The sequence below is a fragment of the Myiozetetes cayanensis genome, unplaced genomic scaffold (assembly GCF_022539395.1).
Source record: "Myiozetetes cayanensis isolate MyiCay16 unplaced genomic scaffold, myiCay2020 scf4, whole genome shotgun sequence".
Taxonomy (NCBI): domain Eukaryota; kingdom Metazoa; phylum Chordata; class Aves; order Passeriformes; family Tyrannidae; genus Myiozetetes; species Myiozetetes cayanensis.
This window is the reverse complement of record NW_026087631.1, coordinates 12,749,854-12,821,942: the sequence shown is the minus strand read 5'-3', so window position 1 is coordinate 12,821,942 and position 72,089 is coordinate 12,749,854. Positions and strand designations below refer to the sequence as shown.

The 72,089-nt window shown below is 39.9% G+C and overlaps 1 protein-coding gene across 10 annotated transcripts; it reads left to right on the top strand.

The window, feature by feature from the left end:
• The first annotated feature begins 12,297 nt into the window (after positions 1-12,297).
• Positions 12,298-71,297, top strand: PTBP3 (polypyrimidine tract binding protein 3). 10 transcript variants are annotated; one of them, XM_050328615.1, is made up of 17 exons: positions 12,299-12,441; positions 16,149-16,207; positions 17,839-18,053; positions 25,182-25,253; positions 27,439-27,602; positions 28,444-28,590; positions 32,003-32,167; positions 37,056-37,166; positions 45,452-45,629; positions 48,812-48,889; positions 49,514-49,671; positions 52,214-52,247; positions 52,878-52,970; positions 53,518-53,734; positions 54,734-54,811; positions 55,500-56,501; positions 70,220-70,332. In XM_050328615.1, the coding sequence occupies exons 4-16, from the start codon at positions 25,229-25,231 to the stop codon at positions 55,630-55,632; spliced, it is 1,581 nt and encodes a 526-aa protein (XP_050184572.1). In that variant the 5' UTR covers positions 12,299-12,441; positions 16,149-16,207; positions 17,839-18,053; positions 25,182-25,228; the 3' UTR covers positions 55,633-56,501; positions 70,220-70,332. The 10 variants fall into 10 exon arrangements, with proteins under 10 accessions (XP_050184577.1, XP_050184572.1, XP_050184567.1 ...); XM_050328610.1 differs by having other exon boundaries at positions 16,149-16,351; XM_050328609.1 differs by lacking the exon at positions 17,839-18,053.
• Positions 71,298-72,089: the final 792 nt, after the last annotated feature.

Sequence of the window (72,089 nt, the reverse complement as noted above, 5' to 3'; positions counted from 1 at the left end):
ATTATTTCTGTGTTTGGTCCTCTGCCCTATTTTATCTATCTGTATTGTGAATTCCATAGGATAAATCTCTTTCCCAACTAGTTTTAAGAAAGCTATCTGTGAAAATGGGCCACCATTCTAGCATAGGGTAGGAATATTCTAGAGCAGCAATGATCTGTGATTGCACCAACTTTATAAAGTCCAGGAGAAGGACCTAAATCTTGGAATACAGTGAATGTTCAACAAAGGTTGAGAAATAGTGTCTCTTTGCAAAAGAAAGTTTAAACAAAAATCAAGGCACCATATATTACAAACCCAAGTTTCCAAAGCTTTAAAGAAGGTTTGCAGTTTCAGCTGACACGTTCATCCAAAAGAAGATGCTTAATAATTAATAATAGCCATGAGGCTGTTGCTGCTGTCTTGTGTCTGCTGCTTTGTGTGAGAAATTAGCTGCAGCAAGGTATGCACTGGCATGTTATTAGTGCCCACACCTGGTGCATTGTTAGAGAGCATGCTAGAGGTTGCATATGTCTCCAGCCACCTGGGAAATACTCAGAGCCTAAAAGTGTGCACCCTGGAGTGTTGTGCTGTAACCAGGATGAGACTCTTCCATTTCACAACTTACTTTCTATAACATTTATCCTTTAATTCTGACATCCAGGAAAGAGATAGTGTAATGCAGCATATCAGTCCATGGTCTACTGTTTTGCAGGCCTTAAAGATAGAACACCTGTTACTTGAGTAGGTGAAATACACTTCAGGCCCTCACAAAAATTAGGGTTTCTCATGCTTAGGTTGTATTTTAATATGTCGTGGTTAACTAAAGTTCATTTGATACCCTCTACAATTTCTGCTCTCAAATGCTACTATGTTTAAAGCTTGTGCTTTGGAATCCAGCTTAGGCTTTGAATCTACAGGGAGATCTGCAGGCCAGATGAAACCTCAGTTATTCTCTTTTCTTATCATCTTTTTGCCCATGAGATAGAGACACACAGCTTTATAGTGAACAGAAAGGAGAAGTGATGGCTGGAGGGCAGTTGTGAAACAAGTTCCCTCTCTTCCATCCTTCAACCAGTGTTACATTTTCAGGGGTAAGAATGTCTGACCATGACTTCAGTGTCATGCTGGAGATCAGTGCAGAGCAGTACTGCCAAATGCAGCAGGAGGTTTTAATGTCCTATTACTTTTCATAAAGATAACTGACCTCCAAATGTTGTATTTACAGCCTTATTATAACTTCTGTAAAAGAACTCCAGAACTTGACTAGTGTTTTTTTGTGAGCATGTGTGCACATCACTCTTCTGGGACCAGGTAGCAAGAAATAACTGACTTCAGATGAACCATGAATCTGCTCTAGGCTTATAGGATTTGCCCTGAATGTATCTATGACTATTCTTGCATGCACAAAGGTCCAAATATGTGGACTTACTGGATTTAAATTTTAAAATACTCTCAAGTACAAACTGAGTGAATGACAACTGTAAGGATTTTCTCAAAACCCCATGAATTAGTATTTAATATTCTTCAAAATAATATTACTGTTAGAAAAGCTTTAAATTAGTTTCTTTCATCTTATGGCCTCTGGTTGGAGTTTTTCAAGAGGCATTTTATCGTACATTTTCCCCCTGAAATGTGAAATTTCTGTGTAGATTTAGAATTAATTAGTGCAATCATTGATCAGTTGGGTTTTTTCCCTCAATATGGGGGAGGACTTAGACAAATGTTATAACCCTGTGCAACAACTGGAATGGTGAATTTTGAAGATGTTTTCATGCAATTTGTGAAGGCACTTTTGCACAGTGTGCTTGAGGGAACTTGCACAGTGAGCAAAATGGATGAAATGCTTTAAAAATGATTGGTAATAGCATCCATAGCTTAATTCCATTTATGTTTTCAGCACATACTTTTCCATTTAAGAGCAAGAGCACATCTAATAAATCACAGAGGTATTGTTCTTTTCAGCAAAGAACCAAAGACATAAGTAACCAGCTGAAATAATACTGTGTGACTGTCTGGTGTTCCCTCCCGAACATGAGAAATTAAGCTAAACCACTTGTCCCTGTCTCTCTTAGTTTACAAATGTATGCTACCTTTGCTTTAGCCATCTTCCCTACTCACGCCCAGCAACATTTCAAGTCAACAATAATACAAGGAAAACTTATGGTTAATTAACTTGTTTCTGACACAATGTCCCTCAAAGCCATCTCGAAAACAGGAGAATTCATCACTGCTACAGCTGACCATATCTTATATTAGATAAGTTCTGAAAACACAGTTTGAAACCAGAAGTAGGAACATAAACAATTTTGGGACCTAGCCCAGTGTCCCCAGTTCAGAAATTAACTCCTTGTAACTTTGATCCAGTATCTCATGGAGTCTGAATTAAATCCTTGGATCTCCATGTGAAAGCCTTGCAGAATTAGGCACTGGTGCTTAAAGCACTGCCCTTACAATAAGTCAGACTAAAATGGTTTATATAAATTGAAGCTCTATCTATAGCTGTAGACCACTCTTTTAGACTAAGTTTTTTATTCCATCAGACTGTAAATGACTCTTGATATCCCAATGTATTACAAACAAAGCGAGGCACACCCTCTTAATCTGAAGTCTTCATACCACAATCAAGTATCTGTATTTGAAAACAATGGGCAATAAATACTCACCAGATATTCCTCCTCTAAGCTGTCTGGAAGAAGGAACACCAAGAAATGCTAGAAGAAACATATAAATAGACTGCTTACTGCGATGGGTTGACAAAATTTCTTAGTTGTCACACAGTTCTCTGGAAGAGGCAGAAACATTAGCCTGCAAGGGGAATGGCAGGTTGTTTCACTAGCCTGTCTTACGACTAGTTGGTAACGAGTGACAGGACTACACATTAGGAAGCATTTCTTAATCAAGAGGATCATGAAACACTGGAACAGGCTTCCAAGAACCTGATGCTCCAAATCTGTCAGTGTTCAAGAGGTGTTCAGACAGTGCCCTTAACAAAATGCTTTAACTTTCAGCTAGCCTTGAAAGGGCCAGGCAGCTGGACAGTATAATCACTGTAGGTCCTTTCCAAAGGAAATATTCTAATTCTATTCTATTCTATTCTATTCTATTCTATTCTATTCTATTCTATTCTATTCTATTCTATTCTATTCTATTCTATTCTATTCTATTCTATTCTCTCTTGTTGTTCATCTGTAATATACTAAAGGCTGAGTCTTCCTGGGCCTGGTGCTGAGCAAACACAGAGTGCATGACTAGCCCTGCATGAAGAATGGGCACCCCAAAGAGAAGACAAGCAAGAAAGTGAGTACATGGAAGAGCAGACCAACAATACAGTCATTTACAGAGATGCTATAACTGTTTCACAAATTATGATTTTGACAAATGTTGACCACCTTTTGATAGTATTAGCAGAGATACCTAACTTCCCTCGATGAGAAGCTTCTCTCACCCTTGTGGAAGCACAGCCATACCCAAAGTTGATTTCTCATTCCTTAGAACTATTGGGGGAAAAGAAGTCATTAAGGAACTAAAAAGAGAGTGGAAAGGCTGTAAAAATCTCTATTGATTAGTTCCTATTATCCACACTCATTTGATTCTCTGCCAAATTATCACCTTTCCTTTAAGTCCACTAGGTCAACTGTTTGTAAGACTGGACTTCATTTGAGCTGGTAGAAGCAATCTTCTTGAGTAAAACTGAGGACACCTTTCTAATATTATTTTCTAGTTTGGTCTAGAAGGAAAAAGAATTCTACTTCTTGTGTTCATTTTGCAATTTTCTCATTCACCTGACAGTTACTAAAAGAAAAGCAGAAGAGAACAATTAATGGAAATACATCTTTACATAGGCAGATGTTGCCTGTTAAATCTGCCAGGAACATGGATGGCTTCCCAAGCAGAGGGGACAGGGCTTATCAAAAGGTCATTCAGGAGAGCTTATGAACAGTTTGCTGTATGAAAAAAAGCCTAGGTTTAACTCCAGGGTACAAACTGTTACCAGCAACAATTAAAAGCTCTTCCAATGGGAGAGGCATAAGACCAAGCACAAAATTTCCAATTGAGGTTTCAGTGCTTCAGCACGTTTTTAGGCATTTAGACTGTGATGTGATAAAAGACACAAACACCCGCTGTGCACCAGCCTAACTAGTTTTGATGTAAATGTCTTAGTCTAGAAGATAAATATTAGTTAGAACTATAGAAGTATAAGTAGAAAGATAAGTCTTCATTACAGCAATCTCAGAAATTGCCTATATGCCAAATGGGACCTGTTTGTGACCACATATGACTGAGATGCTTGAGCAAAAGTGCCAATTCTGCAACTCTGTGAACTCTTTTGTACCAAGTAATTCCAAAAAAAAATGTGGAATAGAATTGTTAACTGTAGTCAAGCAATACATACTGCATTAACAAGCAACACTGTGCAGTTAACAATGATCCTTATTCCATATATCCAGAAATCAAACACATACCAGTTTTTTCCCTGGCTAAAACTCCTTATCCAGTCATGTGTATGTTGGTACACTTAGTTACTTACAAAGGTCATGTGAGACAGTGCTTCTGTATCTGTTTATGAAAGCTCCTGTGGAGCTAGGAATAATAATTTTCTAAGTATAATGTGGGACACTAAAATCACATTGGAGCATCCTAAAGGACAACTAACTAATAACAAAAGTGTAAAAGAAACAAGTCATAAACATGATGCTATGCAAGATTAATCAAAGTCTGTAAGGGGACAATATGAATACTAAGAAAATTAAATTTGGCAGTTACTTACAAAAACAGATTCTTTAAATATCTGGAAAGAAAAAAATGACATAAGTAAGTATGCTGGAGATGTAAAATAAAGATGTGCTTCAATTTACTAGAGCCATGCACTGATGGGAAATTTGGTCCACTAATGAAAATTACTACCATAAACTCATCTACAGTACTGGAATAATGTCAAGAGATGGAATGTCATTCTCAAGGGAGAAAAAAAAGGTGGTGTGTGATAATGATATTCCTCTGTAACAATATCAGATAATTTGCCATGTTTGAAGCTCTGCTCTTTCCCTGGCACTTCCAAATATGCTATAAACAAACAAACAAACAAATAAACAAAGCTTACCACTGGAGGGTATTGTTATGTCAAGCTGTAGCAGAAAGGCACCTCGAGGTGCTAACAAATTTATTACACAAGTGTTACTTCAAGTTGTAACAGGAAGGCACCTGAAGGAAGTAACAAACCTGTTATATCCATGGGATGCTGTCCACACATCAAAGAGAAAAAGCTTCTCAATGGAAAAGATGTGATAATTTCTCCATCATTAGGCACAGCAGTGGCCTTAGTTGAATTTAAAATTGAGAAAACTTAGATGTCATTGCTTCAGAATAAAAGTACTTAGAGAGGTCAGCTTTCTAAACACATAATAAAATGTTCATAGTTTGTTTGTTTATTGAACTAAAGAAATTCTGTATTAGAAATACATGTCACAGAATGTCAAGATATAAGTACAATTAATTAGTTCATGTCCTGAAAAGCAGACAAAATAAAATAGGCAAGATAGGACAAAGAAAAAATGTTTCTCTTCTGTCAGCAACCAAGTCAGCTAAGAAACCCTAGGCCAAATGATTTCCAACAATGAGTTTCATTAGTCTTACCAGAATTATTATAGCATAAAGATAGTCTCATTAGTTACATTATAACTGTAAGTACGGTTTAAATACAATGCAAATCATCAAATCAAGTCCCTTCCATCTGTGGAAAAAATGAAGTTAAAAAACTAAGAAACAGAGTATTTTGATATTATCCAGAGAGCTTGGGGAAATCTTTTTCAGTAGAACATGCTAACATTATTCTGTATAGAATCAGAAAAAAAAAAAAAGTAGGAATATTTCTTCATCCAAAAGTAATCCCTGCTTTTGCAACAGGCATTCTGCTCAAAGGAAGTTCTGACCATTAGTTTCCTTTCAAACAGCCCTTCGCCAATGGTGAAGGTGAAGGCTGGCTTCTCTTCATCTGCATATCCTACCTTCTTTCTGCCTCTGACCTACCCAGAGTCATCAGAAAAACCCACATCTGGTAATCCCTGTCAGGAACCTTGGTGATAAATAGGCCCTGCTTGCCCTGACCAGCTTCTACGAGAGCCTCTATCTACACCCTCTGCCTAGGGCCTCCACTTAACCTCATGCCTGGGTGTTCCGTCTTTGCCTGAGCTGCATCTTAGGTGCACTTGCCCCTAGCTCTCTGCGCCTGAATTGTTGTTTGGATTTCCTGGATTCACCTTGGACCAAGCATATTACCTCCTCTTTGCCTGGCACTCACCAGATTGTCAGTAAGACCTGCTGCAGTCACCGCTCTGGGTTGCGCACCCGCCCCTCGTGCCATGGGACAGTGCCCTGCTGCGGGGGTCGCTGCCTGGCCTTGCGGCTGCTCGTCTCAAACCTTCTTTGAGAAACAGGCTTGCTCCTACCTGACCATCCCATGGAAAAATGAGACTTGGATTCCTAAAAGAGTTCCACTTGTCCTTATAACTTGAACAGTAACTTCTGCCTCTGGAAGCTCTCCTTAATAACAGTCCTTAAAGGCTTCTCCCGCCTGGTAACATACAGTAGGTTTGTAAATGGTGGCAGTGAGTAACTCAATTCAGCTTAATAAAAATGTAACAGGGAAAAAAGTATAACATTCCCTGCCCACTGTCAGGCAAGTATTATGAAATAGACTGAGAACATGCCACAATTTTTGATGGACCTCCAAAACAGCCATCAGATTAGAAACGTATTACATACACACCCAAGATTAGATCCTGTGAGAAGGGCAATAAAAAGGATTAAGAATCAGTTCTTTGCTGCCATACTCACTGGGTTCCTAGTAAATTCTTTTCTCTTTTTTTCTCTTAAGGACAAAGGGTGTCCTGAAACAGTCAGACTGAACAGGAAGTGTTTGGTGCTGTCTTATCAGCACTGAAAAATATTTATCCTTAGATGTGAAACAGCAAGTCCTGCTCCTAGTCTGTGCCTGTCTTTTTGTTCCTGGTCCTCTGCTTTGTGATTCAAATGGCTTAAACCTGGATTTGGGGTGACATTCTGAGTTTCCTCTGAACTGCCCAATGCCAAATATTTACCTTAAAACCAAAATTTATATACCTCATTGTTGGTGGGGATGTATGTTCACAGCTTCACAGATTCTGTTAGTTCTATGCACAAACACTAATTTTGGATCATAATTTTACATCCCAAGTTTGCTAGATCTTCCTTCAGTGTTTACCTGGAGGTCTGGTAACAAATTAAAATACGACATCAACGGGAACAATTAAAATATCTTTCAATTTCTGTCATTCCTAAATATTACACACCATTCCCTAAGGCTCTTTATATTCAAACTTTGCCAAAGCCTATTACATTTCTTACCTGATCTTTTGCTACCTTCTAAAGTATCCAAAGATCTTGGCAGCTCTAGACTAAATTGTTTGGGCTATAGTTAACAGCTTAGCGATGTTTCTTCCAGCATGGGTAATTTAGTTAGTACATTCCATGAGACAGAGAAATATTAATTTGTTGCCATTAGCCAGTAAATGCTGTTAAGGTTTACTGTAGCCTTAAAATGACTGTGCATTGAAATCAGGAGAAGAACCATACCATCAAATGATAGCCAAGTCCTAAGTACAAAAACCTCTTCCCCATGTGAGAGTATTTCAGAGTTTATAGTGAAGCAGTATAAATAAATTCTTTAACGGTAACTTAATGTATGACTGTAGCAATAGCACATGTATTTTAACACATTTTTGTACTTACCAGCTAAACAGAAATGTCTCAAGTTTATCTCTCAGGGAAAATAACAACAAACAACCCCCTCAAAAAAATAGCTGCTATTGAACCACAGCCACACAGTAATTTTAGTCTGAACTAATCTTAGGTTTTTAATAAATACAGCTTCTAGTAGCTTAGTAAACCAATTTCTCCCTTTTCTTTCCTGCTGACAAAACTCTGCTAAGATTCTGCACCCAGTTTCTGCAATGCATCAGGCACCTTAGTCCAAGACACAGAATGGTAAATCGAAATATCTAATTTGTCACTTTGAGGGGTTCATTCAGTGGAACTAGTTTGCTCAGAGAGATCAGTGGGGTCAAAGATGTATCTTGTATTGCTGACTCTCTGTGCAGTGGGTAATCCGGTGGAGAAGCCATACCCTACCATGAGCTGCCAGCTGGTACAGTACACATTAAATCAGAGAAGTCCATGGAAGTCCATGGCTGCTCTCTCCAGATGTCTCTGCTACACTACTGGATTGACCCCAACAAAAAGGTGGAGGAAGCTACCTTTTTTAAGTTTGTGCAATGACCTTAGTTGTACCAAAACAGCTGAGGAGCTGGTCAAATTGCAGTGAATTGTCAAGTTTATTCAGGACTGTTATTTCTTGAGCTATAGTTGCTAGTGAAAGCCTTGTGTTGACAAGTTTGAGCGAATTTGAATGACCTAATCAACAATTACCCTGCTAAGAAATCTCTTACTTTTTTTCCAGGAACCTAAACAAAGGAGTTCTTACTAGAAATTGTGCTCTATGATATTCTCAGAAACTAGCATATCTAACTATATAAACATAACATTTTATGAAGAACTGGGAAGTTTTAATAGCAGAATTACCTGAAAAACAACAATGCATCAAATTATTCTGAGTAAACAGGAGCTAAATAAAATGGAGTACAGGATAGTGTCTCCTTGAATAAAAAGTGGTTTAGAAGACCTTTTAGCTGCCAACTACTAATTAACGTCAAAAACTCCCAACTTAAAAACACATGGTATTGAAATTACAATCACAGTTGCAAAACAGAAAAATAGGTCCATTTTTTTTGTTTTGTTTTCATAATGTAAGCAAGTGCTAGCAATACAGACAACAGGAATATCAGTAAGTATGGATGAGAAAAATACAGTGGGTGTTACTGTCTTTAAACTTGATATGATACCTTTAAAGACAAGTAATTTTCAGTAAAATGCTACACTGCTAAAACCAGATAAACATAGTTTGTTTAAAGCAGATCAGATTGACTGTGTCTGTCTAATCATATTTGTATGCTGAGTAGACCATATATTGTGCACCCAGGCCCTGATGCTATAATTGGATCTGTGCATACAGACTTCTGTTCTTTCTCAAAGTTCTATTTAATTAAATTAAACTATATACCTCTTTAAAGTAAACAAGACCATCATTCAGTTTATATGTCCTTACAAAAGAGGCAGCTGAAACACAACACATCTATTCAACACGATCCTGCACACCTAGTTTATAGCCAGCACAACTCCATGGACTTCCCTAAAGTTGCGAAAACCATGATTTGACATGAATCAGGATGAACACAATTCAAAGTGATGGGAAAATGAGAAAAAGTAACAGACATAACCAAAAAGGGAAGCAAGTGGAAAAGAAGTAATGAAATAAGTGGACCCATTAAAAACAAATGAAAAATAACCCACAAACAAACAAATAAACTCCCCCAAACCCCAAACAAACAAAAAAACTCACTAAAAGTGTCACAGACGAAGTAGGAATATAACTCCCAGAGCCTAAGTTTTCTTCCTGGAAGTGTTTTTCTCACATTATCTTTATCTGTCTCTGTGTTTCCCCCCTTTACTCCTTCCCTCCCAGGAAGGGAATGATCAAAGTTTTCTTCCTTTCTGTTGTTCCCTGCATGTGTTAACAATCAGCTCACAGGCTCTATCACAAAGGATTTATATTCTTTTTCTATTATAACAATCTATCAAACTTTCTGTTGGCTTTGTGAATTGCAGTTGTAAGTTAATTTAAAAGCATTCTTCAATGGCAGTGCAGTCTAGATTATGGGTGAAACACACATTTCTATTTTTATAGTATGAAGAACAATTACAGGAGAACTCTTCTAGTATTTTTAAATTACATTGTATATTTAACTTGTAACAAGAAACATGTGCGCCAAGGGATGAAACTGCATGTCATTTTTCACAATCTGACCTCTAAAGAAAAGTTCTTTCCAAAGATTCAGAAATCCTTAGTTTTTATATTCATATATATAAAACTATAATCACTAACATATCTAAAACTTATTCCGATACATCAGAAAAATTGAATATATTAGTGTATTCTCATATATGTGTATGTTCTCATATTAGAATATCTATAATAGATACATATATATTCTCCCCTTCTTTCCCCATAATAACTGATTCAAATATAATAGTTTTTGAGCCTGCTGTTATGACTAAATTTAATTTTTTTTAACTATTATTCCCCAAAGTACTTATTTGATCATGGTGATTTGTCTTGCTCCGGTAGTTTAGTTTATGGGGTAACAGAAAAGCAACTGTCTAAATACTTTTATATTCTTAGGACTTAAGTCTATCAGACTCACAGAACAATGACAGTGTCAAGAACTGTCATATGACTGTCATCCATTTGATTGAGGGTACACATTTCTTTAACTACATAGCCCAGAAAAGGCATTAGCTCAGGGAAGTCCCTGAAGTTCACCCTACACAGGATATAACCAGAGGAACACAATTCCCTGCAGTCTCATGACAGGCAGACGACTCATCTGGTAGTCGCCTGGTGTTTCCACAGTACCTCTTGCTCTTGGGAGCCCACCTCTAGGGAGCATGACGCAGAAGCAGCTCATTTGACCCTGCATGCAGCCACCTGAATGCCACTAGACTTGGCCGTGCATCACTCCCCAGCTTCCCACCCTGCTTCCCAGTCCTCACACACAGTTCTCCAGGCATCTGCCCACTGTCCCACCCATGTGTCTTGGGGGCACCCAGCTCAAGCTGCTATTTTGTTATTGCACCAAGATAAAATTATTTTATGGATCTGGACATCTGTGACTGCTACAGGAAACCTGAGACCAAGCTGTTAAGGAAACCTGGCCTGGCAGTGTGAGTGTGGGGGGTGTAGCTGCGAAGGCACCTCAGTCCCAGCTCAGGCAGTGCGAGACTGACTGTCAGAGTGGCTCCTGGATAGTTGGACAGGGAAGTTTCCTTAACATATGGCTCAGCAAGTTTACAACCCAGAGAAACAGCTCTAACATGGGCAGGAGCTGACTGCCTTTGATCAGTGCAACAGAGAGAGCTGGGGCTGTGCCACATGGAAGGGAAGCCCGACCAACACTCAGTGAGGGGCTGGCACACCTGAATCCCCTCTGGTGGTCCCCTGCAAGCAGCCAGCTTTCACCCTCTGTTGTAGCTGCCCCAGGCACCCTGTGGGAATGGGACCCACAGGACAGGAGGTCACTGGGGCCCCGAGGGACAGCGGGAATGGGGCCTCCTTGAACCACAGCTGCCCCCTAAACTTTGCAGTGCTACAGGCTGATGGAGGAGGGGCTGCAAAGCTGTCCAGATGAAAAAGATCCGGGGGTGCTGTTTGACAGCTGGCTGAACATAAGCCAGGCATGTGCCCTGATGACCAAGAAGACCAATGTCATGCTGCCTTGTACCAGAAATAGTGTGGCCAGCAGGACCAGGGCAGTGACTGTCCCTCTGTACTTGGTGAGGTCCTTGAGCACCTTGAGTTCTGAGTTCAGTTCTGGTTCCTCACTCCAGGAAACACACCGAGGTGCTGGAGCGAGTCCAGAGGACAGTGGAGCTGGTGAAGAGTCTGGAGCACAAGTCCTATGAGGAGCAGCTGAGGGACATGGGGTTGTTTAACCTGGAGGAGACTCAAGGGGGACCTTACTGCTCTCTACAACTACATGAGATTGTAGTCAGGTGTGGCTCTGTCTCTTCTGCCTCAACTAGTGACAGAACAAGAGGACATAGCCTCAATCTGTATCAGCGGAGGTTCAGGATGGACATTAGGAGGAATTTCATCACAGAAAAGGGTGATCAGACATTAGATTGGGCTGCCCAGGGAAGTGGTGGAGTCACCGTCCCTGGAAGTGTTAAAGGAAAGACCGGTCACGGTACTTAGTGCCACGGTCTAGTTGACAAGGCGGTGTTAAGTCACAGGCTGGACTTCAAACTAAATACGCCCTGTGCCCGGCGCTGCGGTTCCGAGCGCTGAGGTGACGGGCGAGGGGCAGGCCATGGCACCCCAGCCCACAGCCCACAGCCCCCAGCCCCGGCAACCCGCACGGCGCAGGCGCCGCGGCACGGCGGGCGGCGGGCAGCCGCGCGCCCTCGATGCGCCTGCGCCCCGCGCGCGCCCGGCTCGGGGCGGGCGGCCCCGCCCTGGGCGCTCCGCCCGGTGCCCGCCCCGCACCCCCCGGCCGGGCAGGGCCGCCCCGCCCCGGGGGCCGGACCGGGGGAGGGGGCCGGCCAGGCGGAGGGGGCCGGCCAGGCGGAGGGGGCCGGCCAGGCGGAGGGCACCGGCCCTGAGCCCCCCGCGGCGTCACCCAGTGCCGCCCGGGGCGGGGCGGGAGGCCGGCACATCCCGGCTCCTTCTTCCTCGGAGCCCCCAGGGTGCGGAGAGAGGGACTGGGGGAGGTCCCCTCCGCCCCCGTCGAAGGGAGCGGGGCGAGTGGAAAGGTGGGTGTCGGAGAGAGGACGGGTTTCGGAGGGGCCGGGCTTGGGGTGGGGATATTCCCGAGGGCTGCTCCGCCAGGTTCTGGCGGAGGAAGGAGGAAGCCGGCAGACGTCGCCAACCTGGGGCAGAGGGGCCGGGCGCTTCCGCAGGGAACTTCGCGGTACTCGGGGCGTGCGGGTCTCCCTTCCTTTTCCTTCCTCTTTCTTCTCCTTTCTTTTCCTCCCACCGCAGGCGGGCTCACTCCGCGTTTCCCTCCACGCTCGGGGCTGGCTCTCCCCCGCCGCGCCTGGCTGCGGGCCGGGATGCGGCGGGAAGCGCCGGGATGCGGGGCCGGCGCCGCCCTCGCCCTGCCGTCCCCCCGCGGCCACCGCCCGGGGGCTGCCCTGGCCGGGTCCCGGTCTGTGCCGCAGGGCTACCCCTGCCGAGGTGGCCCGGCTCTCCTGGCGCTGGGTGAGGGTCGCGGCGAGTTCTCGGATGTTCGCGGTTTCGCGTGGTAACCGAAGTTTTGTGCCTCCAGTCCGGGGGTGGTGTCTGTGGCAGGGAAAACGTGGGAGTGCTGCTCTCTCTGCCTTGCCGCTGGTGTCTGGTGGAAGTGCATATGTGGAAGCGAACTGACTGACATCTATCCTGCAGGGTTAATCAATAATCAGAATGATTGTTCAGGTAGTCCTAAACGCATTTTTATAGGCGGCGCTGAGGGCTTTAAGCACGCAGCAAGTTGTTACAGGGATGAAGTTTATACAGCATGTCATCCTCAAAAGATAAAAATATTTTTAGCAAGTCTGAAGTAATTGTGCTCCCTTTTCTGGGGTAGCGTGATGTACGCTGTCATGTGTCTTGATAAAGTTTTATGTCTTGAAACTAAGTAATAAACCCAAGTTCATTGTGTATACTGAGAGTTTCCCTCACTACTTTTTAAGTGAAAATGCCATTACTGGTATTTCTTCCTTTGCCTATTGGTATTTCAAAATCCAAGGCCTAGGAAGCCTGACCGTGGTGGGAAATTCAGCTATCCCAGGAAACTAACCAAGCCTAATGTCAGTAAAGTACTTTACTGTTTCTTTTATTTTTTTCATGATAACAGTATGCATATGGGAAAAGGGAAATGTTCACTGAAGACTTCACGTGAAGATGTAGCTGTTACACTAACTTAACTTCATCCTGTACATCAGTGACGTATAAAATCTTAGCTGTTGTTGAAATCTAGAAATTCTGAAGCAGAAGTCAATATGTCTTCTTTTTTTTTTTTTTTCTGGCTATTGAAAAAATTTCTGACATTTTTTACTTCTGTTGTACTGGAAGCTTTTGTAGGGAGACAGGTTGACAAGAACAATCTTGTATAAATGCTAATTAGTCAAAAAGCAAATACTCCTAAGAAGTATCTTTTTGGAGAACTTAATTTAAAAAATGTAATGAGTAATTTTTCTGTTATCAGCATTTTTTCACATTTCCTTTGAAACTACTTTTTGGCATATTTCAAAAGAAAATTAAGAAATTTCTCACTGGAGTGAGAATTTTTTTTAATTATTCAGTCAAACGCGCTTATGAGGAACATGTAATTTTGTTTTTCTTTTATTCTGTTTGAGAATACAATTATTTATTTTCTCTTAGATTGTGGAATTGCTATCTAATGAGGGTGTATGGTTCTTCCTGTGGTCTCATACAACTCGTATGATGAATTTCTTTTTCCAAAGGGTTTGGGTTTTTCATTTGTTTATTTGTTTTTAATTTTCATAAATGTTTTACTATTTCAGTTGAGAAGGGAGGGAAAAGGAGGTATCTGGATGTACTACCCCGAGATACTAATAAAGATACTTTAATGTTGATATTCGTTCTGTTTCGAGTAGAAATGGTTCAGGTAAAATATATGTAGTTCTTAAACTGTACGAATCCAACATCACAAAGTAGATCCATCCTAATAAAATTACTACTCAGGGGGTAAGAAGACTACTATGAGCATTTAAAGATGGGTGCATTTTAAGAAATTTTCTGAAGTAGAGCCTTTTATATGTTTCAGTAAAAATAGAGGTGGTCTAGGATAACTGCAAGTTAAATTATGCTCTGAGATATTAAATGTTGCCCGTGACACTTCAGGAAGACCTGGGGTTTCGGAGTGGTTTATGGGTATTCTTTTGTTGTTAGAAAATGCTAAATACTCTCTGAGAATTGAATTTCATTGGGTAATCTCCAAACTGTTAGTTAAAAATTCAAGCTCTTAAGACTGGGGTCAGTTAAAACTACCCTTGTAAAATTAAAGTAAAACAAGTTACAATTTTTCAGAAACCAGCTTGTGATTTCTTATTTTTCAGGGCATTTAAGAAAAGAAAAAAGAGTAAAAGAAAGAAAATTACATTTCCTTAGCACTAATACAAAAATGAAATACAGGGATTAATTTCTTTCTTTGGAATGCTGAGGCTAATTTAGATCCAAAATTTATATTTAGTGAGGGTAAGAATACATACAGGTAGACATGGAGAAACCATTTTTATTTGGATCAGAAAGATTCTGTAGAAAGATGGGAGAATTTCACTGCTTTACGGCAAAGAAATTGGCTCTTTATTTAAGCTTATTGCATTTGCAATAAGAAAAATACAAGTCACTTTAAAGTGATAAAATTCAATGAAACCAGTAAAGGTATGAACTGTATTTTTTTTACTATCAAAAGCAGACCAGATAGATGTATGTTTTTCTGTAACTGAGGTCAGTGGCTTCCTTGCAGGTTAGAAAGAGGGGAAAATCAGCAACAACAATAAAAACAACAGCTGAATGTATATTTGTGAGTTAAATTCAGTCATTCCAGTACCAGATCAAATCTAGTTTAACAAGGCTTTGGAATTTTGGAAAATGATGCTCAAGCTTTTCTTAAAGAGTCATGAACCACTTCCACGTTAGTGTCCATAAGTTTCTGGCTCAGAAGCCTTTTTCAGATTTATATTCTTTGTAGAGTAGAATTACATAGCTTACTTTTTCCTGTAGTTGCTTCATAGATACCTGTTGCTAACCCTCTCTGAGTTATGTGCTTGTGAAAAATATCTAATACAGGCCTACTGTGAATGAGGTTATTCCTCGTTGTGAGGTTGCTCTTCACTTACCAAACCTGTTTGCTACTACTATCTGATATTATCAAAAATGGGAATCATCTGTCACAGTCAGAAACATGAGAATAGCAAAATACAAATCAATCTCATAGTCTCCCTAGCAGTTGTCGAATTGTGGTTTATTTGATTTGGTGAGTAGTCAAGAAAATGTATCTGCTTTGGGTACCCTGTCAGGGGAGATAAGCAGTTGACTATGCTGGGTCCTACGAGGGAGTATTTATCAGGTTTTCTGCTGAACTAATCCCGTGCTAGCTGAAGCACTCAGGAGGTGGTAAGTGATAAGCACAACTTTGTGTCTGTGTCAACTTTCTTTTAAAGGATATCCCCATTAAAGATAATATTGCATCAAAACATGAGGATGAGAGTTAGTTATGTAATAAAATTATGCCTACAGCTGCTGTTTCAAGGTACAGTTCTTAATTATTTTCTTTTGCGCTCATTAACTGTTGTATGTGATTGCACTATTGCTTTGATTTTCCTGCCTTTGACCATTGTTTATAATTTGTACTTTTAGTTTCATTTTGTGCTGCATATTTTTTTATGGAAGGATACATTTGAGACTGTTTTTCTTTTTTCATTTCAGCATGTGAAAATTGTGCCTGTCTTTTCAGGTCTGTGGGCGTGAGTTTCACCTTGGAGTTAGAGGCAACATTTCTGACACTGTTATAAGGTAAACAAGTGTTTTGGCTGTTGATCCTGTTGATGCCGCTCTTCCCTGCTCTTGCTGCTTCCCTGTTGACTGAAGTTGTTCAAACTCAAGCCTGTTGCCAAAAGAGCAGCACCATCCTCAACAGCACATTTCTGCATCTCCCTTGTAAGTGTAGCAACTGTCATGTGTGAACTGCATGGTAAATCAAATTATTCTGGTAGCATGCTGCCTCGCAGTTGTTAGTAACTGCAGCAGGAGCTGCAGTGTGTGAAAACACAAAGGTGAGGAGTAATAGGACTGCCTTTGCTCAATGAAGCCTTAGATCGGCTTAGAATGACCAGAAAACCACACCCTAAATTTACTGTGAAAGCCAAATGAATGAATGCTTATATGATTCAAGTATCTAACCATTATCTTTATCCTTGCAATTAACTTCCTTAATCACACTGAACTACAAGTAATTTAACTTGTTGCCATTCTTATTCTTTAAAAGACATGGTGTATTACAGTGGCATGTAAGTCAAGGAAAAGACAGATCATTCTTTCTCCAAGTAAATAGCAGAAGCAAAGGAACCAGAATAATGTTTGCATGTGTACACTGTGTGGAAGTGTGCATGCTTCACACAAGAGCAAAAGTGTGTGGTGGGGTCAGTACTCCCTATTAGGATCTTCCCATTGAAATGAAATATTACTATCTCTTGGAAGGTGGGTTGCATTAATCAGGGGAATAAGGATGATCCAAAAAACTGCTCCAATATAGGCAGAAATCAACTCTTACCATGTCATCTGCTGTGGGTGGGGCCAGGCCATATGGCAAACCCAGGGACTGATAACCCTTTCCTAGTCTGTAGGTCGCATGGTAGCTACATCTGAAGTGGTGAGGGAGAAGGATGTGTGTTTCCATGTGTAATGAAGAACAGGCCTCTGCTAATCTGATCTGCCTTGCAGGGATTTGGTTGACAGTATTGCTCCAACTTTTGATTCTTGCTTAGTAGGTACTTCTCAGTCTGCAATACTCTGGAAGAGACAATAAACATTTTTGAAGTGAGAATTCAAAGCACGTTTTTGCACTTGTTCAGAGTGACAACATACTTCAAAGACTTCATTTGAGTGTATAAATTATGCTTCAACCCTTTTTGAGATACAGACTCTCATATCTTAAAGGTCTTTTCCACCCTTAATAATTCTATGATCCTATATGCCTTCATCCTTTTGCCAAAATGTTTTCTAGGGTAGAAGCACTAACAATACTGTTTGGCAATCAGCTTGAAATGCATGTTGACACGGGAACCCCAAAGACCACTCTAAATTAAATGAATATAGCATCCAAGTATTTTATTGAGTTGTAACATTAACAGGTGGCTTAGTTTAACTCATAAATTGCACATAATCCTTCTTGGTTTTGTTAGGCCTTCTTTGTCTTCCTAGTTTTGTGGATTTTCACAAAAAGTTTGATTAGATTTTCTTTCTGGTTCCATTTCTGTAGGTTATTTGGTGGTTCATTTTCTCATTTTACTACCCTCTATTAATGCGTTAATTTTCTTACTCTTTTTTAATATATCAGTATATTTTTTTCTATTTTCCAGTCTCTAATTTGTCTTTCTTGTTCCATGTGTACAGACAAGCTGTTTGTTCTGATCTTGTGTTACCAGGAAAACTACTCTAGCTTCACATTTGTTCCTTCCCCATCGTCTCAGTTACCTGTTCTTTCCCAAAACGCATACAGTTTGAAATCTGTAATGATTTCAAAGTGATGTTGGAAAAAGAAATCATTACTGTGAAGTTATCCAGTACACACTGTAAGACCTTGGATGCGGTGGAAGCTGCAAAACTTAGTTTCTTTGGAGGAAACTTCCTGGACTCACAAGTAGGTGATCTGCTTGGTTTTAGTTTGTTTTCTGTTAGTGCTAGAAAACTTTTTTCTCTGTAATAAAACCTGGTTGAGGTACAGAAAAACTTGCTCTCCTTATAAAACTGGTCAGTTTCAGAAAATGAGTACAAACTGTATCTGTCATCAAGTCTTACAGATCTACTCATTGCTTGAGCTAAAGTGGCATTATATGCAGTTCCAGGTTCCCACCATGATCACTGAAGATTAAAAGCAGCTGCTGCTTCCAAAAACCGAGTTGTCACTGGTGTGAAAGTCTGTCTTAGAAGACTGTTTCTATATAATTTTTGTTTACTAAATAACTTAACAGTAAAAGGACTTTAGGGCTACTGTTAAATCACTTCACAGTATACTTTAATCAGGGAAAATCATTACTTCACCAATAAGTTGTGTGTTCCATTAAGAGCTGGAAGAAACAAAGGCTGTTAGAGGATGTATTACTGTGAAATAAAACTGGAGAAGTTCATGTTGTGTGGCTGGTGTAATATTTACGTGAAGGGAGGAGAAGAACTTGTCCATTGATACTGAAAAGATGAAGCATTTATTTCAACAAAAGATGCAGGCTTTCTGGATACAGGGGAGAAAGTAAACAAAAATAGGGGTATATTAATACTGTGCTGTCTCCTGAGTCTCCAGGCAGTCTATGACTATGCACTCATTTATATAACTAGTGTATTAATATTGAAGCTTTAATCTAAAGGACGATTCTTACAAGGGCTAATTTATTTATTAATTGTTCCAAAAGGTGGAACAGCTTTGAGCTGAAGAACACAGACCCACTGCATGAGAAAAAGTCGTACAGTAAGAAACTGATAAGGAACACTGCTAGTGAAGCAGGGAGGAAGCCAAACAGTGATAAGACAAAAAGGACAAGAACTGTGGGAATCATAGGTGTGACCATGTTTTCCTTGCATGCAACACTGCTCTCCTAGAAAACATTGAATAGTAGTTGAAAATTCAAGTTGTGAATAGAAATGTTATACTCTAGCGTTATCTTGGTACAAATCTTCCATCCGTTAGGACAAGAGCTTGTTCAAGTCATACTTAATTTATGTGATAAACGTTATAAACCAGACTTTTATTACTTTCCAACCTCTTGACTTCAAGTGTGCAGTCCTTAGAGTTCTTAGTCCTAGAGTTATGTGATTGTTTCTGCATATGAATCTTCCTTTCAAAAAACATAAAAATTCTAGTTTTCACTCTAGTGAGGGAAAGCTTTAAATGTGAAGCTGAAAAATAATAATAAATAATAAATAGTCAAAAAGCAAAAAAAAGCACAAGAACATGTGTCTTCAGAGTGTCATGGGAACATTTTTTTTAGACTATTTGTAAGGTTCTGAAAATTTGTAAGTTAGAAAAGTAGTTTCATGCTTGATCAGTTGAGAATCGAATGTTATTTTCTTAAACTAAGATATGCATATTTAGTTCTGCAGAGCAATAGAAATCAAAGTAACAAATGTAAATGTTCTTCCATGCTGCAAGGTAGAGCTGCTGATAAACCCTGCATTCTCGAATCCCATTTATGATTTTTTCTATTTTCAGAAGGAATTAGGCTTCAAAATGAATTGTAAAAGGAATGTTTCCTAAAAAAATTTTGCACAAAATTTGTTGATTGCTATTGTGATCCAGCTAGTTGTTGTGGGTTTTTTTTTTTCTCTGCACTGTGCATAACGAACTATTTCCTTTGCAAAAGGAAAGAAAGTAATCCACATCTCATCACATTTTTACTTTTATCACAATGTTTTTCTTTCTTCCTTTAGGCTGTTTACCTTTGAAAAATTATCTAGTATTGTTATTTTATCTTTCCATATTTTTAAATACAGTGTTGTTGCAGATCTCTTAGCAGTTGGTTTAAATGGAAGAATCTCTTTTATAGCCTTTCACACTCACTTTTTACTTCTTTTGTTATATCCCTTCCTGGGTTTGCTGTTACTGTATTGGTTGTTCAGTTTTTCTCAGGTGTATTTCTTTCTCAGTTTTAACCATTAATAATAACAAATTATAAACCAGATTGTCCAGTTATGGTACTTTCATATTATAGGGCTATGTAAGTATTCTTCCGACCAAATTCAAGAGGGACAGTTTACTGGTTCTTCATTTGGGTTACTGGATGTTTGAAACATGACTTGTGCATAGTAAAGCATATATGATGCAAAACTCTATGCAATATGGCATCATAAAGATACATTTGTGACTTGAAGCAAAAAAACCTTGAGTTTAAAGCCAATTACCTTCTCGCTGTACAGGACTTCATTCCGTATGGTGTTTGTTTACAGATGTGTTCCCATATTCAATTGCTTATTAAATTTTATATTTATACTGTCAGAAAACAGTGTTGTTGGAAATTGTAAATGAGTGATGATACCATGAAGAAAAGCAGTCATCTTTTTGATGCAGGGTTTCAGAGGAAACTCTGCTTCTGTGTCATGATGCCTGCTTGGCCTCTAGAACAAAGTGCCCTTTCAGATGAACTTAAATCCCTCATACAAAGCGAACGTATTTCTCACTTTAAGAATAAAAAGGCACATTTTATGTTTATTAAAAAACTTTACTTGTCACACTAATTTGACAGCTCTTGATAATTACATGCTCAAAGTTGCTTTTACGTATTTTGCAGCTTCAAGAGGAAGATGTTATTTCCTTATGTTCTTCCCCTGTATCCAGCATAGTGCAAATGCAAAGTACATGATGTTTTTCTCTTAACCTTTTAATTACTGTTGCATGACTCCTTGAAAGTGTACAGTATCTTGTTACCAGTGTAGGAGGAGCTGACAACAGAGGCAGCAGAGCAGGCTATGTTGTGAGCAGAGCCACTGAACGTTTGAGCCTCTGGGAAAGTAGCTATCAGGGCTAAAACAGTGTTTTAGCTTCTAGGGTGCTGGTGATCAGCAGCTTGAGCCAGTATTTGGAAGGGGTCTTTATAGTGGAGGAAAGGAGGCTTGCTTGTTTGTGATCATTGCCTCTAATTTCCTTCTGCTTCAACTTAGTGAAATGGCAGGCTTTATCTTTGTAAGGTCAGTTTATTTTCAATGCAAATATGTGATTTTGAAATTTCCCTTAATAATCCTTACCAATTAATAATCCCAAACAAAGGCAAAAATGTTACTGTAAAATAGGAGAGGTGTAAAGTCTTACGGTTTAAGAAAAAGCAGTCTTACTGTTAAGAGATCACTAATGTGTTTGGAATGGTGGAATGAGTGCAGGAATATAGGACAGTGTTGCAGCCTTGGATTGGTAGCTGTCTGGTGTCGAACAATCCCATCTACCTTATTTCTCACAGATATATACCACAGGAATATTTACCGTGTGATTGGTGCAGTCCTTCTGACATTGAAATAGAAGGATGGTGCTGCTTTCTGTGAATGTAGCTTTGTGCTGGCAGAAGTGATTGCCAGGGAAGGGTTAGGCAGCATGCTTACTTGTCCTGCCTGCATCTTCTTTTTGCCTGTGCGGCCTCGCAGGGGACTGGTGCAGGCGGCTCGCTGGGGTTGAGTCGCTACTGCTGTGCTGTGAGAACCGAAGTAGTAGTGGTGGCACCACGGCAGTGTAAACTCACATCCCTGCTGAAAGGAGTGCTTGTCAAGGTAGCTTTGTCGACAGATTAGGCTGCTCTTTTGACAGTTTTCTGCACTGGACTTAATAGCAAATAACTAGGAAGTAGCTAGTGGAAAACTGGTGTACAGAGACAGAGTAGGGGCATGGTATGGCTCTCTAGGCTTGTATAAAGATTTTTGTAAGATACTGTCTAGGGCACACTCCCTTTTTGTGTGGACTTTTTCAGCATCCAAGGCCTTGCCAACCATTTACCAGTAGCAGATCTTTGTCACCACATTAAATGCTTCATATTACAAAGTATTTAAAAAATAACTCATTTCTCACTGTGAAAGAAAGAGATTGAACAAACGGACTTCACAAACTTGAATTGTCATTTCTTTGTAGATTCTATATGAACAGAGTTGTGAAGATACTGAAGAAGTACATGTAACCTTTTTCACTAATCCAGAATATCCAAAACATGCATTTTGTACGTCAACTTGCAAGAGAACTGCTGTAGTGTCATTTTATCTTTGCATTCTTCTATAATGTGGTTTGTTCTTGTTTTCAGTCAGTGATTGAAAAGGCTTGCCAGTTATCTTGCTGGCTGAATAAGGAGATGATGAAAAGCATCTTTATAGTATTCTTGTACTCCAGAAATAGTTTGGTTGGCCATCTGCAAAAGCAGTGGCATTCCTACCAGTTCTCTTATACCAACCATATCCTTCCAAGGGGCATGGTATAGTAAATAAATGTGCTGTTATTGTATGGATAGGTATGTACCGTAGTATTTATATCAAAAGGTAAAAGTTGGAATACTGTTTCAATGGAGCATTCAAACAATAAAAAAAAGTTTACCAAAATCTTCAGGTTGTAATAAACTTAAATTTTGTAATCAGGGTTCTAGACTTAGGAAGCCTATGTCAGCCAATTATTCTACAGCATCTTGTTTGATTTGATGTTTTATTGTTAAAAGTGTGTTCACTTAAAAATACTCCTTGTGTTGGGGTGAAGATATGAAGACAGTTATGCATTTGAAATGTATTGTAAGACAACCAAAGCTTTGCCTATCTTTTATTAGACCAAGTAGAACAGTTGACTAGGGAATGAGCTTGGGATTTAAGAGAATTTTGTTATGTTTTGGCTGTTTTATTAACAGGTTAATGGTTGTCAGCATAAAGGCAAAATTTAGGTAGCATTCTTAGGAAATAGTGATTGAATGATGTATCAGTGCAAGTACAGGCACATGTCATGATTGAGGGTTGTAATTTTGTGCTACCATCTTTCTGCTTTCTGTTGGAGCTGGTTTAGCCCACCATCCTGGAGCAGCTCTTTGTGTGCTGCAGTGAGCTACAGTTTCAGTTATATGGATACAGGCCAGTTGTACAGCGAGTTGTAGCACAGAGCACTGCAGCTGTCTGAATTGTGCTTCTTTGTGTGTTTGTTAAACATGGAAGAGGTTGGAAAATATTTTTTTTCTGAAAACGTCTTTTATGGTTTTTTTTAAATATAATTGTTTATAAAATTAAATATAAAATTGTAAGAATACCTTTTAAATCCTTGAAGTTAACTTATTGTTCAAAATAATAATAATAGATGTATTTGGGGCTGAGGTTTATAATGAAATCACAAAACTGTTAAAAATTGCTGCTGCCAGAGTTGGATGTGTTAAAACACCATGTTTTCTGACAACCTTCTTGAAAAATGCAGAGATTTCTTCTGTTGAATAAATGCTAAGTTAAAAAAAAAAAAAAAAACCAACAAAAAACCAAAAAAAAACAACTGGAGTTACATTAGTAGTGTTTTTTCTTCCTACCCTCCAGTAAGTAAAAGGAAAGGCTGGTGTAATAAAAGATCATTCTTAATATTTTCTACCAGTCTCTATCTGCAGATATGTCTGCTTTGGTTTAAACAGCAAGATATGCGTTTTACAATCAAAATATGCTTTTCTGGTGGAATACCTGGATGCTCGCATGCTCAAAGTACTGCTAATAAGTGGCAAATTATTATTGATCTTGCACGTTAATTACATCCCAGCGTAAGTGCAAATACCATGTGATATTTATTAGACATCTAGTAACCATTTTGTTGATATTTCTTTAAGGGGTTCATATTTTTTAGTTCTCGGAATGCAAAAATGATTTTGCTGTTTGCAACAGTTAGATGTTGCATTTAAATATGCTGTTAAGATGTGGTTTCATGGTCAGAAATAATAAGTTTATACTGTTGCCAGAGAGGAATGAACACACTCATGTTTTCCTCCATCCCACACGAACACCTGTGCTTCTTCCTGCACAGCTAAATTTGGCTGAAAAGGTTTCTCAGCACCCTTGCCTAGTCACAGCCTTCAGTTGTGAATGACCTTCCCACACTGGGGAAGCAGCAGGAACACATGGTTAACAAGGATGAAAAGCACCAAAAAACTGCTCCTTTCAGCACAGGCAGCTTATAAACCAGTACCCTGAGCTGTACTTTTGCAGCCAGTACAAGCCAGCATGATGGCTTGCTGCTGCCGTTCTTGGTCCCAGCTCCCTTTCCTTTGCAGTGGATTTTGGCACTCTTTCAGCTGATTAACTCATGTACCTCAGCATAGAGTGCTGGCAAGTTGGAGAGCTGATTCATCTCATGAAAATACTCTTAGGCACCGGGCTGGTGCAAGATAAACAGTTCATGCCCATGAGCAGGTGGGGGTTCTGGACCAAGGGCAATGGGAAACTCTTTTTCCGCTAAAGTGGTAAGGAGTTTTTTGCATCAATTTACTCCATCTTGTAGAATCACTCCCTCAGTCTCAACTTTTTAATTAAAATGCTTTTATAGAAGAGTATGGTGAAAATTTCAGGAACCTTAACTGCCTTTCAGAGGTGTTGTGGTATCTTGTTTCTCATTGGCATTTTGAAGCTGAGGCTCAGCTGGAATACTACAGCAGTCTTAATGAGTAAACAGGCTTTACAGGCAGCTAGGTGCTAATTTCTAAATGAGAACCCATTGTGTTCAAACTCCTCTCTGTTAGTAGTTAGAACTTCATATTGCCAGTATTCTCGAAGTATATACTTCAATTTTCAGTACAATTTTTTTCTACATACGTAGGACCTACCATCAAATTCTTAGGACAAGGATCAGTTTGTGGGGTTTTTTTAAACTGCCATAGGTGTATTTAAGTATGTCTTGAATTAGTTTTGCCCTGTGTCCAATCACAAATGCTGACACTACCTATGTAGCTGTTTGTTTGTTCGTATGTGGAAAGCAATGCTGTATTGCAGACCCAGAGCCTGCAACCAGCTCATTTCTTTTCATAAGCATTCTTAAGCATTATTCTTGAAATTTTAAAATGTAAACTGTAGTGGGATAAATGTAAGTAAGAAGTGCAACAGCTGAACTTGCTTACTTCTTGAGATGGGGGAAAAGTTATGTGTTTGGCTTTTTTTTTTTTTCCCTGAAAAATAAGTTCCCAGTGTATACAAGGGGGGTGTTGTTGGGAAGGTTAAATTACAGGAGTAATTTAGCTTTTATATTAAGTTTTTTCTGCTTCTCTGTAATAGCTTTTACTGGTAATCTTGTCTTTTTTTTTCTTAGTGTGGTCCTGACGAGCTTCTTCTGGTGTCAGTAACAGACCGTTTACCATGAGCGATCCTGCTTCAGCTACAGGTTTTCTTCTTTTTCTTCTTTTCTCTTTTTTTTTTTTTTTTTTTTTGGTGGTGGTGGTGTATTCTTTATTGTCACCATAAGCATCCTTACCAAGACTGAACTGTAATCTGACTCCCAACAGTACCAGCACGTGAGCCTACCCAATTCCATGACATTATTGAGAAGCTCCAAAAATGATCAGTTGAAATGGACAAAAAAACCAAACCTGCTTTCTATAAACATGATCAATCAAATACCTTCTATATGGACTGTTAAGTGCCTATTCAATTTTCCTGTAGTTGAGTGCTTGAAAGGAATTTGTTTTGAAGTATTTCAATGCTGTCAGGATTACAAAGACGCCCATCTCTGTTTGGTGGAACATAAGGCACATTATGTGGATTCATGAGAAAAAGTTCAGCTGATACCCCTTGGTGTTGTTCTTGCTTTCTACACTACCTCTAGAACTTCTTGAGGAGCAGCACAGACAGTCCTGTGATTTGGTTTCAGATGTTTTCTGCCAGTTCTTGTCCCCAGGCAATCTATCCATGGTTTGAGATGAATGGTAATGTTTTTGCAAGCAAAACAGTAAAAAAAAAAACCACCACATTTTTTTTCTCTTGATTAGATGTTTTCTAGATTTGGCACAGGTTACTGTTCAGATACGTTGTGCAAAACCAGCAGAATGGGGTTTTGTTGAGAGATGGTGGGAAGTTGGATAGACAGGTGCAGGTAAGGAAACTGGGTCCATTAAAGCTATGTGATGGCTCAATGTGAAACCACAGCCACATGTTTCTCCAGGCATGTTAAACTATACTACCATGTGAAGAAACTTATGCTCTGCCCTCTGCATGTGTTGAGAAAGAGGCAGCAAGTGTATATGTCTACCTATAGTTTTAGATCAGACAAGAAATGGAGAGAAAGCTAGGAAGTGCTTCCTTCAGTGGCTCTAGCATAGGTGGTCTTGAAGTATGGCTGCATAAGTTAACTTTAAGTCAAGTTAACTTAGTAAAGTCAAGGACATCTTGTCCATTTTGAACCTGAAAAGTAAAAAAAATAGAATGGGTTGTTAGACTTTAATAGTAATATATCTTGTTATGGCTTGGTACTGATTAGTGTTTAATATGTTCATGTTTGTTTTAGTCTCATCCCCAACAAGTGTACCAGATATTCAAATTTTTCAGAATGCATATAGAGCACATGAAACCCTATAAAATTTCTTGATAGAAAAATCAATGCATAACCGTTTCTGTTTTGCAGGTGGGGAAATTGTTAACTTGGCTTGTAAGTGTGCCATGGTTGGGGCTTAGATCATCGAACTTGGAGTTTTAGAGTCTTCCACTAATAAAAGAACCTTCTGTAATACAGAATGACTTGTGTAAACCACTTCTGAGCCTTAGACTGTATTCAAAACCTACAGCAAAATCTGAAGTTTCTTCTAAAGCTCATACAGATATTTCTTCCTCGTCTTTTGTTGTTCTCATTGGAAAGCTAAATTCAAGACATCAAGTGTTAAGGCTGTCTCTCTTTCCTTCATTACAATTGCTTCTAGAACAATATGCCTGTTCCATATGTGGTGTTTTGTGTAAAAGGGCTCTCAAGAACTCTGAGCCATCTCCTTGAAATGTAGTCATTGGTCACTTACCTGTTACAGGATCCAAACCAAAGTAGAAAACTCTAGAGTTTGTATGGAATTCATCTGTGTATCCTTTTCAAAGACTTTTTAAAACTTAAAATCATGTGAAACAGCACGTTTTCTTTAATAAAATAAATAAATAAAAACCCTTTTAGTTTACACCTCAGCTGCAGGAAGATAAGTTAGCGATTAAAAAAATGTAATATATTACATCTCAGTTTTGGCTAACTCCTCTTCTGTGCAACTAACACTTTGTAAATATCTTAAGTGGGCATTTGGGAAGAAGTTAGTGGCCTCAGTGTCTGTAAGAATTAAAAAAAACCCTCAAACCACAAGAAAATAAGCAAGCCCAAACACAATACACCTTCCCTTTGTTTTGATATTTGGAGTAGCTGATGAGGTCTTCTTACACTGTACTGTGGTTATGTAGGAACTGTCTTGTCTTAAGATTCAAAGAGCTATACCTAAGTCAATGTCAGTGCTGAGGCAGCAGTTTCTGTCTTTAAGGTTTTGGCGTCTGCACTGTGCAATAAACTTGTTTGCTTGTCTGTCTCCTTCCCCAAAATATTTTAGACAATGAGAAGAAAAAAGTCAGAGGAGGCAAATTGTCATGTTTCCCTTCACGTGTTCTTCATATTCGTCAAATTTCAACTGGTGTTACTGGATCAGAAGTCATTGCATTAGGTCTCCCTTTTGGCAAAGTAACCAATTTCTTGATGCTAAAAGGAAAAGGTCAGGTATGTAATTTTCAATGTTTCAATTACAAGGGCAAGGCTGAAGATATGGTTCATGTTTAGGTGTTGCGTTTGACTGAAATGATTGCAACAATGTCTAAATATTTCATTGGAAGCTCAAGATTTTCATGTTTTCAAATGTGAAAGAATGTTATGAAATTTATTTTAAGTTCTTTGAATTAAATAATGATCTAGAAACTTGTTAATATTGCTAAACGCTATATCCACTTTAGGTAAGAACATATGGATGATAAAGAATTATATTTCTCTATTCATATAGATGTATGTCTTGAAGTAACCTCCCTGATTAAGTTACTAACATACCTGTTAATTTTTTAACATCTTTTTAATTCTAATAGATGTGACAGAATAGTTCACACCATGAATAAACACTGAGATCCTAAAAATAATAGGCATTCATTCAAAATATTGTCTAGAGCTCATCTGGGTTAATATGATGCATAACCTGATAGATGTTTAGTGTCTTATTCCTACTTTTTCAATCAGTATGTGTGTCTGCTAGTTAGGTAATAATGCCTGGATTCACGAATCTAATAAATTCATTAGCAGTGTGGTATTTTTAGCAATGTTGCTTCTCATATGTCATACTCACTCCACTTCTTTAAGGACTTAATGTACTCACAATGTAAAGCTTTATGAGAAAACCCACAAAACCCTGTAAACATGCACACACAAGTGCATTTTAATGCTGAGTAAACCAGTACTATACTTTCATGTCACCTTTTTCTAGTGAGAGTGGAATTGGGAAAAAAACGATGTTTTGATGCTTTGTTCTCTCCTGTAAACAAAACCAGCACTGAAGTGAAGTATGTATTGGTTACAGGCATTTTTGGAAATGGCTTCTATAGAAGCTGCTGTTTCTATGGTGAACTACTATACTCTTTCTACACCTCACCTCCACAGTCAACCTGTTTATATTCAGTATTCCAATTACAAAGAACTTAAGACTGAAAATCAACGTAATCAGGCTGTAAGTATAATATTTCCATTTAACCGGATGGTGTATTGGTTTTGGCTAGAAGAGAGTTTATTTTCCTTGTAGCAGATTGTGACACAAAGTATCAAGGCCTCTTGGCTTTTGTATTGCCCTGCCAGTTGAGTGCGTAAGAAGCTGGGAGAGGACTCAGCTGGGACAGCTGATCCCAGTTGACCCAAGGGATATCCCCCACCATATGATGTTGTGCTCAGCATTGAAAGCTGGGGGAATGATGCAGAAGGGGGGATGATCTGGGTTTCTTTTCCTTTCCAAGTAATTGTTACTTTCGATGAAACCATATTTTCCTGTAAATGTCTGAACACCTTTCTGCCAATGGGAAATAATAAAGGAGTTCCTTATTTTGTCTTGCTTACATGTGCAACTTTTGTTTTAACTGTTAAACTATCTGTAACCCAACCCATCCGTTTTCTCACTTTCACTCTTTCAATTCTCTTCCCCATCTTGCTAGGGGACAGTGATTGAGCAGCTGTGGCACTTCACTGCCTAGCAGGGTTGAACCACAACATTAGTGAATAAAGAGACTACTTTTCACACCAGTAGTCAAGTTCCGATACATATAATGTCTGTCTTTTTATTTAAGTAGTAACTTCTTTCAGGCAGGGACTTTTCAATATCTGTAAAAATTACTGTGGAGGAGCTCAAGCTCAAAAATTGTTCATCCTGATGAGTAAGAAACCAAATGAGGGTGGCAAGAAGACTACCTGGATCAACAAGATGTTCCTGGTTGAACTTAAACATAAAGGAGAAGTATAGAAAAGTTAGAATCATGGACAGGTGCCCCAGGAGAATTACAGAGCATTATCTGAACATGCAGGGGTGTGGTTAGGAAAGTCGAAGACCACATGGAGTTGTCTCTGGTGAGTGGTGTGAGAAGCAGCAAGTATGGCTCTTCAAAGTGTATCAGCAGTAGAAATAAGATTTCTCTGGAATATGTGGGACTGCTGCTGAATGGGGGTAGGGACCCTGGTGACAAAGGACATGGAAAAGTCTGAAGTTCTGGATGCCATCTCCAGCTTTTAGTGGTTAAGACTTACCCTGGGGATTACCAAGCAACTGAGAACAGCAGGAAAGTCTTGATGGAAGAAATAGAGAAGAATCTTACTAGGGAACGTTTAAATGAATTGGATAAGTAAAAAGTCTTTGGCCCTAAGGAGATACAGTTGTGAGTGCTGAGAGAGCTTGTTAATGTCATTGCAATGCCACTCTTATAATGTCGTGGAAGTTGAAAGAGGTTCCAGAGGACTAGGAAAAAAGAAAATATCTCTCCTATCTCTCCTTCTAACCAAGGACAACAAGGAAGAACCAGGGAATCACTGGCTGATCAGCCTGAGTTCAGTCCTTGGGAGGGGAATGAAGCAACTCATCCTGGAAACCATCCAAATGTTCTAAGGAGAAGAAAGGGGTTAGGAAAAGTCAGCATGGGTTTTTATAAAGGGTGTAATGTCTGACAAATATGATGGTATTCTATGGTGAGATGACAGGTTTGGTGGATGAGAGGAAAGCAGTGGATATTGTTTATCTTGACTTTGGCAAGAATTTCAGCATTGTTTCCAATAACATCCCAATAGATAAACTGATTAAACGCAGTCTTGTTAAGTAGATTGTGAGGTGATTTGAAAGGCTAAAATGATTCTGAAGTAGCATGAAGTTTAGCTGAGGTCGAGTCACTAGTAGAGTACCCTAGGGGTAGATACTTTGTCCAGTACTGTTTAGCATCTTCATTAATCCCTTGATCGATGGGATGGGGAACATGCTTAGCAAGACCACTGACAACACAGACCTAGGAGGAGTAGTTGGCACATGAAATGGTTGTGCTGTCATTCAGGGGGATCTTGAAAAGCTGGAGAAATGGGCTGGCAGGAGGAACCTCATAAAGTTCAACAAAGGGAAATGCCAGCTGCTGCACCTGAAGATTAACCTCAGGTACCACTTTACACTGGTGGCTAACCAGCTGGAAAGCAGCCTGGTAGACGTGCCAAGCACCAGAATTAATTTCTTCCTTGTAGTTCTAAAGTACTAAAAATTGATTTCTTAAGAATATGAATTGAAAAATGCAGATGAGTGATTTATATCCTAATCTCTAAACAAGGAAATACTCTTTGAACAGTAAGATCAGACTATACAAACCATCATATTATGGTTGAAATCCGTTTGGATTTTTGGATTCCTGGATGATTTTTAATTGACTTCCTATTTAGTTACCTAAGTTATATTCTGCAATGTGTATATCATGGTTTTGTTTTCTGTAAGAATGTTGCAAGTAGTGATAGGGGCATAAATCACTGCTCATTTTTAATTTATGCTCACTCAAAAGACACTGAAGTCTTGTAAGCTTGTCAGTCTGGTAAATGTTATTTGACTCTTTCCTCATCCAAGATCGTTGGATTGATTTGTTATATGCAAAAACAAATAAACAGCAAGCTTGTTTTTTTTTAAGGATGTGGTTTGTGTAACAGCCAAATGTAACCATACATATATTTGCAAGTAAGATTCCTTTTATCTCTTTCTGACTATTTTTTAACTTGGTGCATGGCACTTGCTTTTTTCTATAAAAATACTGTCTACTTTTAAAAATGAGGGGGGAGCACTTATGGTTCTTATGTTTGAGTTTCATACCTTAGCAGTGCAGCTGAACACTAAGTTATTATCCTAGTGTCTAGGCTCAGGCCTGAAGTACAGATTAATTTGCAGGGTTTTATTTTTTCTGAAACTAGTGAACATCTTTACCCTGTTTAGTCTGTCTCCCAGGAAAATAGTGTAGCTGAGACATGATTTCAAGTCACAACATTATAGTTGGAAAGGAACATCTCTCCATAGTACTGCTACTCAGAGGAGGTTTGAAGACCATGAAAAACAAGTGTAGAGTCAAAACTCCAGTCTGAGGAGTAGTTGATAACTTGACTCTGAAAGAAGAGCAGGTTTATACCTTTAAGCTTATCCCCACCAAATCTCAGTTCCTGAAGAGAATGAAATCCTAGTAAAGCAGAGCAAATAGTTTTATGGGCATTGACTCATTGTTAGTCTAGTAAAATATTATGATTAATACTGCCATCAACAATATTGCTGGAAAAATTTCTAGAATGGCCAAGCTTTACTGAATCAAAGCAAAATTGTGGTTATATGACATTATAAAGTAGTAACAATTTAACTAAAAAAATAGTTGTAATTTTGTGAGTTACACTGATCAGTTGTAGGGGAGGGGCATGGAGAGGAAGAGGTACAATTTACCCTTATTAATGTGGGATTTGAATCAACAATCATATGAAGGAACTATGGTTTTTTTTTTTTGTAGTTGCATTTTATGCTTTTCTTTTAAGAGAACTTTGTTTCAGTATGATAATCTGTATGTAAATTAATTATGCTTTCTGCTATGCTGAAATTTCAGGGACCCCAGGCTGCACTGCAAGGTGTGAATACTGTGCAGCACGGAAGCATGGCTATTACAAGTGCTTTCGGTGGTGAAGGTGGACTCCTTCCAGGTCAAGGTTCTGTTCTTCGAATCGTTGTTGAAAATGTTTTTTACACTATCACTTTAGAAATGCTGTATCAGGTAATGAGGATTGCTTAAAAAAAAAAAATTACAATCTGTTCCAATATTGCTATTGTAAATCCATGAATTTATTTTTTTAAGTACCTGTGGATCCTTAATCTTTTGAGTGAGGACTGCCACTTTAAAATTATTTCTTGCAAATAGAGATCTAGGTTTAAAATAGTTCTACACAAATGAAATTCCAGTAAACAAAGCTTCTGTACCCTGTTTTTCATGTTGGTTTTTTTACCTTATTTTCTTTCTGCGGAAGCATCAATGAACTTGAACTGTTACTTCTGATTTATGCCCCCATGATGAATTAGTGAAATACTGATTGTTATGAACTTGTGGATCTATAGTTTAGCAAACTACAGGAGTTACTCAGTACAGAGAGTGCGTTATATTTTAGGGGTTCATATTCCATGCAAGGGATGTAATATGCAAGTTGCTTTGACAAATGTTTCTGATTGTTCATCAACTGTTAGAATGACATTTAATTACCTCTGAAAGCCCTGAATAGTGGTAGACTATAGCTATGAAAGACATTACTTTAATTTCTGCTAGGTATTTGGGTCATGCTATTGAGAGCTCTAAGTTTAAAACCAGTAACTTCGAGATCACATCTTTGTGCCCAAAGGATTTGTTGATGTTTTTAGAGATACTGCAAAGCTTTTGTAATTACTATTAGATTTATGCAGGAAAAAACATGCCCCAAGTAGGAGTTGCTTAAACTGATGTGATTTAAAATAATTGGGATGATTTTACAAGAATCTGCAGTCCTGGAAGATTTTTTCCTGCTCTGCTATGACGTCAAACAATAGATGATTGTTAGCAACAATTTATTTTTCTTCTTATCTCTTAAAATTTTCTCTTACTCTGTTTCTCCCCACCATGATACTCATTAACTAGTATAGTAATTGTCACTTTGATGTAGCAATTTACCTGATATAAACTTTTTTTGAGTGTTGTTCACTCTTTACTGAGCTTGTACAAATACTGTATCAACTGCTTAGGATTATTAGTGCCCTCAGAATAATCTGAGAACAAGCTTCTGTGGTTATGGGAACTGTACTAGTTTTAACAGTGCAAAGAGGAAATTCATGTTGGTTTAATATGATTAAAGTTTACTTCAGCACAGTAGGATGATATTTTCAGTCTCTGAATTACCCAGTGACCCTCCCTGAACTACTTTTGCAATAGGTCTATAAAATTTAGCAATATTTGAAAAGGGATCTTATTTACAGTTCTTATCAGGGGGCAGTCTCCTCTAATTAAAGCAGCACTTTGTGCCTGGTAGCTATAATCTAACATTGCATTAAGTGTGATAGGGTTAATGCAAGTGAAAATTTTCACTGTCAAGTATAGCATCATATGGAGCACTAGTAGGCAAGCTGTCATCCAAAACTTCAGTTGTATTCTGTGAGTTATAACTGCTTGTTAAGAAATTAACTTTTTAAACCACAATTCGCCTTGAAATATTTATCATAAGCAACAGAATATAGTTTTATCTATGCAGAAACAAAATTGATACATACAGTGTATTTAGGTGTACAACCAAGCAGGAGTGCATTGAATTTCATTACCTTAAAAAGATCTATTTAGTCTTCTATATAACCATGGAAAAGCATATGTTGAGAAGCTTCATTTAGGCCTTTCTTAAGAAGAAGTGCTTTATCAACAGGAAATCAATGGCTAATTTTAAATAGCTGTGGAAGGATTTCTGTTCCATTTCCTATGACAAAATGATGAGTGCAGCATTAAAATCTTGTTTTTGAGAGATGAAAAACTGGGCACAAAGGGTTGGGACACTGGTCTTGTATCCATGATTCTAGGCTGGCAAAAATAGTTATCCTTATCTATGGCCTTTCTTTCCATTGCAGGTTTAATACTTCTCAGGGGTTTCTGCTTTCCTGACTTTGCATTAATTCTAACAGTTTGTTACAAAACTATTAGTATTTCCCAAGCTCACCTTTCCTCTTTGACTGTTAATTTGGACATAATTTTTCTGTACTTGCATGATACATCCTAGCTTTAATTTTGTCCTCACTCCTTGTGCCTTTGCTTCCGTGTAGTGCACACTCTCATTTTGAGTGTATATATATTTAATTTCATCCTTTCAAAATATTTCTGTAATGTTTGCATTTGCCATAAATCAAATACCATTTGATTGTAAAGTATGTGGGTGGGTTCCAGTCTAGGTCCTTGTCTTGCTCCTTTCCTCTTTGTCTTCCAGTTTGGAGAATGGATCTTTGGAAGCACACCACCTATTTAAGTTGTATTTTTAGCTAAGAAATTTGCAGAATTTGTTTGAAGTACAGAATGTAAAGGTACTGCCTTGAAAGGCAGTTTGCAGTTCCCATTTCAACTGACTTCCAGAAACAAGGAATAATGTTGATAGGAATAGGCAGATCTATCAGCTCAATACATGGCTCCCAGGCTGGTGTAATTGGAAAAATTTAGGGTTTTTTGACCATAGGATGATCTATTCAACACCTGGTCTACTGACACCTGAGGATGCACCTGTCTCAGAGGGCAAAAAGAGTTCTAGCTTAGGAACTAGTGGGACTCATTGACAGAGCTTTAAACTAGTTGGGAAGGGGGAAGGGGGAAATACCAGTCTTGGCAGCAATGAGCAATGGGACAGTGTGCCAAAACTTGAGGAAATGGGCATTAATGGGGTCTGTCAATCTGCTTCATGAGGTGTTGGCTACAGTGTCCCACACCTGGAATGTTTCTATACAGGGCATGCAGCGTGAGGAGTGAACCAGAGGAGCTCAAAGCTTTGTCCCAGTCCCAGAGATTTGACATCATTGGCATAAGAGAAACCTGGTGGGATGAGCCCTGTGACTGGAATGCCCTGTTGAATGGTTACAGGCTCTTCAGGAGGGATAGGCAGGGCAGAAGAGGCAGAGGGGTGGCACTGTGTGTACCAGAAGGGTTAGGATGTGTGGAGCTCACAACTGGCAATGGCACAGTGGAGAGCCTCTGGGTAAGAATCAAGGGACAAACAAATAATGCAGATGTCACTGTGGGAGTCTGCTATAGACCTCCCAGCCAGGAGGTGACACCAGTGAATTATGCTTTGAGGAACTAAGGAACACTTCCAAGTCAACTGCCCTTGTCCCTACAGGGGACTTCAGCTTGCCAGCAACAACTGGGAGCATCACACAGCTGGTGCAGCCTGGGCCAGAAGGTTCCTGAAAAACCTGGATGACAGTTTTATGGAACAGGTCCTAAGGGAGTTGACTTGGACAGACGCCCTCCCTGATCTGCTGCTTGTCCACAGAGCAGATCTCGTGAGCAAAGTGGAGACTGGTGGTCGTCTTGGCCAGAGTGACCGTAAAGTGATCACGTTTAAAATATCTGCTGACAGGAGGAAAAGTTCAGCACAACCTCAGCTGTGGACATGAGGAGAGCAGATTTCAGGCTGCTCAGGGAATGACAGAGTAAAGTCCCCTGGGAAAATGTTTTTGCAGGTGCTGGGATCCATTGGTGCTGGTCACTTATTGAACAATACTCCCTGAGGGTACAGGAGCAGCAATTCCCGAATGTCAGAAGTCAAACAAGTGAGGCCAAAGGCCGGTTTGGCTGATACAGGATCTTCTCTCAGAAATAAGGCAAAAAAGGAAGGTGTATACCCAATGGAAGCAAGGTCAGGGGACACTGGAAGAATGCAGAAATGCTGTTTGCCACTGTAGGTAGAAAATTCATGCAGCCAAAGCTAAACTGGAGTTGAAGCTGCCAGAAATGTGGAGACAATAGAAAGAGATTTTTCCAAGTATGTTAATGGCAAAAGGTAGTATAGAAATGTCATCACTGTTACAGGATGAGGATGGTCCCCACACAAACAGGGACAGAGACAAGGCAGAGGTCTTTACTGCTTTCTTTGCTGCTGTCTTCAACATGGATGATGGACCAAGGGGGTCTCAGTGCCCTGACCTGGAGGACCATGACTGTGAGAAAGGATCAACTGGGAGTTAATCAGAAATTGGTGCTCCAGCTGGATGCCTACAAATCTATGGGGCCTAATGGGATTCATCCCAGAATCCTCAAAAAGCTGCTGATGTCATCGCAAACCTCTCTGTGATTTTTGAGCTGTCTTGGAAGCTGGCAAATGTTCTCTCGATTTTCAAAAAAGGCAAAAAGGTGGACCCTGGAAATGATAGACCTGTCAGTCTCACTTCAGTGCGTGGTGAACTCATGGAAAAGATTATTCTGGGAGGTATTGAGAGACACCTGGCGGACAATGTAGTCATTGGTCACAGCCAGCGTGGCTTCATGAGAGGGAAGTCCTGATTTCCTTCTACAAGGTAACTCACCTGGTTGATCAGGGAAAGCCAGCTGATGTCATCTTTTTTGGATTTCAGCAAAGCTTTTGGTACTGTCTCTCACAGGACACTTTTGGAACAAAATGTCCAGCACGCAGCTGAATAACTGTGTTACTCGGTGGGTGCAGCATTTGAACAATGTTTTCAGGCACATGATGTGATTGTTGGGGAGTTCTGTATAGGAACATGGGTTGGACTCAATTATCCTTATGGGTCCGTTCCAACTCCAGAATATTCTATGATTCTAAGACTTGGGAAAGTCCTTTTGTCAAACCTCAACTCTTATTCATTATCCACAGTTTCTCTGCAGACGTTGGACTGTTTGGGCTCTCCTTCCCTGCTCTTTGTTGATCGGTTATTGCTAAATCTTTTAGGAAGTTTTATCCTTCTTTCCCATCTCTTGTAACCTCTTTTTTAAATATTTTTTTTTTAACTGAAACAAAATTCTGAGTTCACTCAATTTTTGTTTAGCTCTCAGAACAGAAATACTTTTCAGAAGTTTATTTGAAATATTAAATGCTAGTTTTTAAAGTGTGTGAATTATTCATTGGGTCTAAAAGTCCATGTTTTTTCCTTAACAGATTTTCTCTAAATTTGGATATGTCTTGAAGATTATCATGTTCATTAAGAACAATCAGTTCCAAGTTTTGCTCCAATATGCCGATGGAATGAACGCATATTATGCCAAAATGGTAAGAACACTGTATTCAAATTGATTTTTTGTTTGTTTGTTTGCTTGTTGGGGGGTTTTCCCACTCTGGTAAGGGGGAAACATTAAGGATATCTTGATCATTACCTTTATGGTTTCTCATTGTTCTAACCCTCTTGATGCACATGAATAACTTCTGACATTCCTCATTAGTTAAGAGGACAGCACTCTATCATCAAACTGCAAACAAATATATAGCATACACCCAAGTGTATGAGTCTACTAAAACAAAAATCATTGATAAGATCCTCTCTCAGTCTTCTCAAGGCTGAACAGGCTTAGCTCCCTCTTATTTTCTACATAAGAGAGATGCACCAGTCCCTTCATCTTCGTAGCCCTCCAATGTACTTGCTCCAGGAGCTCCACGTCTCTCTTGTCCTGAGGAGCCCAGAACTAGAGCCAGCACTCTAGATGAGGCTTCACCAGGGCTGAGCAGAGGAGCTGGATTATCTCCCTCTTCCTGCTGGCAGTGCTCTTCCTAATGAACCCCAGGGTACCATTGGCCTGCTTGACCACAAGGACACACTGCTGGCTCATGGACACTTTGTTGTCCACCAGGATCCCCACATACTCCGCAGAGCTGCTTCACAGCAGGTCGGCCCCCAGCCTGTGCTGGTGCGTGGAGTTATTCCTCCCCAGATGCAGAATCCTGCATTTGCCTTTGCTGAATTTCAGAGGATTTTGCTCTGCCTGTCTCTCCACTCTACCAAAACAAAACTCAGAACTGTCAGTCATGATGAGTGACAGTAACTGTAGTTGACCGAAAAGGTTTGCCTTTCAAACAAAATGGAATATTTTCAATAAGGTTCAATGAAGAGTAGTGTTGTTAAATGCCCAGAAATTAGGTGAATATTACGTTTTACTTGCTTGAATTTCAGTGCAAAATTTACAATAATCAGTGTTTTCGTCTTGAAATTCTTAATTTCAAAGAAATTGTACTCTGACTTTTAAAATGCATGTTCTCACTGATGAAGAAAAGCTCATCTACTCAGGTATATTTTCTGTGGTGGGTTAGCTTTGGCTAGCTGCAGGAACCCACCAAGCTGCTATCACTCCCCTTCCTCAGGAGGACAGGGGGAAAAATAGAGGTGACAAAGCTTGTGAGTTGAGAGAGTGTAGGGAGATTGCTCAACAATTACTGTCATGGGCATACAGACTCGATTTAGGATAAGTAAGGAACAAAAACAAAAGTAAAAACACCTTTCCCATGCCCCCATTCCTTCTTCCCAGGCTCCACTTCCTTTGCAATCCGCTACCTCCTTCCCCTGAGAAGTGCAGCGGGATAGGGAATGGGTGCTGCGGTCATTCCATAAGAGTTTGTCTCTGCTGATCCTTCCTCCTCACACTGTTCCTCTTGCCAGCTGGGATGGTTCTGTCAGGATACAGCCCTTCCTTAACTACTCCAGTGTGGGCCCTTCTGTCATGGGCAGAATGGAAGCTTTGAACAAGGTTTACCAGGGAGACGCTCCTGTTGTGTCATGAGGTGCAGAAAGGACCCACTTGCTTTTTAAACTCCTCAGAGAGGAGTCTGAGTGCAACTGGATCCAATCTTAGCCCCAGACTTAGTTAATAGTTTATGTTTAAAGGAATTATATAGGTGTAATTTAACCTTTATACAACTTTGTCCCACTGGATTAAGGATGGCAAAAGAAATATATTTATATTAATAATTTAAATTATTTATTTAAATTTATAATAATTAGACTAAAAAACATTAATCAGAATTTTTTAGCACATAGTACAGATATAACTAATAGTACAGTGCAGTATTTATTGAAACAATATTGAAGGAATGATATTAAAGCTAGCAAAAAAATTACTCGATAGCAGTGGCTGTGGGCAAATATCTTGCTCACCATCCAGGAGTATCCTTGAGGGGCATCCACACCCAGGAGAGGAATCTACATACGTACTTCTAGAAGGGGTGTGTTTGGAGCCCCTGCTGTTAAAAAGTGGGACTGGGCTTTTATAGTATAGAGTCATTGACTGTCAGTCAGATGTCTCCAAACCAGCTGTGTCAGCTCAGCAGCTTTAGATAAGTTATCAGTAGGATCAGTTGTTTGTTCCTTTATCAGGTGCCTTGTACACCACATCCTCACTGGTGCCAGTTTCTGTCAGGTAACATTGTTCTTCCTCAGAATGTTTAACTTTGGAATTGATGACTCAGGCTGGTCTCAGCATCCTTCAACACCAAAAGCAGCATGACCCCCTTTTCCATGCACCACCAATAACTTTTGCAAATAGGGTAAAGTTCAAGCTAGTTACCCCCACTTAGGCAGAGCAACCTGATACACCATCCCACAGGCTGTAAGTGGGATGGATATCTGTTCCACTGGGGGCCCCATGGGCTGCGGGGGGACAGACAACCTGCCTCACCATGGTCTCCAGGGGAATCTCTGCTCTGCTGCCTGGACCACCTCCTCCTCCCCCTCCTTCTCTGACCGTGGTGTCTATAGGGATGTTTCTCTCATTGTTTCTCACATCTCACTTATCCCTCAGCTGTTGCACAGTGGTTTTTTACTGTTTCTTAAACATGTTACCACGGAGGTGCCACCAATATTCTCCTTCACTTTATACAGCAGCAGATACTTTTTTTTTGAAAATACCTAATATATTTTTTATCTAAACAACTTATTCTGAAAGTTTTCTTATAATGGCTAAATATTTTAATTTCTAAAAAATACTGTTAATTAGTTTCCTCAGTGATGAGTAGTTTTATAATTAAATGTTGAAAACTGAGTACTTGAAGACTTTTGCAGAAGGGACAGCACTGTTAAAATCATTGGGTTATAATACTTGAACTGTGAAGTTAAAGACAAAAATAAAACACTTCACTTATTTGAAACTAAGCCTGAGACACTTTGATTTTATTTATTTACTAATATTGAGGTGACCATGTATTTTAAAGAGAAAGAAAATCTGAAAATTCCCATTGAAGTATATAGAATAGATTCCTCGAAGCATTAAGTGTTATTTAGGATTCAGTTAAAAAAGAAAATTACTGAAAGATGAGATAGAATGGAACTTTTACCTTACTTTTGTTATTGAACTTGACTTTATTCTCAGCTTCAACAGAAACGGTTCAGGATATTTAACTATTTCTACTTGCACTTTAGTTCAGTAAGTAAATTCACTATGTGTTCAGAAGTTAAGAATATATTGGAAATCAGTAAATGTAGTTGGACTTATAGCCTGGTTGTTAGCAATAGTATTTTCTTAAAGAAGAATATATATAATAAATTATACCTAATTAAAGATTTCACAGGAATTACAATTTCAGTCTAAATTATTTTAAATAATTATGACAAACCAGTATCTTTTGAGTGATTTTTCCCCACCCCTCCCTTCATCCATCATGATTCTTTTATGACTGGTATAGGCAGAAAATACTACCTCAGTAATCTTTCTGAGCATAGCTACTCATGAGAAAAGGGATTTTATGGATTCACAGATTGGGTAAGGTTGAAAGGGACCACTATAGGTCATCTAGTCCTACTTTCCTTCTCAAGTATTCCCTGGAGTGCATTGTGCAGGATTTGTGTGCAGATGGCTTTAGAATATCTCCAGGAAAAGAAACTCCACAACCTCTCCAGGCGATCTGTGCTTGGTCACCCACATAGTAAAGAAGTTCTTCCTCATATTCAGGTGGAACTTGCTGTGTTCCATTTTCTGCTTGTTACCTCTCATCCTATTGATTGACACCACTGAGAAGAACCTGGATCCATATTTCTTGATACTCTCCCTTCAGATACTTACAGACATTGAAAAGGTCCTCTCTCAATCTCTTCTCAAGGCTGAACAAGCCCAACTCTCTCAGCTTTTTTTTGTGAAAGAGATACTCCAGTCACTTAATCATCTTTGTTGCCCTCCAGTGGGCCCACTCCAGGAGCTCCATGTGTCTCTTGTACTGAGGAGCCCAGAACTAGGCACAGCACTCCAGGGGAGGCCTCACCAGGGCTGAACACTCTTCTCAAGATCACCTCCCTCGACCTGCTGGCAATGCTCTTCCTAATGCACCCCAGGATACCATTGGCCTGCTTGGCCACATGGACATAATAGACAAACAAGGTTGTCCACCAGGACACCTTCTCCACAGAGCTGCTTTCCAGCAGGCTGCTCCCAGCCTGTGCTGGTGCATTGCTTTATTACCCCTCCAGGTGCAGGATACCGCATTTGCCTTTGTTGAACTTCAGATGGTTCCTTTCTGCCCATTTCTCCAGCCTGTCAAGCTCCTTCTGAAGGGCTGCACAGCCCTCTGGGACATTGACCACTCTTCCCAGCTTTGTGTTGACAGTGAACTTGCTGAGGAGGCATCTGCCCCTTCATGCAGGTTGTTGATGGATAAGTGTCGTGGTTTTGCCCAGCCAGCCAGACCCTGGGGCTAGGGATGGTTTTGTCCAGGTGGATTTCTGGACAAGAAGCCAATTAAAACTCTCAGTAACGCCTTTGCTAATTACATATTTAAGAAAACGCAAGAGAAGGTTCGTGGCATAGTTAAAATTAGGCAGCCATGTAGGAGCAGCAGCGGGCCCTGAGGAGGGCCAGGGTCCCCTCCTCCCCCGGCTTGGGCCGGGGGCAGGTGTGGCACTGAAACCCCCCCTTCTCTCTTGTAAGAGAGTGAAGAAAAAAACTTTAGAAAAGTTTTTTGTCGGGGTTTGATTCGACCACTGCCTCTCCAGGCAGTCTGTGCCCGCAGTTCTCCACCAAAAATGTTGTGGTTTTGCTCTGGGTCAGTTTGCTTTCACAACCCCCACACAATTGCTATTAGTTGAGAGAAGGTTTATGTAGACAAAAGAGACTGGATTTGGGGAAAATAGTATGAACATTTATTACTAGCAAAATAAAAACTACTAAGGAACTATATAACAACTTTACTTAAGTAAAAAGTACTGTGTATTTACAGAAAAATACTTCTCCCCCTTTTATATTAGTCCAAGGAGGAGAAGCAGTTTCTTCCTCCATTCTTGGAGCTCCAGGTTTCTTCAATAACTTCGCAGCACTCTCGTCATAACTGGAACTCTTTCTCTTTCTTTCTTGCTCTGTGTTAGCCTCCAGGGCTGGGCTTACCCCCCTCCTGGGCTAAGACCGGAGGCTGGAGGTTACTTAGGTCCTGAAGGTCTTGCAAGGGGACACTTGCCTACCATGGATCTTCTTCCACGGGATTACAGGGGATAATGGCTTATGAGTCCACCCCTGTTTCCTGTGGAGGTCACTCTCCATGGGAGAACAGTCCTTGATAGACCTCTCCAGCATGAGTCTAGCATGGATCTCACGCGTGGATCTGAACATCCTTACCCGAGCCGTTTTCTGCTCTGGTGTAAGGCGCTCTCTCTCAAGGTCACAAATCTTCAGTAGCAACATGGATTTCTCACTTGGATCCCAAGCTTACCCAAGCCGTCTACTCCGGCATGAGCCTCATCCCTTCAGGGTCATAAATCTTCAGTGGGACTCTGCCTTATCTCAGTCCTTCTCATGAAGTCTCGGTTCTCTAGTACATCCACAAGCTCCTCTGTGAGCCACATGGGGGGTCCTCACCCCAACAATCTTCTACAGGTGACAGAGGTTACTTTTCAGTCTTTTCCCTGTTGAAGGGAGAGAGCAAAAGGGGGGGAGAAACAGCCCTCCCTCTTTCGAACTTTTTTTTTCTCTCCTGCAGCTGCCAGCTTTGACCTTGGACACTCTGTTATCTCTTTACTGGAATTCCTTCTGCAGCTTTTCTCATCCAGGCTCTTCTCTAAAGTTTTTTTCTTCACTCTCTTATAAGAGAGAAGGGGGGGCTTCAGTGCCACACCTGCCCCCGGCCCAAGCCAGGGGAGGAGGGGGCCCTGACCCTCCTCAGGGCCCGCTGCCGCTCCTACATGGCTGCCTAATTTTAACTATGCCACGAACCTTCTCTTGCGTTTTCTTAAATATGTAATTAGCAAAGGCGTTACTGAGAGTTTTAATTGGCTTCTTGTCCAGAAATCCACCTGGACAAAACCGTCTCCAGCCCCAGGGTCTGGCTGGCTGGGCAAAACCACGACAATAAGTTAAACCCTTCTGGGTCAGGTATTGAATCTTGAGGGATACCACTAGTGACAGGCCTCTACCTAGACTCTGTTCCCTCTGGGATCTGCCTTTCAACCAGTCTCTATCCACCTTACTGTCCATTGTGTTGTTTGTCCAACACATGTCAGGATATTTGAAATCCCCTGTGGCAATCAGGACTTGTGACTGTGAGGCTTCTTCTAGCTGTCAGTAAAAGGGCGTCCTCTGTTTCTTCCTCCTGATAAGGCAGCCTGTAGAAAATAGACACAATAGTGTGCCTTGCTAGCCTGCCCTTTAATCCTAAATCTTAAACTCCCAACTTGCCCACTATCCACCTCAAGACAGAACTTCATACATTCCAGGTGTTCTTACATAAAGGTCAGCTCCACATCTTGCTTTCCTGGTCTGTCTTCACATAATAAAAGCGTATAGCCGTTCATGACAACATACCAGTCATGTGAGCTGTCCTACCTGGTCTCTACAATGAAGAGAAAATCAAACCTTATGACTTTGCACAGTCCTATAAATGTTCCTGTTTATTTCCCATAGTACGTGCATTGGTGTACTGATACTTCTGTGTGGTATTCAGGCTTGTCCATTTCTCAGGAGAGGTGCTACAAGATATCCCACAATCATGTCTTGTAGACACTTTCTGGACTGCATGCACTTATTGGAAGTATCCTCACTGGAGCTTTGTTTTGTTTCCTTTGTCTTTCCTAGTTTAAGGCTTTCATTACTAGGTTGGCTAGTCTCTCAGTCAAGACTGCTAATCAGCTCTTGATCTTCAAACAGGGTCCCGTGGTTATAGGAACCAAAACCGTGTTGCTGGCACTAGTCTGGAGCCAGTTGTTTACTTGGTGAATTCATCACCTCTTTCTCTTGTCATTTACCTTAATTGGAAGGATTGAGCAGAAACCAGTCTGAGTTTCTACACCATTGACCACCATCCCCAGAGCTTTGAAACCCCATTTGATAACTCCCAATTTACCCTTGCTGTCTTTAGTTTTCATGTGAAACAGCAGCAGGAGGTAATAGTTGGATATGTGGAAAGGCCTTAGCAGTCTTTCCATTACATCTGTGATTCAAGACCCTGGCAGATGAGACGCTATTAGACCAGCAGTCAGGTCAGCAGATCGGTGCTTCTGTCCTCCTCAGCAGGGAGTCAGCTGCAATAATCACCCACCACTTCTTCAGCATGATCTGTAGCACAGGATCCACCTACTCTGTTGCTTCACTTGAAATCAAACTCCGGGAGTTTACACTGGAAAAGAACCTTGAGGTCATCGAGTCAAATGATAAACCTAACACTGCACAAGTTCACCTCTAAACCATGTACCTAAGCACCACATCTGCACATCTTTAAATACCTCCAGGGATGGTGACTCCACCCTTCCCTGTTCCAGCCTATCCCAATGCTTGGTAACCCTTCTCATGAAGAAATTTTTCCTAATATCCAATCTCAACCTCCCCTCACAAAACTTGAGACCATTTCTTCTGTCCTATCTCTTTATTACATGGGATAAGAGAGCAACCCCCACTTCTCCTTTCAAGTAGTTGTAGAGAGCAATAATGTCTCCACTGAGCCATTTTTCTCCAGGCTGAACAATCTCAGCTCCTTCAGCAGCTCCTCGCAGGATGCTCCACACCCTTCACGAGTTTATGTAAGGGTCAGTTCCATGCAGTAAGAATTTCCAAATTAGTATTGTTACTAGCAGCTAATATTGTGTGTTGAGTGGGAGACAAGTGAGATCAGAAACACATGTCGTGCTTAAAGCTCTGTTTTGTCCAATTGGCACAAAGTGATGTAATACTTATTAGCTACTGGACTACACTGGAACTGTACACAGGATGTTTAGGTAAGGATAGTAGCAGCAGAATTGTCTACCTAGTGTTTAAAAACAGCACTTTAAAAACAGAGGATGAATTACTCTTTGGATACAGTTGTAAGGTGAAAATCATGGAATGGTAAGCTGGGACATCTTCAACAAGATCAGGTTTCTCAGAGCCCAGTCCAATGGGCTCAATCTCCTCTCTGAGCAACTTGTGCACCAGCTTCATTGTAAAAAGCTTCTTTCTCATATCTAATCCAAATTGACCCTTCTGTTTAAAACCATTCCTGCTTGGCCTGTCACAACAGGCTCTACTAAAAGTACCTAAGTACTGAAAGGCTGCAATAATAAACTTACAATAGTGGCTGCTCTAATGTGTTTTGAATCTGAAAACGTAATTATTTTTCTTCAGTCTTTGGATGGCCAAAGTATCTACCCTGGGTGCTGCACTCTGCGCATTGGTTTCTCCAAGTTAACTAGCCTAAAGGTAAAGTACAACAATGACAAAAGCAGAGATTTCACTCGCACTGATCTTCCTTTTGGTGATGGCCAGAGACCTCCGGACACATCCTTAACCTCTTCTGCCTTTGGTAAGAAATCTTCACTTCTAGTGATAAATACACACTAAGATAATAATTTTTATGTTGCATTTATGCTCTAGCTTCATATCAAGTTCATAGAAGGGTACATTTTGCATACATTTCTGTGTGTTAGGTCCAGTAAAATTTGTATGGAAAGCAGAAAGTCCAACTCAAGATAAATTAATATCTCTAACTATAACACAAGGAAAGCTCATGGGCAAAATTAAAGTGTTGTCAAAAAGCTACATTTGTAAAATGCTTTGAAATGGTATAATTAGTACATGCAATTTAATAAATGTTGCGTATCAGAATGGTCAGTGAAAGTCATCACCCATTAACATTGACTGCCTAAGACTGTGTGAAAATAAGTGTTTTAAGGGTGTTGGCTCTTTTTTTGAGTATATTTTAGGATAGCTGCCTGTTTTATCACAAAAAAAAAAAAAGGAAAATTCAAAATGCCACATTTATAAATGTTTATAGTCACCTTCCGAAAGATAAAATTTTAGAAGTTTTCTTGAATTTTAGAAATCACTTCCATGGCACAGAGGAGATAGTGTCTGCTTGAAGTGACACTGGAGAAGCCCTTTTGGCTTAAATGGCTGTGCCATGCTCATTTAATCAGCTTTGCTGATAATGCAAATCACCAAACACATGGATCTGATGACCTGGCAGAAGTGGTCATAATGCAATTTGAGCTATTTTAGCTATTTTTCTTTCTCTCTAAGATAATCATTAGCAATAATCCATAAGTAAGAGCTACCTTAGCTGTTGAATAGGTATCTAAGTGCTGTCCAGTTGATGAGCACAGTAGAAAGGGGGGGGGAATAATTCCATTTTTTCCTGTAGTTTTCTGTGATGGCTAGGGCAGATACTGGGTTTCCTTTATCTTTTTGATAGCTGAGTGAGGTAGCTTAGATTAGAATAAGAAAATGAGTTGCACTCACTACTTTCTCAGTTGTTTTTACTGCTGCCCTTAAAGACAGGCCTTGGATCTTTGCATAATGTACAACTGTCCTTATATGCTGGGTTGGAGCGAGGGGGGTGGAATTTGCCATAAAGCATTATAGAAATATGCTGTTACAAGTCTAATATATTCTGATTAATTAGACTTGCACTATTTGAAATGTCATTGGAAGGGGAAAAGTACATTTAGAGTAGATTAAGGATGAACTTGCAGAGATAACTTTGTGCTTTTGGAGGATAACACATGAAAGCTGCTCCATTTCCTCCCCTCACTCTTCCAGGCTTCTTGTTTTTCGTATTACAGTTTTCGTTTACTGTAATAGTAAGAACAGCAGAGATGCTGGTATGAAGAATAGTCTGATGTCTATACCCAAATTTGTTTATAGTGAAATCACAATGAAGCAGCTGCACAGATATTTTTCTTTCAAAAAAATAGCTGTAGATGGGGAGGAGCATGCTTCCTAGTGTTTCTGTCAGTGGTGACAACATGTATATGTTGTCATTGGCATGTTCTGGTACAGATTGTTACAGAACATGAGAAAAAGATGTGAGTCATGTCAGCACTTCCACTTCCTATTTTACTATGTATTACTAGTTGGATGTATTTTGGATGGAGAACTATAAGATAAAGCAGGTAACTATCAGAATAATACATCCTTTTTTTTCCCTAGACTTGAAGTTATCTTAATAGCAAAACTGAACTTTTTTTCTATTAAGTTTTGGTTTTGGTGGAAAAGATACTGCACTGTAAACAAGCAGATTTTGTGAATATTTTGTACTTAAAGAGTTCCTTCACCTAGTGAGCATAAGCAGAGATACATGAATTAGCTTGCTTTGAAAGCTAGCTGCTAGCCATGAAGCAAATGATTTTGCACATTAAAGAAAAAAAAAAAAAAAAAGACAACAAAGAATTCCAGATCTTTCAGCATTAGTTCAGTTTGACAATTTTTACATGCCTGATTTTGGTATCGATGTGCAACATGCAGGTCTTATTCAACAGAATAAAAGCTCTATATCTATTTCTTTGTTAATCTTTCCATTACCATTTTTAGATTGTGAATAAGTGATTAATAACTGTATTGCCAGAATTTGTCAGTATAATGCACCAGTGCATGTATTTCAAGAACACAATTACTTGCTTTGGTGTGATAAATGTGTTCTGTTGTTTGTATGAAAAGACACTTTGTTGCCACAGATAAGGGGAGGTGTAATGTGATGCAGTATTCATGAATACTTGATCTTTGGTGTCTGTTCCATTTGTTGCTTTTGTAATTCATAATGGATACTTATGGTATTGTATCATGCATTGTATCAAGGACCATTCACTAGTGAATGTGGCTGTATTTTAGTCAATGGTGGAGGTTTGACTAGTAAAACAGAAATATTACCAAGCTTGTAGGATGTATTTTTTCATTATACATGTCTCATTTTAAAGAAAAAAATCTGGGTTTTGCTAACATATGAAAGAATCCACAACTCAGGCTTGTACCTAACTACCTCTTAGAACACAAGTTTTTACCTTAGGTAGCACTTAACTCCACATACTAATGTGGAACTCACTGAGCCATCTGTGAGGCTGGGACTGCCGTAAATTGCTATTCCAAATCTGTTTCATGCTTATGATTTCCAGAGGAACCATAAAAAACACTGGTTATTTATGAAGTTATGCAAACTGGGAATGTACATCTCTTTAAAAAGCAAAATACATATACTTTATGCATCTCAGCAGCTAGTGAAATTCAGAATCTCAGATTAGTTGTTGTTTGTCTTGTTTAGATTATACTAATTTTATAAATATCCAGGACATAGTTTTATCTTATCATGGCAAAACATCTTTGACTGTCTTTACTTTCAGCAAATTTCTAGAATGCATATCCATCACATGACTAAAAACTGTTGAACACCACAGACATACTAACGTTATTGGATACTAGTTTATGCTATGCTTTCCTATTCGAACTTGTCTAACTTATGTTTTGCCCAAACTTCATTTTAGAGAGGGACACTGAAGCTGACCAGAATATTTGCCTTCAAAAGTGGCTGAAAATTATCTTTGTAAAACATAGGATCTTGGATTTCAGTGAGAGATTTTAACACAAACGTTTTATAAGACGTGTAATCACAAAGTCAGAATAACAACACTGGCAGCTGATTCTGAGTCTTGAAACCTCTTTTGTTTTCCAAAACTTTTGAAATCTGTTTTAATTAGATGTGTCTCCTCTCTCTAGCCACTCAAAATACGATATTGGTACCATATACAGGAGCTACTGGATTTGCCCAACCCTTGGGCTTTCCTCAAGGTGCTGGTAAGTTTGTGTTTTCTGAAAATGTGGTATTTGTAGTTATGGCTAGTGGGCTATCTGAATACACCTGGTTAAAGCAAATTGTTTTCAGATAGAGCAATCAGAACACAGTATCCCTTTGAGTAATTCTGTATCTCTTTCTCATATAACTCAGTAAAATTACTTTCTGTAATAAAAAAAATATACTGATGTAGTTTATAGTTTAATAAAAAATTAAATGCAATAGTAAAGATTACCTGCTAGAGAAGAAATTAAGCATCTGTTTTTCTAAGAATCATAGGACTACAATGACATTCAATGCAAATACAGAAAGTCTCCCCTTTCCTGTTTAGAAAGTGAGAAATAAATAGTTTTTTAGACTGAGTGATCTTTTCCTTTCTAGCACAGGATAAACTTTTGTACTGAATTATTTTTCTTCTTTCTTGGACTACAATTTATGTCCCCTTTTGTTTGGGACTGTTTGTGTAGCTGAATATTTCTTCATCTCTGAAAGGAAGGCACTTCTGCTTTATTGGTCAGGTACTATTAATAACTAAATTCCTTAAAAGCATTTTTAAGTTGAATACTGATATTTTTGCGAAACATAATCTGCTTTTCTCTTCTTTCTCTTCCACTTTGAGATGTCAGGTGATGCTATTTATACCCTTCCAGGTGTTTCAGTTCCAAGTGTTCCTGGACTACTTGGTTCTCTCACAGTTGCCCCGTCAGCAGTGTCTGGACAGATTCCTGCTGTTACTGGTATTCCAGGAAATTCTGTTTTACTAGTCAGCAATCTCAACCCTGAAGTAAGTTTGATTGGTGGAACTGATGCAAATAGTACCTTGTACCAACTGCCAGAATCCTTCTTGGAAATGGACGTTGGCTGAAGGAATAAGAGGAATTAGGAATTCTCTATGCTGATAATGTGAAAAACAGGGCAGCTCTATACTTCTTTGAGGTAGTTTGTAATAGTGATGAGGCTGAAAAACTCCAGCCATCAGTGAAAAGCTTCCTGATACAATTTACTTTAGGAAACCTCTATTAGTAGTGTAGCTTGAAAATAGAAGGAAGTCCATGGTAAAATGTGAGAAATGTGCTTCTATTTGCTGCTTTATCTGTAAAGAGGGCAAAGAATTTTTCATTTATTAAAAACCAAGGAATTAGAAAAAAAGGAGGGAAGAGAAAAGGAGATGAAAGTATGCCAAATCAAGTACCTTTCTAAACACGGATAGGATCTTTCTAGTTTTGCACCTTTTCCCAGGTTGGAGAGGAAACACGGGTATGCTTGGCTATTGACATCCCCATACATCTGTTTTTAAAAGTGAATATATACACATGTTCACTTTTCATAGTACCACCCAGATTTTGTTTTTTTCATGTGTTGGCAGTAAAATTACCAAGGACGACTTGGAAAGTTATTTTTATAGTGGAAGTGACATAGGCTATTCTATAATCTTATTCCTGTTAGTCAGATATTACAGACTGATCTGTGCTTAATTTAAAGCCATGTACATATTTTAAAAACCAAACAAACAAAAAACCAAAACCAAACAAACAAAAAACCCAAACAAACGAAAATCAAGCTTTACCAAGGCCATGACTTAAAATACAATTCTGCTTGATTGTTGATAAGCAGTCCTGTTGCAACACAGTAAAATTCTTGTTTTACACACTCAATACATTTTACTTAACCATATAACTGTTAAAATTAGGAGTGATGGCAAAATGGAAGCTACCTTCATATTCTGAGGTTTAAAAATCTGTTGACCGGGTTTTTTAGGTAACTGTTTTGTTTCTGTTTTTGTACAAACAGCCAAATTCCATGGTAAACATAAAAAGAAACAGTTGTAAGACAAGTCCCTTTCTCTTTGATTTGTCAGTATATCATATCAGTGAGTCTCTGTTGAAGGCTGTAGTTGTGCTTCCTGCAGCTGATTATTCAAGATGATTCTCTGAATCTTAAGAATAAGCACATGTCAAACATAGGTTAGAGCTATTTTTAGGACATTGCTCCTTTATGTAATACTAACAATATCTAAGGAGTCCTGTATAACTTTATGATGTAATGCATTTCACGGTATCAACACATTAAATAATGCTCAACTTCTTAAAAGTTATAAAATAAGTATGTACTACAGCATTAATTGTTGGAAATATATTTCATGGCAACTGTGTAGCACTTGTCCTTCTGTAGTGGTTGTCTGAGCCCTGTCACTTCTTTTTCTGTGTATAGAAAATCTTATTAACCTTATTTCAATTTGTATTTCTCCACTATTGCAGGGTTTCAATGTGCACTTGAACATTTCCATGTGACTTTTAAATTACCTGGTTTTGTCTTCCAAAAAAATTTTTTGGTGGTTTTTTTTTAGTAGAAATATTGTGGTCTCATTTGGATAAGAAATTTCATAAAACACTGCTCTACATTGAATTAAAATATTTAGGCCAGAAAGATAAACTCTTGATGAATTTTAATTTCATATTGATAGTAATTGTTCTCTGTTACTAAATACTAGTGATAAATGGGTATGGTCTTGCACTTATGCTGCAGTATCTTCCTTTTTTGAAAAATTTAGATATTTTGTTACACATTTCAAATGTTGTGAGATGAGAAGGAATAGGGCTAGAGAGTGTGAGTAGTACTTCTGATAGCCAAGTATTTTTAATACTCATTACTGGCAAAACCTTTGTCTCAATTGAATAAGTTTTGGCTGCGTTAGAGTGTAAATGATCTCTGGTGCTTGGCATACAAGAATTTAATTGAACAGCTTCTGTTCAAACACAATTTAAATACCACTTTCTGTAAGCTTCATATATAAACAGTTAAATTGTATGTATATCACTTTAGAACGTCACAGTCATCATCTAAAGGGATGGGGACAGAATTGAAGACAAGACAAACACATTTTGAAGCAACTAGGTTTGGTTTCATAGGTGTTGTCTGCTGTTTACAAAATACAAATGAGTTCTTGAATGTCCTTTTCTATTTTTAGTTTAGCAAATGTTTTTCATTTTTTCAGGGAATTAGCTGCTAGCTTAAGAATAAGTTCAAATAATAAAGCTACTTAAAATATTAATAACTTCTGCAGCATGACACAATGAGTCTTGAGTGATGAAAATGCATGAGCTGAAGTGTTAGCTTGTTTAAATACTTTACATGTGCATCGCAAATACATACTAACAAGAGTGCCATACACTGTAGTTATTGCAGGGAATGGCTTTTGGAGAGACAGGTTTATGTATTGGTGTGCAGTATTTCTTCCATTCTTTTTGTTTACCATACACTTATGGAATAGATGTCTTTATTTGCATGGCTTTAGAAATAATATACTTATTTTATCATTTAAACAGGCCATCACACCATATGGACTTTTCATCCTGTTTGGTAAGATATGTCAAATATCCCTTGAGAAACCACAGGGCTAGCATTCTTTCTATTTATTTGACACCTGCTTGTTAATTCAAGCTTCATTGTTTTGTCCATGTCCAAAAATGCACAAGAGGATGCACTGGTTTTAAAATTACAGTAATTTGAGTCAGGAGTTATAGGACACAGATACCAAAAAAAAGGCAAAATATTTATAGTGTCAGATGAATTTCAGGGTGTGGTCCAGTTCGTTTACTACAAAAATGGGAAGACAAAATAGGAGGCAAAAATAAATATTGCATCAGAGGAAATGCTGGATTGGCTCATACATTAATGGCAGGGGACAGGTTTTGGCATAGTAATATTTTAATATGCCTCTATTAAGGGGACTTTGACAACTATTGCACTAATTAAAAGCTGAACATAAACATGCAGTTTTATGACCAAGATCCTGGGGGTTTTCCTCCATTTTGGAGCCTCAGAAAATAATATACAAACTTTAAAACTGTCCTTCATACTAATATTCTAACCAAGCTGTTTAATGAGATGATTATTCTTTGTAAATCTAATGTTAATCAAAAGAAACAGACTTGCCCTTCTGCTGCTTGTAATAGTGCTATGAGAGATTTCCTCTCTGTGTTTCCACAGGTGTGTACGGTAATGTGCATCGTGTGAAGATCATGTTTAAGAAAAGAGGAATTGCTTTGGTCCAGATGGCAGATGCAACCCAGGCTCAATTAGGTATTGATTTTTAAGGCACAGTTATGCTTCAAACTAGCATGAGCATAATATAAAGGAGGAATTTGCCCTCTGTCTGTGGCAAGCATAAACAAATTAAAGCTATCATTGTGCTGCGTTACTACATACAAACTTTTCCTTACCTATGTTGATAATACTCTAAGTGGTTTAAAAACTAAGTTCCTATAAATCTCAGTCTAGTAAATATTAGAATTAAAGCATCATACAATTTTCCTGTAGTTTACTTTAATAATACATCATCTGATTTTCCTGTAGTTTATCTTATGTCTAGCTATTTCATAATAATCAACTGTTCTTTACTGAAATGCTGTTTTGCATTTTTGTTGCATTTAGACTGGAGACTATATTCCATCCTTGTTCTTGTTTTAAATACAATGGTGTGGCATAACCCACCTGGTAGACGTGCAAGTTGCAGTTTAAATTTAGACTGTGAAATCTGGCACTGAGTAGAAAACAATATTAGTATTTAAAGAATCGTCTTTTCTTCCCCTCCATTTATTCCTGTTCAAATTAAATTTCCACTGGTTAGCTATCAACCACTTGAATGGACAGAGGCTTTATGGAAGGGTCATGCATACTACTCTTTCAAAATATCAGACAATTCAGCTTCCTCGTGAAGGGCAAGAGGACAAAGGTCTGACCAAGGACTATAGCAATAGCCCTTTACATCGCTTTAAGAATCCTGGCTCTAGGAACTGCCAAAATATCTTTCCTCCATCTGCCACCCTGCATCTCTCCAACATCCCGTGAGTATCTACATGTGTGATTTTCTTGGAGAGATGTTTTTTAGGTTGCATTCTTAAGTTACAAAGTCTGACATAAGCTTTACATTCCCTTGGCCTTCATTCTGCTGTGGATCATTCTGCTGTATAATTAACAATAAGTTAATCCTTTAACTGTCCTTTTTTTTTTATCATTAGCAATGAGGATAACTGTTTGAATTATCTTCTTGATGAGTTTTAATCAGTTGATTTTTTACCTATTAAGTTCTGTGTTACAAATTTTTGCAAAGATTAAACGTGTTTTGAGATTACGTACTGGAATTACATTGACAATAAATTTGTCATTGACATTGTTACTTAATATAGATACAGTTTTTACTAATTCTTACACTTCTAAAAGTAATTTCTACAGAATTCAGATCTCTTTCATGGAGAGGAAGTTGTAAAAAAAAAAAATGTTAAGAATGGTGTTCTTTAAGACTGAAACAATCTACTTTTTATATGTAGAATGTTGTCAACAATGTGTGGAGTACAGCCAAACATAAGTTTTTATAGGCTTCAATTGTTTGGCACCTGTGCAGGGAGGGAAAAGAGGAAACTATGGAATTTGGTCCAAGTAACAAAGGAAATTATAAGACACTTAGAAAACGGCTTTTTGAATGAAATAAAAAGCCTCAGAACTGAAAATACATGAAGCACAGTCACTCAAGTTTCAAGATGAAATGTATTCATGAAGGTACTGATTAAGACCTTAAGAGAATTTTATGCAATCTGAATTTAACTGAGACAGAAATGGGGTTGGATGAAAAGCAGTATAGTGTAGCTGAAATAATTTTGTAGCACAAAGCCAAGTTGTTGGGCTGAATTGTTGACAAGGTTTGACTTGGTGGAGATAGTTTTTGCTGTTCAAATTTAATTTAGAAGCCAAGATTGAGATCTTGATATTATTATAGAACTCTCTGGTGTTCTACAAGTTGAGGGGAGTTTGGTTTGGTTTTGTTCATTTTTTTTTTTTTTAATTAGGCCTTCTGTTACTGTTGATGATTTGAAGAACCTTTTTGCAAGTAAAGGATCTACTGTGAAGGGCTTCAAATTTTTCCAGTAAGTTCTCTTGTAAAATTGCTCAGCAAGCTTTCATCCTGGAAGATGGCTATTGCTTTTTTGGCACATTCCGTGTATTTATAACTGTAGGCAGAATTCTATGTACATATACCTATAGGCAAAAGCAGTACACCTATGACAATTTTAATGATAACTTTAATCTTAAAATTTTAAATGAGATGCTATATTATCATAATCAAAAATATGCAGCCTTTGGACAAATTCCATATATGTTCAAAGTAAAGTAAGTTTAAGGAAAGTAAATGCTTGCTTCTTTAAAAATGCAAGCTGTGTATATGTAAAATGTCATATAAAAGTTCACAGTGTCTCTGCTCTAACATTTATTAAGGTTACTTGACAGCATTATTTTATCACAATCATACCTGCTAGAATAATCCCATCTATATGGACAATACAAGTGTTTTCTAGAGGCCTTCAAGCCTTATTTTGACCCAGTTTTTTGAAGTCCAGTGTAATGAAACAATGGCATGGCTTTAGGCCATTTTTGCAAAATTTATATAGTTTTGTTATCTTTACATTTTAGCAGGTGCATAACTAGTTCTGATGCTTTTACTGTACAAGTGTTCAGTGCGTGTGATATGGCTGAAAAAAAACCACTGATGTGACTCTTCTGTCTTGGCTAGTGAAAATTTGGTGAAGATTAATAATGGTTTTTATTGTACTTCAGGAAAGATTGCAAAATGGGTCTTATCCAACTGGGCTCTGTGGAAGAAGGAGTTCACGCTCTCATTGAGCTTCACAATCATGACTTTGGAGGAAACCAACATCTCCGAGTTTCCTTCTCAAAATCTACAATCTGAATTTTCTGTGCACTTTGCTTTTAAGGCTTCATAGCAGTTTTAGTAAAATCTTCAAGTAGAGACTGAGGCAACTGAGACCAGCTCTGTCTCTTAAAAGAAGCAGCTCATTAATACACAAAGAATTAAATGATGATCTTTTCTGATTCTAGCTGCAAGTATGTGATCCATAGAAAGATTCTTCTGTGAAATAGCTTTAGCAACAATATTTATCAAATTTCCTACTTAAAATTATATTTTGAGAACATCCTTTAGGTTTTTATTCTCAATCAGCCTTAGAAAACATTTTAGAGTGCTTTTACAATACACCAAACAATGAGTATTATTAACAAAATGGTAAATTTCCACTGCGAAGATTAAACACTAATTTGAATGTGAAGTAGTTCTTGAGTTGAAGAAAAGCAAGCAGTGACTGTGAGTATCCTCTAAATAGTATTTATGTTACCAGGGTGTGGGTTTATACTTTGGCAGATCTTTACAAGTAATTTGTTTGTAAAAATAAGAAGTCTGTGCTGTTCCTACAGATTAAATTATTAGAGATAAGGCAGTGCCTTCTCTATGTGGAGTAAAAGATATTTCACACGTTTCTTCAAGATACGGTATCAGAGATTTAGGTTGACTTAACCATGGAATGGAATTTTGTCCTATTTTTACTATGAAGTGATGTGTAATTGTATTTTGGAGAATATAAAAAAGAAAGTAGTCGTGATTTAAAATAAATTTTTGCATTCCTCTAAATAATTGTTTACAATCTTATGAAAACTGTTCAGGTCTGTGATGGTATGACAGGTTTTAAAGAAGTTATTTTTGTGAAGGTCATCTTTGGGGCACAAAAAAAACACCTGAAGAGATTTTTTTACCACTATACTTAAGTAAGTGTGTATTTACCTAATTTCTTATTATGTGCCTTACTATGTGTGTAATTTACAATAGCTTAGAGCGTTATCTGAAGTGTCTGAAATATCTTGAAAAAATATTGTGAGCTTTGTGATAATTCTCTTCTTGGTCTTTTTAAAAGTGTTTTCCTTAATACTTCAAGGTATATTTTTTTTATTAGGTAATTCTCTGAATTCTAGTTTCCTGTGCTTTTTTATAGTGATTGGGTATAGGGGGGAATGAGTTTTAACTCACTATGTAATCACATATTTGATTCTTTGAATTTGCCTAGTTGCAATTGTCTGATGACAGTACTTTGCCAAAAAAAAATTCACATCCAGAAAAAATACACTAAAAAAACCAAATAAACCTGTATGGAAAGGCCTAACAGGAAATTGACTTCAGTTTCTGGACTTTATCTGATTTTTTGAGGGGCATTGTCTGTATCAGAATATTCTCTTTTGGATGTCTGCATCTCTTTCACAGAATCACAGAATCAACCAGGTTGGAAAAGACCTCTGAGACCACTGAGTCCAACCCATGACCCAATACCACTCTGTGAACTAGACCATGGCACTAAGTGCCACATCCAGTCTCATCTTAAAAATCTCCAGGGACAGTGAATCTACCACCTCCCTGGGCAGACCATTCCAATGTCTGATTACCCTCTCTGTAAAAAATGTTTTCCTAATATTCAACCTAAATCTCCCCTTGCACAGTTTAAGACTGTGACCTCTTGTCCTTCTGCTGTTTGCCTGGGAGAAGAAATTGACCCCCACCTGGCTACAACCTCCTTTCAGGTAGTTGTAGAGAGTGATGAGATCACCCCTGAGCCTCCTCTTCTCCAGACTAAACAACCCCAGCTCCCTCAGCCTCTCCTCACAGGACTTGTGCTCAAGTCCCTTCACCAGCCTGGTTGCTCTTCTCTGGACCTGCTCCAGCACCTCAGTGTTTTTCCTGAACTGAAGGGCCCAGAACTGGACACAGTACTCAAGGTGCAGCCTAACTAGTCTTTGGTAACTATGTTCCCCTCCATGTCCAACAAAGAATGGAGGTTTTCCTTGCCTCTCCTTTTGCTGTTGATGCATTTATAAAAACACTTTATTTATAAAACACTTTTTGTTGTCCTTAACAGAAGTGGCCAGATTCAGTTCAAATTGTGCTTTTGCCTCTCCAATTTTCTTTCTACATTCCTAAACATGTCATGAGTTGCCTGCCTTTTTTCCAAAGGTGATAGACTCTCTTTTTTTCCCTAATTCCCTGCAAAATCTCCCTGTTCAGCCAGGCCAGTCGTCTTTCCCAGTGGCTCGTCTTTTGGCACACAAGGACAGCCTGCTCCTGTACCTTCAAGATTTCTTTCTTGAAGGATGTCCATCCTTCCTGGATCCCTTTGTTTTTAAGTGCTGTTTCCCAAGGTACTGTCCAAACCAGCCTTCTGAATAGGCCCAAATCTAAAAAATTTCTGGGCAGAAGTTTTTTTGACACCTTTCCTTACTTCACCAAGTATTGAAAACTCCATCTAATGTCGTGGTCACTGTGCCCAGACAGCCTCTGACCACCACATCTCCCACCAGCCCTTCTCTGTTTGTAAACAGCAGGTCTAGCAGGGCCCCACCCCTGGTAGGTTCTATTATCAGCTGCAACAGGAAATTATCCTCTGGGATACTCTAAGAATCTCCTAGACTGCCACTTCTCTGCTGTGTTGTTTCCAATAGACATCTGGCAGGTTAAAGTCACCCACAAGAACAAGGGTTGGTGATTTTGAAACCTCTGCCAGCTGCTCGTAGAATAATTCACCACCCCTTTCATCCCAGTATTGAACTTCAAGTAATAGAATGCTATCATTCTTTCCTTTTAAGTATGAAAAAATATTTGATACTGAATATTAATTTCTCTTTGGGGAACAAGCTGAGGTGCAGTTAGGTTTGGTCTGGAATGTACAGATGAATATTTTTGACTTCTGATCATATTTTAGAAAGTTAACTTTAATTTAAGATATTTTTCTTTCTACAATTTCCTTTTAAATAAAATAATTTTAAGTAAATTTAATTTTACTTTACCACATTTTAAAGAGGTATTCCTTTCAAACATAGTGTAGTGGGTTGACCCTGGCTGGATGCCAGGTACCCAGTAAAGCCACTCTCTGCAACTGGACAGAGGAGAGGGAAAAAACAGCGAAGGATTCATGAGCTGAGATAAGAGCTGAGAAAGGTCAGTTACTGATTACCTTCATGGGCAAAACAGACTCAAAGTGGGGATATTACTTAAATGTATTACTAACAGGATAAGAGACAAAGAGTGAGAAATCTTAAAAAACACCTTCCCCTACCCCTCCTTCCTTCTGTGTTCTCCCTCCTCCCAGCCAAGGGGTGCAGGGGGACAGGGAATGGGGGCTATGGTCAGTTGTTGTTTCTGCTGCTGCTCAGGGAGAGGAGTCCTTCCCCTGCTCCTCTGGGGTCCCTCCCAAAGGAGACAGTCCTTGATGGAGCTCTCCAGTGTGAGTCCATCCCTCAGGCAGCCGTTCTTCCCAAACTGCTGTCCCACGGGTCACTCCTCCATGGGGTGCAGTCCTTCACCAATGAGCTGTACCGATGTGGGTCCCCCACAGGAGCCACAAGTCCTACCCAGGAAAAACCTGCTCCAGCCTGGGCTTCCCTCTCCATGGGCTGCAGGTCTCCAGCAGGACCCTGCTCCTTCTTGGGCCTCCCACGGGGTCACAGCCTCCTTCCTGCATCCCTCTGCTCCAGTGTGGGCTCCTCCCTGGGCTGCAGGGGGGTCTCTGCACCCCAATGGTCCCCCATGGGCTGCAGGGGCACAGCTGCCCCACCCTGGTCTGCACCACGGGCTGCAGGGCCTCGGCTCCGGCTCCTGGAGCACCTCCTGCCCCTCCTTCTGCACTGACCTTGGGGTCTACCTTGTTGTTCCCATGTTCTCACTCCGCTCTTCCCTGCCTGAAGTTCTTTCTGTGCCACAACCTTCTGTTCTTAAATATGTTATCACAGAGGTGTTTCTGTCACTCCTGATTGGCTCAGCCTTGGCCAGCAGCAGGAACCCCCTCCTGGAGCCAGCTGGCATTGGCTCCACGGCACAGGGGAAGCTTCTGGCAGCTTCTAAGAGAAGCCACCCCCTAGCCCCTGCTACCAAAACCCAGCCACAGAAACCCACTACACATAGTATTTATGTACTTCTAACTACTGGAGAATTTGTTTCAGCTGTAATGTTTTGCCACTCATTCTTGTTGTTTTTTTCATTAACTTATATGACTTGTATGACTTTATCTTCCCAGAAGAAAGAGTATGTTTCTACAATGATCTGATTATTCTGTAGTAAACTTTTTCAAATTTTTTCTCTGAATTATTTTTGCAAAATCAGCCAGATACGAGCTTGCCTTCCTTTAATGCATGTTAGTTAGAGATGTAGTGTTAAAGAAGCTTCCCTGTCTGACCACCTAGGAGCTACTCAGGAAGTCACATTTGATCCACCTGAGCTGGGATTGAAGACCCTTCTCAGCTAAACAACCCATACTCACACAGGCAGATGAGGTTTTCTGACTGACTTGACCCCATGTTTCCTAGGGCAGCGTCTCAGATATCTTGATCCTTTAAATAATTTAATTTTTGGTGCAGTAACAAAATAACACCTTGAGCTGGTGCCTCCAAGGAGAGACCTTGAACAAAAGTACCCTGGGCTTTTATACCCTCACAGTCTAAGGGCACAAAAGTCTGGGGGTCCTTGGCCTCTTCTGTGTTTCTGTGTCCTTGAGTGTCTGGTCCCCTGGCTGGGCCACAGCTTCCCAGGCCCTCTGTGCAAAGGGTTAGCAGTTCATGGCCTCTTGCCTCAGGCTCCTGCCACCCAGAACTCAATCTGTAGCACCCCTGAGCTACCTGTACTGAATGGATTCCTCAACAGTAGCAGCCAATCTTATAAAGATGGTACAAGATGTCTATACAGCAACAAAAGTGTGCTGTTGGTAGTATTGACAATGATGACTATACATATGTAAGTCATACTTACATACTTACATATGTAAGTAGGAGAAGTGCTGTACAATGCAGCTATGTAAATACGCAGAAGGTACTGGAAAGTTCAGTTGTCTTAGGAATAATATACATCTTCAGCATGTATATTCTGGATTTCACAAAATCATAGAATGGTTTGAGCGAGGTTCTTACAGACCCACCTCTCAGTCTGTCCAGGTCCCTCTGGATGGTATCCCTTCCTTCCAGTGTGTTGACTGTACCACACAGCTTGGTGGTGTCAGTGAACTTGCTAAGGGTGCATTCAATCCCACTGTCCATGTCACCAAAAAAGGTGCTAAACAGGTCCAGTACTGATACGGACTTTGCTGGAACACTGCTTGTCTCTGGTCTCCACCTGGACACTGAGCCATTGACCACAACTGTGATGGTTCGGACTTGGCTCCCTGCCAAATGCCCAAAGACTCAGTAGCAACCCCCCCCCTTTCCCCTCCCTTCTTCTCCCAGAGCAAAGGAAAAAAAAACTATGTAAATTGAAGAACCCAAAAATCCAGCTGGTTATATAAAAAAATATATATTTGGTGTATATTATAGTAAGATGCTATGTACACAGCAAAAAGGAAGTTCAAACACCCCCCGAAGGGATAGGGAAAGGGGAACAAACAAGGGACACTGAGTAGATATACGCAATCAAACCCGAGAATTAGTAAAGTAACCAGTAAAACAAATCTCACCACGTCCCTTAGAAAAAAGTAGGATTGACACACACGGCCAGCACTCTGCTATCCTCCACGTGGCAGGCCAGCGGTCGCTGCAGGCCTCAGCCTTAGATAAGCGAGACCAACGCAAGGACCCACTGTTCCCGTACCCCGCTGGAAGAGAAAGAGAGTGAAGGCCTCTCTTCCCTTCTTATTTATACCCCGATTTACGTAAAAATCTTATGGAATACTGGGAACACTGCCTCTTCCTTGGTTACAAACTGGTAACCAAGGAAGGCCTAGATTAAACCCACCACATTTTCCACCCCTTATTCCATACTATTTTTACACAACACCTATATCTCGCGTTCGCTTATATCCCGCGCATATATACACGTATATATAGTCTTTGTTTGTCTCCTCGGAGCAGTTGTTAAAAATCAACACCGACATCAGTTCGTTTCAAATCTTTGGTTTCCTTGGTCACAATCAGAGTTCTGGTTTTTGGACTGATTCATCGTTCTGGGCTGTCTCATCACTGGATACTGGCATCAGCTTAGTTCAGGTCTTTCTTGATGGTGGCTGGTCTCCTGTAAAACACAACTCAAGGCACAGAATTAGTTTCTCCCCAAGGTTAAATTTCTTTGTGGCACACATTGGATCTCTCTGTCTTTTCTCATTACCCACCAGGTATGTCCTGGCCCCTGAGCAAAGACGATCCCACATATGGGTTTGTCTTGGCCTGAGGCAGGAGTGACCCAAACGGCTTTCCCTAGCATTCCTCTCAAGTGGATCGCTGGAACTTTGTCTCCGTCTACAATGTGGAGGGATTCTGCTTGTGCAGGGCCAGCTCGATTGACAGAACTCCTAGTGTTCACTAACCATGTGGCCTTTGCTAGGTTCTGATACCAATTTTTGAAAGTTACCCCACCTAGGGCTTTCAAAGTAGTTTTTAACAGTCCATTACACCTCTCAACCTTCCCAGCAGCTGGTGCATGATATGGAATGTGATATACCCATTCGATACCATGATCCCTTGCCCAGGTGGTGACTAAATCATTTTTGAAATGAGTCCCATTGTCTGACTCAATTCGCTCTGGAGTCCCATGCCACAGGACCTGCTTTTCAAGACCCAGAATGGTGTTCCGGGCCGTTGCATGGGGCACTGAATAAGTCTCTAGCCATCCGGTGGTTGCTTCCACCATGGTAAGCACATAGCGTTTACCTTGGCGGGTCTGTGGCAACGTGATGTAATCTACCTACCATGCCTCCCCGTATTTATACTTGTCCCAGCGTCCACCATACCACAGGGGCTTCAGTCTTTTTGCCTACTTAATAGCGGCACAGGTTTCACAGTCATGGATAACCTGGGAAATAGAGTCCATGGTTAAATCCACCCCTCGGCCTCGTGCCCATCTATAGGTGGCATCTCGGCCCTGGTGGCCTGAAGCATCATGGGCCCATCGAGCTAGGAACAATTCTCCCTTCTGCTGCCAGTCCAGGTGTACTTGTGACACCCTGACCTGTGCAGCTCGGTCTGCCTGTCTGTTATTATCATGTTCTTCATTAGCTCGACTCTTGGGCACATGGGCATCTACATGGCAGACTCTCACATTCAGTTTCTTTGCTCTGGCAGCAATGTCTTGCCACAAATCAGCAGCCCAGATGGGTTTCCCTCTACGTGTCCAGTTCATCTTCTTCCACCTATCTAGCCATCCCCATAGGGCATTGGCTATCATCCATGAATCAGTGTAGAAGTAGAGCTTTGGCCATCCTTCCCATTCTGCAATGTCCAGGCCAATTGGACAGCTTTGAGTTCCGCAAATTGACTCGGTTCGCCTTTACCTTCAGCAGCTTCTGCCACCCGTCGGGGGGGACTCCAAACGGCTGCTTTCCACTTCCAGTTCCTTCCTACAATGCGGCAAGAACCGTCAGTGAAAAGGGCATAACGCTTCTCTTCATCCAGCAGCTGATTATATGGCGGAGCTTCTTCAGCTCGGCTCACTGGCTCTTCTTCTTCCTCGTCTACCAGACTGAAGTTTCTACCTTCAGGCCAATTTGTTATAATCTCCAGAATTCCAGGGCGATTTGAGTTTCCCATTCGGACACGTTGCGTAATCAAAGCCATCCACTTGCTCCACGTAGCATCGGTGGCATGATGCGTAGGGGGCACTTTCCCTTTGAACATCCAACTCAGCACCGGTAGTCGGGTTGCTAGGAGGAGCTGTGTTTCAGTGCCAACCACTTCTGAGGCTGCTTGTATGCCTTCATAGGCTGCCAGAATTTCCTTCTCCATAGGGGTGTAGTTGGCCTCAGATCCTCTGTAGCTTCGGCTCCAGAAACCAAGGGGTCGCCCTCGCGTCTCACCAGGCACCTTTTACCAGAGGCTCCAGGAGGGACCTTTATCCCCAGCTGCAGAGTAAAGTACATTCTTTACATCTGGTCCCGTCCTGACTGGCCCAAGAGCCATAGCACGTGCAATCTCTTGCTTGATTTGTTTGAACACTTGCTGTTGTTCAGGACCCCATTGAAAGCTATTCTTTTTACGGGTCACAAAGTAAAGAGGGCTCACAATCTGGCTGTACTCAGGGCTCCAAAAGCCTATGGCCCCTAGGAAGGCCTGTGTCTCCTTCTTGTTGGTCGGCGGAGCCATTGCTACGATCTTATTGATGACATCTGTTGGTATCTGTCGTCGCCCATCTTGCCATTTCACCCCTAGAAACTGGATCTCTCTGGCAGGTCCCTTGACCTTACTCTTCTTGATGGCGAAAGCGGCGTTAAGGAGAATCTGGATGATTTTCTCTCCTTTCTCAAAAACTTCCTTTGCTGTGTCCCCCCATACAATGATGTCATCAATGTACTGGATGTGCTCTGGGGCCTTGCCCTTCTCTAGGGTGGCCTGAATTAGTCCATGGCAAATGATTGGACTGTGCTTCCACCCCTGGGGCAGTCGGTTCCATGTGTACTGCACGCCCCTCCACGTGAAAGCAAACTGCGGCCTGCACTCTGCTGCCAAGGGAATGGAGAAGAACGCATTCGCGATGTCAGTAGTGGCGTACCACTTCGCTGTCTTGGACTCCAGCTCATACTGGAGCTCCAACATGTCTGGAACAGCAGCACTCAATGGTAGCGTGACTTTATTCAAGCCACGATAGTCCACAGTCAATCTCCATTCTCCATCAGATTTGCATACAGGCCAAATGGGGCTGTTGAAGGCTGAGTGAGTCTTACTGACCACCCCTTGACTTTCCAGCTTCCAGATCATCTTATGAATGGGGATCACAGCATCTCGATTCGTCCAGTACTGCCGCCTGTGCACTGTCTTAGTGGCTGTCGGCACTCGCTGATCTTCAACTTGCAGTAATCCTACAACAGAAGGATCTTCTGAGAGGCCAGGCAGGGCAGATAATTGCTTGGACTCCTCTTCAGTCACTGCGGCTACACCAAAAGCCCATCGGTACCCCTTTGGGTCCTCAAACTATCCTCTCCTGAGGTAATCCATGCCGAGAATGCAAGGGGCTTCTGGCCCTGTCACAATGGGATGCTTTTCCCACTGGTCCCACCCGTCAAGCTTATTTCGGCCTCTACCACTGACAGCTCTTGAGACCCTCCTGTCACTCCAAAAATAGAAATAGTCTTTGTGCCCACATGTCCTAAGGGCATTAATGTACACTGTGCACTGGTATCTATTAAAGCTTGGTATCTTTGAGGATCCAATGTGCCAGGCCATTGAACCCACACAGTCCAATAAACTCCGTTATCTTTTTCGTCCCTCTCCTCCTCCTGGCAGAAGGCAGGGCCCCTCTATTGGTTCTGGCTTAAACATTCACCATTGGATCTTTGCTGTGGCTTGTCAGAGGCTTTCTTGTTGTCCCAGAAACGGACCTCAGTCTTCCTGCGTCTTGGAGATTGCTGTCCTCCTTCCAGGACATCTGCATCTACCACATAGACTTTCTTGCTTTTTATTTCTCTCACCCTGGCTGCAAGTTTGGAAGTAGCTTCTCCATCCCACTTCCTCATGTTCTCTCCCTGGACACGCAGATAAGCCCACAGTTCATTACGTAATTTATGCTTAGGGCTTTCTCTCCTTCTGTGTGTGATGGAAGGAGATCGTGAGCGGGACTGGGACCGAGATCTAGACTGTGGTCGAGACCGTTCAGATGATCTATCTGTAGCGTTGGTCTTTGCAGTCTCCATAGTTGTCCTCATATTTGGAGTGATCATAAAGCTCCTCTTTTTCAGTTTTTGGTCTGTAACTGGAATCAGAATTTTCTCTAGAAAATGCATTGCTAGATCCTACTGTTTCTTCTAAATGTCATAACACAGTACACAGCATGCCCACAAGCATTTCGTGTGTGTTTGGAAGCATCACTGCTGCCAAGACATGAACATATGATGCAGGAGCACCTTGGACTATTTTTCTCCACATAGGCATTGTACAAGTGACACCCTCTGGTTCATCAACAACACCATCATATTGGGAGTCATCATACATAAGTTCCAACAACGCCAATTCTCTTAAATACTGAATGGCTTCTTCTACTTTAGTCCACTTCCTTGTTGGGCACGTTAAATATTCTTTGAACGGATACTTTCTTTAACAGCTGTGACAAGTCGTGCCCAAAGACTGGTTTTGGGTTTTGGATCAGCAACCAATTGATCAAGTTCGTGATTTTTGGTGAGGGATCCTAGTTGCTGTGCTTCATGACTTGGCAGTATGTGAGCTCTAGCCCCACCATCTCGGCATCGAAGCAGCCATGACAGAATTCGTTCACCAGGCTGACGACTATAATCTTTTCGCAAGTCCCGAAGTTCTGACGGGGTCATTGATCTTGAAACTTCACTTTCCATTTTCAGGCTGCTTTGCTTTTGTTGACTACTGGCACTAGTATCAGTATCGGGCCCTTCCCTGCTATCATCTGACTTGCTTTGATCTCCCATTGGTCGTAGGCTAATCAAGTCGGGCACCGATATCCAGCTCTTCTTTTTCACTACAGGGGCAAGGGGTATCTTGGGTGGTGTTGTTTGAGTTCCACTTCCTGTGGATGTAGTAAAGGCAGCGCTGGTCCAGGGGGCATGGTTTGAGTTTCTGCCTTGGCCATAGCCTTCCGAGAGTAGTCAACAGCAGCTCAATAAGCACTCACCAGGCCCCAGTACAAAGCAAAGAACTGTGTGTTCGGGTCCTCATAAGAAAAACACCCTTCAGCCAAGCGACGTGCCATCTCGTCAGGATCAAGCACTTGTTCTGGCGTGAACTCCCAACTAATGGGAGGTGTCACGCGTCCTACCAATTTGCCAAAATTGGCCCACATTCCTTGCCATCCAGAGACTGGCTTTTTCAAGGCCCTTCCCAAAGTTCCAGTGAATCCCTTTGAGGTTTGGCCTTTCCTGCAACAAGGAAAGCAGTACCACACTACCTTTCCAATTTTAAATAACACTTCCATGACCTTTATCAACAACAGCACCGTTGCTAAACAATTTATGTCAGGATTGGGGCCAGTTCTAATCCAAGGGCAACTAGACCCTTGAGGTCATAATCAAGGAAAGGTAGAAATTGGTACGTGCCTTCTGATTCCTTTCCTATAGGAAATCCATAGATATATATGAAGAGGGCTAGGATGGCAAAAAAATGAATAAAAAAGCCATGTTTTTATATTAGTTTTCCTTGTTCCCAAACAATAGGTATATTTATATAAACAAGCCTCTTTTGGCAGTTTTCCCAGTAACTGTTCCAAAACAAACCGTGATAACCAAAACAATCCCCATACTTATTTATTGCCCATCTTATGCGCTGTTGCCTTGAAGTTGGGACCCCAGTGAAGCAGACTTATTGGCTAGAATTCCTTTGCTCTGTGGGTACTTTCCTGCTGACCTGTGATCCCTCTTCAGGCTCTAGACATGTATTACTGGCATCAAACTGGTAAGAGTGGGATGGACTGAGGTTCACCTCCCACTGGCACCTTTAGTTTAAAGCTTGGTAAGCCTGTGACTGAAGTTGCTCTTCCCTTCCTCTGAGAGATGGATCCATCAGCCCCCAGTAGACCTAGTTTCTCAGACCAGTCCCATGGTCCAAGTCAAACTGGGTACCAGTCCCAGAACCATTTTTTGATTGACTAGATTCAACTGGCCCTTTCAAACAGCTCTCCTTTGACTGTGAGGACTGATGAAAAAACTGCATGCAGAGACTTACATTTTTTTAATTTAAGAAAAATCTGAGCATGGATATTTATGATGTTTCCTTTTTGGTTTTGTGGCACAACTGTTGTGTATGTATCTTTTTTGATTTTTCTTTTTCTATTTCTGCAACTGAATTATTCTTGTCAACTTACTTTCAGATTTGTGTATGTCTTAAAGATACTGCCTGTTAGGGACATCTGCTTTTACAAGATGTGCAGATATGCTTCAAAGCTAACTGTACATCTTAATATTTCCTTTGCAGAATGAATGGATTAGTTAAGGCTAGTTTTTCTCATGGGATATTCTACCTTGAATAATTAAAACCACAAACATAACCCCTTCTTTATCAAAATGCATTGTTACTGAAGGATTGTGACAAAAGGAATAATTCTTATACTTTGCGCTTGACTCATTAGTGCCTGGCTGTAAAAGCATAGTTGCATCTCAGTTCTTGGTTCTCTAAAGCATATTTTAGCAAATCCCTTAATATCTGTGAAAAGAGCAGTATTTGGGAAAGAATGATACTATTCTACAGATTCTTAGAGTGATGTAGGATGAAAAGGAACCTCTACAGGCCTTAATCCTACTTCTCCCTCAGATTATGGACAACTTTGAGCAGCTGTCAGAGATTTGTCCATGTAAATTTTCAGTGTTTTCAAAAATGGAGTTTTCACAAATTCTTTGTTCCTATATTTGTGTGATTGTTCGGACCTGGCTCCCTGCCAAATGCCCGAACTCACAGTAACAACCCCGTCCCCCTCCCTTCTTCCCTTAGGACAAGGAAAAAAAAAACTATAAAAAAATTGAAGAACCCGAAATCAAGCTAATTATATAAAAATATATATATTTACATATATTACAGTTATATACAATTAAGATGCTATGTACACAGCAAAGGGAATCCAAACACTCCCCCCCCACCCCAAGGGAAAGGGAAAGGGGAAGAAGGGATAAAAAGGGACAAAAACGGACACAGAACAGATATACACAATCAAACCTAAGAACTAGCAAAATAACTAGCAAAACAAATCTCACCACGTCCCTCAGAAAAGCAAGATCTCCAGACATGGCCAGCACTCTCCAAATCTCCCACGTGGCAGACCAGCGGTCATTGCCAGCCTCAGCCTTAGATAAGCGAGACCAACGCAAGGACCCACTGCTCCCGAACCTCACCGGAAGAGAAGAGAGCGAGGTCTTCAATTTCCAACTTATTTATACTCTGGTTTACATAAAAATCATAGGGAATACTGGGTACATGACCACTTCCTTGGTTATGAGCTGGTTACCAGGAAGGCCTAGACCAAAACCATCACAGTTTGGCAGTCCTTACTGTGAATTTGCTTCCCTAATATATAGTTACACTTTAAACCTACTGCATCCTATACATGTCTGTTGCCTTCTAACCTGTTACCTTTGTAACTCCCAAGAAGATTCTGGCTTCATCTTCTCTATACTGTAGCCTTGAGTTGTTAAAGATAGGTTTATAATTTCTTTAAAATGTACTATTAACTTCTGTTTAAATCATTTGTGAAGTACCTGATAAGTGTAACCTGGAATTTGTACTCTAAAACACTAGAAGGTACTGGAAATCATTGATGTAAGTACTGGAAATTGTAGAGTTCTTACTCCCCAGGGAAGTGGTCACAACACCAAACCTGATAGAGTTCAGGAAGCATTTGGACAGTGCTCTCAGGCACGTGGTGTGACTCTTGGGGTGTCCTGTGAAGAGCCAGGAGTTGGACTTGATGATCCTTGTGGGTCCTTTCCAACTCAGCGTATTCTGTGATTCTATGACTGTGCCTTTGTTTTTGTCATGATTACGAATCAACTCTGGGTTACCTCTGATTCCATTTTTTTTGATGAATGCATATTTGGTTCAAAGTGTAATAAGGCCTTTTTAACAACCCAGGAGCAGCTAAGTGCCTTTTCAAATGATCCTTGGTTTGTTGTATAATGGTAGAACTTCTGCTTCTTTGAATTTCTTCAGAAGTCTGTAAATATCTGAACAAATTTCCTAAACTTTGATTGATAATTTAACACAGTTGCCTTGTCTGCTAGTCCTCAGTTGCACTGTTGTTGCATACTGAGTAGATTGAGATCCTTCTTATGCTGAAGATACTCCATTTATCTGTGGAGATTTGCCTATAGGTGACATTTTCTGATTATAGACAGCAAACTTGTGTTTGTGTGCCAGGAAATCTATTAGTGTTTGTTGATAATACTGCCAGTGAGGTTTGTGTGATCAGTTATCTTGCTCTCCTCTGATTCATGTCAGTAGGAAAGTGATAAGTTCTTCTTTTATAAGGCATGTAGACCTACTACTTGCCATTTTATGCTGCTATAGCTTATACTTCTGCTTTTCAAGGGAGAGGTCAGCTGCTTACAAAAAGCATTGTTTTGCCTTAATCTTTGGCCGTGGTATGTTGTTAATTAGATCAGAACTACCAGACTTAATATTGTTACTGCTGTGCTAAAAGGATACTGCTCAGATTGCACAGAATTTTTTCTTTACATTAACTTTATCTTCTGAGGTTTTGTTTGCTATATACAAGACTGATTGCCTGCTCTTTTTAGAGCAAATTCTAACAGAATGGAAAATTTCTGAGGTACTTAACTTCAGGGTTTTATTACCAGGGGATATGATACAGGAACAAAACTGTACCAAAGTTTTTGTGCCTTCAGAAGTTTTATACGTAGGGTTTTTCATATCTGTTACTGTCTTAATTATAATAAATATATTTTCCCCTTTGGAAATGGTATATTTATATTGTTAGAAATTATTGTTGTCCAGTGACTATACAAGAAGTGAATTACAGCTGTTTCAATACAGATTTAATTACCCCTCTGCCTTTTCCATTGCAGTTTTTTCTTTTGTACTGCAATATGCAGGAATTCAAGCATAAGCCACATATTTCCAACTTTGGGTAATAATAACAGGTACCTGGAGCAGTCCCAAAGGAATTAAATAGTTGAAGGTCTAAATGAAGAAAGCTTTTACCTTGGCAGGCTAATGTCTTCACGGTAAGCAGTTTCTTGGGTCTCAGAAACTCTGCAATATTGGTGAGTGGGAAGCTACCATGCATAAACTTCATTCTAAGCACTTTCCAATTAATTTTGAATATGATACACACTTTCTGCAAAAGTTCACCCTAGAACTGCAGCAGCACAAGACAAAGGTTGTTAACCAAGCAAATTCTTGCATCAGAATGTCAATTCACTATCTGACCAAAGACTGTTCTAGTTGTACTGAGACATGTGAAAAACTTGTTTTATCTCACACTCTTTTCTGATGGAAAGACCCAATACCAAGTGGGCTTTATTTGAGATTTCTATTGGTGATTGAAACAATGGAAAATGAGATTGTAATGTGAACCAAATGGTGTGAGATAAGGCAAAAGGTTAATGGACTACTTTTAGTACTGTATTCAAGACTTAGAAAACATGTCTAAGAATTGCTGTCATTCCCTCATTTTACATGATCTGTTCATAAATGTTCCCTTTCAGTTTATAAAAATGTTCATGTAACACAAGAAAATACTGTAATTATTTGCAATATCATGTTTTTTGGTTTTGTTTTTGTTTTTTTAACCTGGCAAAAAAGTGTTTGGGGGAACAAATGGAAATGTAAAATGTTTTTTTATAAAAAAGATTGTCTGTATATTTTAATAAGCAACAGCTTTCATTTGTAAAGTATCTTACGGCATTGCATGAAAAGTATTCCATGTCTGTAGAGATGACTTAAAAATTAAAGAAGATATAAGATGTATTAAAGAAACCTATTTTGGGACTGTGTAATGCATGGTGAATTTGATTATGCTGTAATATATTCTGTTTGTTTAGATTAGCGTGTTTTCTGATTATTTAGTACCTATACCTATCTCTTTTCCTAACTAGTTGTTATAGCATGTCTTTTAATAAATGTCATTACAGTTGTACTCTCTTAAGTTCTCTTGTGTTCTTGTCTACTGCTTTGGGTTTTTTCTTGTTTTATAATTGTGCAGCTAATAATGTCTTATTTTCATATCAAAGATATTTTAAGAAGGTTAGTGCACATCTTCAGCAACAAGTACACCCTTGTGTAGGACAGAAAATCTTATTTTCATGAGATGGAAATCTATTCTACGACTCAGAGCCAATACAGCAGCTGATGACTACTGCATTCTTTGAGATGAGGATGTGAGACTTCAATGATGACAGACTTGGGGAATCTGTGAGAATTCATTTGTTTTCTCTTTTACTGTGCTGTACTCTTAGAGCATTAGGATTCAAATTCATATCATTTGCACAAAGATTTTAAAAAATTAAAGTAGCATCTGAAAGAGATGGTCTGCTTTCAGCTTCCTGTTTCTCAACTTCTAGATTGCACTTCTTTCAGACTCCTTTGCTTGTCCTTCTCTGTGTTACACAGCACTAGTTTAGACCCTTTTATTCTGGCATCCGAAATTCAGGATTGCTGGTAAACAGACAGTAGTCTAAAGCAAGAGATACAAATATGTGTGTGATGTGGGGAGTGCAGCCCCTCTTTCTGATCTAAAATTCTCAGCCAATCTGGCAGGTGTTTAATTGTCTGCCACCCAGTCCAAGCCTAGCACATCTTGAAGAATCCGAAGTCTCGTGCCTATACTTAATGACTGCCTGTGTCTCAAGACTAGGACTAGAGCACTGAGCAAATTTAGTTTAAATTATGCTATTACCAATCTCTGAATGTAGATGCCTTTGTAGGGAGAAAAAC

Excerpts from the sequence above, each read along its gene's own strand:
- PTBP3 (XM_050328609.1), top strand. The coding sequence starts at position 25,229 with ATGAGCGATCCTGCTTCAGCTACAG. Across the intron at positions 28,591-32,002 it reads AAAATCAACGTAATCAGGCT|GGACCCCAGGCTGCACTGCA; the intron begins GTAAGTATAATA and ends CTGAAATTTCAG. Across the intron at positions 45,630-48,811 it reads CTTAACCTCTTCTGCCTTTG|CCACTCAAAATACGATATTG; the intron begins GTAAGAAATCTT and ends TCCTCTCTCTAG.